Here is a 72,089-nt window from a genome sequence, read left to right on the forward strand (position 1 = left end):
AATAATGGGTGGATTTCTCCCACTGAGCACCGAGGAAGTTCCAGAAGAGAAACACAAGCTGGGAACAATAGTGCATAATTGAATAATTTGGATGCAAACTGAAACAAATTACTTAAGAGTGAGGTCACCCACAGGGTGAAGTAGGAAACCCTAGCCACTATCCCTCCACAGGGATCAAAAATTATACAGCTATCCATGAACAAAACGCCTCTGGGAGAGCCCTGAACTCCAGTTAAGAAACTTTATCAGAGAGGAACTTGAGCATACTCACACAAAGAGGGAAGAAAAAACAGCTTTGTTCTGGCTGTATCAACCCATTCCCCAAGTCAGCATTACTCACAGTCAAGAGGGACCTCCCCAGCTAGAAAGTCTTCCTCACCAGAAAAGGAAGAGCAAGGCAAGTGACCTTCCCTGTCTTTTTGTTGTCAGTAATTAGTTTCCTGTCTCACTGCAGAAAGAATTCAGAGACATGGAGGTTAAGAAAGCGAGGATTTATTAAGGGATAGACAGTACACTCTCAAGCGGAGAGCGGGCAGGCTCAAGTGAGCAGCTGGACTAAGTTTCTTGGCCAAATTGGTTACATAAGGTATAAAAATTAATGGGCAGAATATTCTTGGAGAGGGGTTTGCGATTGTATTCCCTGATTTCCATCCCAGCTCCACTTTCCCAAAGGAGGAGGGATTTTTGTCCTTATTTAGTCTGGATCAGAAGTGTCATGGTGTCAGTGCATTATGGGTACTTCTAATCTGCAAGGCTAATTTTATTATAATGAGGGCATAATGAGCAAAAGGTTACATTCAGACACTGGAGAGTCCTGCCTTTTCCCACCTTTCTTTGTAGGTCCCCAGGACACTTGTCACCCCAAAATGTGTGATTTCTTATCAATCCCAAGATTCTTGCTTTTCTCTGTCTGCCCAAGGATCCCTGTTGTTTACATGCTGTATGGTTTCCTGTATTTGGTCCATGCCCCTCCCTTTTTGCTCAGTTCCTGCCATCTGGCCTACATCCCCCCATCTCTGCTCATATCTAGCTATCTGCCTGCTCTACCACTTCCAGGGCACCACACCTAGAGACCAACAAAGCTGAGACATACAGGCTAGGAACAAGGCAGAAGAACAGGGAATACCAGTATCAGCCATGCAGTGGAAGCAACCATGGTTTCCAGTGACCTGCTCTGAAAGAGGGCCAAGCAGTTACACCACTGAAGAAACCAATGGCCAGTACAAACTCCACGGACCTCCTGCAGACTGTACCAGTTTTCACCTTTCACATCTTCAAGTTTGCCAGCTGCCTGACTCCCCAACAATCCTTCCCTCACCCTCCACTATCAGAGCCCAGGACCCACACCAGCAGCCATACCAGGCATCTGCAGCTGCATGAGTGCAAGCCTAGACCCCTACTCTGACCTCCACCACTGTAGACACACTTGGGGCTAGCCTCCCAAGCTGTGTACTTGCATGCTGCTGACCTGATGCCTGTCACCAGCCTCCAAGATCTTGCAGTCACGGATGTGTTCACCAAGAGCCAGAGTCCCCACAACTCCTTGGAGGCCCCAATTCTACCCATTTTTCTATCACTAACCTGCACCCCTGGGCTCACCTGCAGCTAGCTCCCCGAGGTGTGCAACTGAATGCCCCTAGCCTGACTCTCATCACCAGCCTTCACTGCCATGCACCCATGGCAAGACTCAGCACCCACAATAGTATACACTGACAGCCAGAGCCACTGCAACTGCCAGTGTATCTGCATTTGATCCCAGCCCTTGCTGCTTACACTAAACCCCACTACCAGTGTGTTTGGAATTAGGATGACCCCTGCCCAGGCTCCTGCAGCTGGACCCCTCAGCTGAGTGTGTGCACACCACTGCTCTCTGCCTTGGTCCCTAGTCATTGAACCTGAAGGCATTGCTAAGGATCTCTTGCAGCCCCTGCAGAATTCTGCAGCACCCACTGAGGCCCACACAGTTGTTGATGCTGTGAACACAAGTGAACACATCCCCTAGAACCCAAAGCTGCCACAAACCCCCTCACTTGGTGCCCTGCACTACTAGGCCTGGGGCCACAGCAAACCCCAGCATGCCCCAACCCACAAGTAAAGATCTTTCTTTATCAAAGTCAGTCCATACAGTTGGAACAGATGAGTGCTTTTTCAAATATGCAGACACCTGTGCAAGGCTACAGGGATTATGAAGAGTCAGGAAAACAAGACACCACCAAAGGAACACAGTAAACTTCCAGTAACTGACCCAAAGAAATGGAGATATATGAATTACCTGACCAAAAAAACAAAATTACAAGTAATTGTTCTAAAGATGCTCAGAGAGCTACAAAAGAACAGAGATAAACAATTTAACAAAATTTGGAAAATAATACAAGAACAAAATGAGAAGTTCAACAAAGAGATAGAAAACTTAAAAAGAACCAAACTTCAGTTCCAAATTTTGGAACCAAAGAATACAATGACTGAACTGAAGAATTCAAAGAGTAAGCACCAATATTAAACTGGACCAAGAAGAAGAAAGAATCAGTGTGCTCAAAGATAGATCATTTGAAATTATTTAGCCAGAGGAGCAAAAAGAAAAAAAAAAAAAAAAAAGAATGCAAAGGAATGAAGAAAAGCCTATAGCACTTATGTGACACCATTCAGAGAAACTACGTGTCACTGGAGTCCCAAAGAAGAACTGAGGGAGAAAGGGAAAGAAAGTTTATTTTTAAAAATAATAGCTGACTCTCACCATTTTAATTCAACAGAATATTGGAAGTCCTAGCCAGAGCATTTAGGCAAGAAAAAATAAAAATAAAAGGCATACAATTTGGAAAAGAAGAAATAAAATTCTCACTATTTGCAGATGACACGACATTATATAGAGAAAACCCTAAAGTCTCCATCAAAAAAAAAAGTTAGAACTAATAAATTCAGTAAAGTTGCAGAACACAAAATTAATATACAAAAATATGTTGCTTTTCTATACACTAATAACAAACCATCAAAATGAGAAATTTAAAAAATAATCCCACTTACAACTGCATCAAAAAGAATAAAATATCTAGGAATAAATTTAAGCAAGGAAGTGGGCTATTTGCCCAAATGAATTGAAAATTTCTGACCACACAAAAACTTGCACACACATGTTTATAGGAGTTTTATTCATAAGTGCCAAAGCATGGAAGCAGCCAAAATCTCCTTCAGGAGGTGAATGAAGAACTAAGCTGTGGTATAACCAGACAACAGACTATTATTTAGTGCTAAAAAGCAGTGAGCTAACAAGCCATGAAATAACATGGAGGAAACTTAAATGCATATAACTAAGTGAAAGAGATCGATCTAAAAAGGCTACACACTGTATGATTTCAACTATGTAACATTCTGTAAAAGGCAAAACTATGGAGACAGTGAAAAGCTCAGGGATTGAGGGGTGGAGAATAAACAGGTGGAACACACAGGATGTTGAGGGGCAGTGAAAATACTACTCTCTATGATACCATAATGATGGATACATGTTGTTGTATATTTGTCTAAACCCATGGAATATACATCATCAGAGAGTCATAATGTAAACTATGGACTTCAGGTGATTATGATGTGTCAATATAGGATCATGAATTGTAAGAAATGTACCACTATGGGGCAGGGGGTGGATACTGATAATGTGGGAGGCTATTCATGTGTAGGGGCAGGAAGTATATGCGAAATCTCTCTACTTTCCCCTCAAATTTTGCTGTCAACCTAAATCTTCTCTAAAAAATTAAGGTCTTTCTAAAAAGACAAAGACACTTAAATTTTTAGAAATCTAGAAATGTATGTTCCTAAGAGCTGTATCTAAATTTTCACCAAAAATTGAAATAAACAAATGGTCTGAGATATACTAGAGAAATCCTTATTAGAAAAAGAAAAGGAATAAGCATATATGAATTGAGTTCACATTAAGTATATAAGAAAATTTTTAATGATTCATTACTTTTTTTGTACAAATTTATTTAATTTTAATGCCAAGGCTACATCCTGCCAAGCTGAAATGAAATTCAGACATCAGCCATTCTTGGGATTCCTCCTTAGGGCTGAACTAAGGTCTTGGGATACTGGGGAGGGGGAAGGAAGAGGACTACTTTAGTCATCATTTGTTTATAGGGATTATCACTTAGTTCTCCATTATTCCAGCCCACGTGGACCTTGCAGACCTATTGTTCACTCTATCACTTCTATGGTACATTGGGTACCAAATCTTCAAAGAAGTTCGGATTGCCTGGACTAAAATCAGTTTCCCTTGACGTACCTAGTGGCCATTCCCTCTGAGGACTTCCACACCTGAGTGTCATTACCAAGGCCCAGGGAGTAGATTTATTTGGTACATGAAACCTACAGACCTTTCCCTCCAATCTCCAGCAGAAAAAGAAATTCTCTGCAATCTCTGGGAAATCCCTCTCTGCAGGCTCTCTTTCACTGGACCCTTTTCTCTTCAGTGGGCTTAAGCTTTTGGAAGCAAAATCCAGGAAATATAAGAAATGTCTAGCATACAACTTTTACACAGCCAGGAAATGCCCAAGGTAAGAAAAATTTAAAAATTGATCACTTGATTGAATAAGATGAGGAAAACGGGAAATTATTTAAAAAAAATGAATGTGTCAAACATTTTTGTGCCACAATGACATGTTGCTGAGGTTAATGAACAATACGTATCAGGGAATCTTATTTCATAAAAGTATATGCACACCTGCAGTTTCTATGGGGGTAACTTGGATAAGACGTGACACATTTAAAAGAAAACACCCAGAAATTTTAATAAGAAAAAAACTAGGTGTAAAGGTTTTATTATTTTCATGGGTCTGGGAAAGGTACTTCATTTCTCTAAGCCCCCAGTTTCCTTATTAGTAAAATAAAGTTTCCTTATAAAAATGTTGGGGAATCAGAAAGGTGCAAATGTAAAGCAATAATACTACTATGATTTATCATTTCTTCTGTACTCTCCAGCCTATAAATAAAATGTATTCATTCATGTCCTAACAGAGTAAAACTGTAACCAGATGATCCTCCTCTTTAACATTTCTCCACTCTTTTCTCTTATCACAGAAGAGAAAGAAATTTGGTAAGTGTTAGAATTATTCCTGAGTGTCTTTTTAAAAACAGAGTGTGCCATGTTTCCACTGAGTTACCTGCTTATAAAATTCAGGAGTCCCCAAAACTAACATCATCTTGACACCAGCTGCAAAATTTAGCAGTCCCCAAAACATGACACCAATATGCAAATATCCAACACTATCCTCAAGTTCCATAATTTACTGGGAGGATTCAGAGAATTCACTGAAAGCTGTTATACTCATGGTTATGACTTACAGTACAAGGATACAGATTAAAATCAGCCAAGCGAAGAAGCACAAGGGACAGAGTCCAAGATAGTTCCACATATGAAACTTCCAGGTGTCCTCTCCCAGTGGAGTTATGGACAGTGCTAAACTTCCCCAGACAGTGATGTGTGACAGTGTTTATGGAGCAGTGCCAACCAGGGAAGTTCACCAAAGCCTTGGTATTCAAAGTCTTTACTGGGATTGGGGAATATAGACATGGACCACTTAAATGACTGACCTTTGGTTTCCAGCCTCTCTAGAGGTTGAGCTGATACTGGTGACCAAAAACTCACACCATCAATCAAATTGTTAGATTACACAGTGTGGTTCAAGACTCCTAGGTAACAAAGACAGGCAGGTCAACCCAAGGGCTTAGCAGTCATCTCCTAAGAGCAAAGGCCAGCTCACCCTGTGAGTAAGGCTAATTTTACACTACACAGCACATTTCAAATGATAGGGTATAAACATACTGGTGTTGACATTGACTGACAACTCCTCAAAGACCAAAAGAAAACAAGCAGAGCTAAATTTTTTGGACCAACTGTAAGAAAGGAGAGTATCACCATCAACAAAGTCATAACGGTGTCTAAAAAAAAGAGATCGAGGGAGGACACAATTTATATAGAGTATGGGGGTCTAAGACCAAGTGATTTAAGGTTGGTCCTTCAAGGCAGGAAACTAATTTCGGTTGGGCCAAGTTCATGAAATAGTAGTTTAGGATTGGTGGGCACGTGAGGAAAACATTGTGCTCTTTCTTCATAAGAAGATGAAACACATCTTCGTAAGTGAACTGTGTTTGATACATTTGCCATTTGCCCAGGTGAGCAATCTCTTCCTGGGGAAGAATTTCCTGAAACAAATACTTACTCATGTTGACACAGGTAATCTCAGTTCTCACTCCCAGTTGTTTATAAATGAAGAGGCAATGGTTTCAATGGTAAGAACAGAATTCCAAACCTCATTTGAAGTCTTAACAAAAACAGAAATTAATACTACAAAAGACCGAGTTATGCTGCATGTTTCTATGAAGTATTTGAGTCCTTTCAGACAGTCGAGGTTGTTTTCCTAAAAATTTAGGCTCATCTCTTAGAGAAAAAAAAAATTAAAGAATTTAACTCCTCCTGAGACTCGATCTCTCTATCTTTTACCATAAAAATAATAATAACTCCACTGAGGTTTTGAGGAAGATCAAACAGCTTCTAAATAAAAAAGCTAGGATGCAAACCCAATCTGTTGAATTCCCAAGCCTTCCACCTTGTCACCTTGCCTATTCGCATTCTTACGCTGCAATAACTGAATATTAAGTAAGATGATATATGTGAAAGCACTTTCTAGAATTTGGTGCATAGTGCATATCAGTAAATATTAATTTGATTCCTTAATTTTTGCAGATTATTATTCTCTATTAAGTTCAATAACAAGTAGAAAAAAGGTCTAAATAAGGAAAGATATTTAAGACACACATCAAAAACTTTCTAAACAAGTGCAATAAACTTCCTTCCCTATTCCATGTAAGTGAAATCATGTGCATCTCTTTGTCTGGACTGAGGGAGAGGGAGTAGAGGGGTGAGAGTGGCAGGTAAGGGGTAAGGAATACAAAATGGTCTTTGGAATCTAGGGTTGGAAAGGGAAGAATTTAAGAACTTCTGTACACACCTTCAATGTTTAAACGCATTGATAACCTGTGAATAGAATTTTTGTGTGTGAAATAGGTAAGTCTTGTTCCTTTACCACCCACAATCCCAAAAAGATTCTCTGGTGCCTGCAAATGAGTCATTTTCTTTTTCAATCATTGTGCAAGTCAAACTGAAAGCTCCATTTTAAAATAAAACTGAGAGCATTTGTCCTTGGACCTCTCGTAATGGCTGACAGCAAGAGAGCATGGAAGGAGGACATACAGTTAAACTGAAAACAAGCAGGATTGCTAATATTAAATGGATGGAAACTGGCATCTTCATGTATTTCAGTGGCAACAGCCCAGTATCTTTGCAATTTTATGCCTTCCATAGAAAAAGTTTGGAAAGGTGGCTGTAAATAGGGTTAGTCAGGTTGTCTACTAAACATGCATTTCTCTAAACAAACCCTCCTAAGCTCAGCTACTAAACTCAGATCTTACAGTAATACCTCACAGTTTTGCCAACTCACTGTCAAGGCTAGGAAATTTGGAGCATTTTCTTTCCTGAAGAATATTAAAAGCATCTTCCTCAATAAACTTGCTTAGCCTTCAGATAAATTCTAGTCTTTCAAATATTGATTGTTCTTTTGAAATGTCAATCATATATATGGAAATATCAAGTTCAGTCTGGTACCTGATGCTTAGCTAAAAAGTTGATAAAGTCAGTTAAGATTGCAGTCAGCTGCACTCAGGAGAAACCTTACCACAGTGTGGTTCATATTGAACAAAAGGTCTATTGCGGAGAAGTCCAGGACCCATAGGAATGACAGAAGAGTTATCCAGGACCCAATTTCCTTCTAACTTCCTGTTGTGTCACCTTTAGGATGTGGCTTTCGTTCTCATGATTATATCATGGCTATTCCATCTTGAGATATATCTGCATTCTAAGCAGGAAAGAAGCAGAAGGATGGAGGACAAAAGGTACCTGCCATCTGAGTTTGGCCTATTTCCAAATGTTCCCTGAAGTCCCTTGCAACAATTTTTCCTGACACTCATAGTTCCCAAACTGTGTGTCAAAGGACCTCATGGTGTCATAGCAAATTCATGGGGGCATGACAGGGTATTTTAAATTTGTGAGGCAAGCACAGTAATATTGAACATCTGTTAGACACTGAGTGAACTACTAACTTTAGCAAATTCTGTTTCAACATTTATCTTGCTATACTGAAATGACGTCTTTGAAAAGCTGGGAGTTTGACAATGCTATTGTGAAAAAAGAATGCAAGTACCATATGAAAATCAATGTGGAACAGGAAATGAGGGCAAGAGGGTCCAATTTGATTCCAAGACTTGAAAAACTGTACAGCATTCAAGGCACAAACCTTTCATTAATATGTAATCTTGGTTGGTCAAGAATGGAATAAAAATAGTTTTTCTTTATGTTATATGTATTAATTTTCAAATAGATACTACCTTGTTAGAACATAAGTATTTACTAAGTTGTTTGGATGGGACCACTTAACAAGATTGATAGATATTTCTTTTGGCTTAAAGACAGCATGAAAAAATTATTGAGGGCTTACAAGCTCAGTGGCAAAGAAAGTTTGGTAATCTCCACCTTAGACCTTTATTCTTCTCTAGCTGCAAAGGAATGTGGGAAGATTTGAACTTTTGTTACACATACAACCAGAGTTCTATTAATAAAGAAAAAGAAGAGAATAAACATTGAGCAGACAGCAAGCAGTTTCTGCCACACAGACAGATCAAGAATTTTAATGCTACTCCTATTTCTTTTCCTTTTTGTAATTTTATTTTCAAGCCCAAGCAAAGGACAATATAATAACTGGAAAAAATATGATAAATTACCAGTCAGTGCTCATGCTTACTAATATATTCTTAGATACCATCTTTGTGGATTTTATAAAACTCATATCACTTTATTAGTTCAAATTTTTATATATTCATTCACATATCATAAATTTTAATTTATGTTAAGTGTGTTAGTTGTCACTGTCAGTTATAAAGAATCTAATAACCATAAGGTATCTTATGGAGTTTTGCTGGCATTCACCAAAATGGTATTCCAATAGTTAAGAGAATTAGTTCAGCCTTCTAAACCCAACAGAGGAAGTGATTTAGAAATTTAAGATTCAATATCTAGTAATGAAAAGACTTTAAGCATCTACCAAAAGAGCTTCAAATTGACATTCTATACGTTAAGCCCATTCTAAGTCAATAACCCAGGGCTATATTGAATTAAGAGAAGCAATAATTATCAAAGAATAGTGTTAAGTCTCTATTTTACCACACCATACATATTTTATGATGACAATTATAATGCAAGTACACAAAAGAGATAACCAAATAGTAGTTAAGGAACTAAAATATCCATCTTAAATTTTATTTCAGCAAGTTGATACTCATTTAGATTATAGAACACTGGTATAATGTGTTTCCTTGTAATCACACCCAGAATCACTTAAACTGCAAAATACAGGGTGCCTACATCAGCCTGAAGATTACAAACACAAAATATAAGGAGTAATTGGCACTTTTTTTTACAGGCACAATATCCTTCGTAAATTTGACAAAAATTTAATTTCGGGCCAAAACTGCCATCTGAGCCTCTAGAAACTGATTTTAGTACATTTTATGATATGAATTGAGGCCTTCCTCCCAAAATAACAACAACAAAAAGAAGCCAAAGAACATAAACTCAGATTGGAAGAACTCATATCTGGAAGCCACTATTGTCCACACTGTTTGATGTTTGCCATGATGTGGATTTATTGACACCAGTAGCCTAAATCTTCTTAATACCCAGCTCTGGAGTTAAATCAACATCATTGTGGTTTAAGGCCTGAAATGATTTTTATGTGCTCCTTGACATCTGAATGTGAGAAGGCCTCCAAAGGCCTGACCACATTTCCCTTCTCCACTCTCATCTCAGGAATCAGGTCCCCTAACCAAACAAACCCTATCACGGGAACCAGGCACAGTGCCCACTTAGCCCTGAGTCCTGGGCTTTGGTTCACGGCCAGCCTATAGAATTATTCAAACAAGCCAATCACATCCTCCCTCAGGTACCTAGGATCAATCCACCCTCTGCCTTACTACAAAGCCTGATTCTCTAATCCACATATTTCAGTTCTATTAAAAGGCCACTTCATACAAGTGATTCCCATACAGTATTTTTCTCTTTCTGGCTGGAATGTAAAAAAAGAGAAAAGAAGAAACCAACGAACTTGTCTACAAAACAGAAACAGATTCACAGACATAGTAAACAAACTTATGGATACTGAGGGGGGGAGGGGTGGGAAGGGATAAATTGGGAGTTTGAGATTTGCAGATATTAACTACTATATATAAAATAGACAAACACAAGTTTCTTCTGTATAACACAGGGAACTATATTCAATATCTTGTAGTCATCTATAATGAAAAATAACATGAAAAGGAATACATATGTGTATATGTATGACTGAAACATTATGCTGTACACCAGAAAATTGACACACATTATAAACTGACTATATGTCAATTAAAAAAAACTCAAAAAAAAAAAAAAGAGGCCATTTCATGTCTTTCAGAGAAGGTTATCAAACATCCATAATAAAATAAAATTTTTCAAAGAAAGTAATATATATTAAATCTTTTTTGTTGACAATTAATTTCATCAACATGAGACTAAATATAACCACATAAATTAAAATGCCTAATCAAAAGCAAATTTAAAAATTAATGTTTAAACTGATAAACATTAGATATACTTTTTCTGAAGCTAAACTGTCATTGACAGGTTTAGTTGTAGATAGATGTTACTAAACAGACTTCTTTGATTTTGAGTATAATGGGACTTCTTACAACATTAGTGCTATTACAGCTTTTTTCAACATGGACCTTAAACCACTAAAGCATTATTTTGATAGACATAATAGAGCATATCAAAAAATTTAACATTAAAACAATCATTTAAAAAGAATTTTTATTATGTATTTATTTAAACATTTACTAATAATGAATTGACTCAAGTTATATATAAAGACGGAACCCTTGAGCAATATCCACTCGTGATAAAATATGGTACACACATACACATGCATATAGCTGTTTCTTTTGAATTTGGAATGCCATGATGAATTGATTCCCCCAAAACTTTATTTGAACTACTGTGAAATGTTTAAATGAGATTGAGATGAAAATTGACCATCTCTTAAAGAACATTTATATATTAACTTCTGCCACTATTCTTTTCTCAGTACTATACAATAACTAAAGTAGCACATTTCTCCAATATTCCATGCTTTTTCTTGTCATTTTAAGCCACAGTTTATTAAGCAACTTAAAGCTTTTCTGTATTAAAATGCCATGTGACTTGCTTGCTTTCTGCTAAAAGTAATTTTTTCTTAGTAAACGCTAAGAAGTCAACATGAGTACAAAAGCAGAAATGGGATAACTTCTGTTATTTTGGTACTAGAACATTTCATCTTAAGGGTCAGACATTTTCACCAACACTCTGAAAGTTAAATAACCTTAGATGTCATTTGATACAATGCAATTTTGGACACACATAAAAATCAGGCACTAAAATAGTATGATTTACAGGTGAGGTCCAGCTAATGTAGAATCTGCATTTATTAAAATTTTAAAACTGCGCTAGAGGATGGACAAACACCTGAGCTAACTTTGCCTGGTAAACCCGGGCTGCAACTACCATTCTTATCACCACTTAAACATATGCCAATAAAATTAAGTATAAACTCCTAATTGAAATAATCTAAAAACTATATTGAAACTAAATATTGAAAAACAACAAATTTCAGTTCAAGTTAATAGACAGAAATTTTTTCTGAAGATAAATGATGAAGCAAATAACATTAAAACACCTAAAAAAATGATTCTATGCACAAATACCAGTAACGATGTACTTTGTTCTTGGAGTGATCATATAATTTATCATCCTGACTGGGACATTTTCATAGTGAAGAGGATTGTTATTAACAATTATATTGAGCCAACAAGCATATACCAGGACTACTGATGGCAAACTGAAATATGTGGTCATCGCATCTCTCTCATACATTTTGTTAAGCACAAGGAGCTGTCTCAAATCTCTAGCCATAAGACAAATACAGGCAAAAATGCAGAAAGAAAAACTAAAAGTAGTTATAAAAGCATGGGAAAATATTGTAATTCATCACAGTCACTTTTCAACTTGTCCAAGGGTCAAAATCTTTTTGTAAAGTACACATACAATCTTTGCCACAATTTGTGAGTTGAACTAATAAAGTATTAATAAAATATTAATAGCATCCTAAAAGGTTAAATTATTTTTAAGGAGTCATTCTTTGTTCGCTTGGTAATAAACTTAAAATGTGATTCTTTTGGGATTGCTTCATTTTCTAAGGCAAAACATTAGAGATTTTTAATAGTACTTCATTTCTACAAAGTTAAATCTATCATTTAGAACCAGGGAAAAAGTGCTGAGAGAACAAAGCATTTCCCCCAGTGAGTTGAAAATAAGAGCTTAAGTGGTTATTGCACATAATAAAACCAAGAAAGGGTATATTATGATTGCTGCAGATTTGATGAATCAAATAAAAAGTACTTGCTTATTCCCCTCTTAGGTATGAAAACAATTGAGAGACAGAATCAAGTTTCACACAAAGTAGTGCACTTACTTCTGATGAAATGGACTGGAGAATATGGTTTGATCTGCAACTTTGCCAGGCATCTTAATACTTTTCCCTGAATTAGACAAATCTTCAAGCAAAAGCAGTGCAAGACTGTTTCAGGCTTCCCCCCACAGGCAGGTAGAAAGAGACCCAAATTTAAGCACTCTGTGGCAGTCAGGCTGAAGAACACAAGAGACAGAGCGAGAAAGAGAATAAAGTGACTCACCAGGTGAGTCATCCTCTCTCAAAGGAATAAATGGACGATAAAGATTGAAATTGGAACATTACACTCCATGAAGTCCCTCCACATGGAAACAAAGGCCAGGGATATAGAGATTTCCTCCAGAGGCGTGCACTTTATAATTCCTATTTGTATACTGGGGACATTCATAGGAAATGCCAACCTATACTAAAATTAAAGTGGTTTTAATTTATTTTTAGGCAAAATTCAGTAAACCATTTCATAAAGGAAGGAAATGTTTGTATGCTTGTGTATATGTTTTTTGTTTTCCTAGGAAACTAGGGACAGAAAGCAAATTCAATAATTTTTATTGAAACTCCTATATATTACTGATGTAAGAAAACAACAGCCATGTGATTAAGAAAAACAAATATGAGAATAGATAGAAACCATAGGTCATATATTGAGAACCATCAGGATGTTGTGAATAAGAGATCCGCAGGGTCAAATAAAAATTTCGGCAGATGGATAATATTTGGCCAGACCTAAAAGTTACAGAGATTTCAAATTTTTGTAAAAATTACAGAGTTCAGTCAAGGGTAGAATAAGCTACATCTGAAAGGAATGGCTGCTGGGTTTATACTGTAGGTGTGCTTAAACCTGTAAAACTGTCACAGTGAACTGGATTCCTAATAACCTTTTTCATATATTTCCAACACAGTGAGAATAAATGGTGATCTGATTTCCATTTTTGGTCATACAAAGTCTGTGTCCATGTAACTGTTGAACATCAAGGATTACAATAGTTTCTGAAACACCGAAGGATACTTCCTATAAGTGCCAGGGCTGCCTAATGTTTCATGGCCATCATAATATCCACCTAAGCAGAGTATAACTTGACAGAATTGGTTCTGTGACTTATCACAACAACTACCTTAAAGCTATGTACGATTTTCAGAACAACTTCCTGACTGAATACTGATAAAAGTTTTCAAATACCTAAATTTCTATCAATATTTAGCTGAAAAAAATATACTTTAAATCATGCTTTCTTGTAATGATACTTAAATTGGTATAAATCATCCAGCAATCCCACTCCTGGGCATATACCCAGAGGGAACCTTAATTCAAAAGGATACGTGCACCCTGAATGTTCATAGTGACACTATTTACAACAGCCAAGACATGGAAACAACCTAAATGTCCATCGACAGATGACTGGATAAAAAAAGTTGTGGTATATTTATACAATGGAATACTACTCAGCCATAAAAAAGAATAAAATAATGCCATTGGCAACAACACAGATGGACCTGGAGATTGTCATTCTATAGTGAAGTAAGCCAGAAAGAGAAAGAAAAATACCATATGATATCACTTTCATGTGGAATCTTAAAAAAAGACAAATAAACTTATTTCCAAAACAGAAACAGACTCATAGATATAGAAAACAAACTTACAGTTACCAGGGGGGAAAGGGGTGGGAAGGGATAAATTGGGAGTTTGAGATTTGCAGATACTAAGATATATAGAATAAATAACAAGTTTATACTGTATAGCACAGGGAACTATATTCAATATCTTGTAGTAACTTATGGTGAAAAAGAATATGAAAATGAATATATGCATGTTCATGTATGACTGAAGCATTATGCTATACACTAGAAATTGACACAACACTATAAACTGACTATACTTCAGTAAAATATATATATATATATATATAAATGTCCAAAAAAAGACTGCTCTCTCATTCAGAGGATGATGTTATTTTGTCACTATAGCATTTAAGAAAGAGCATTAAATTATAAATCATGTTTTTCAGTTAAACTTCAGAAATGTACTTATATTTCCTCCAGTTTCACTAAATCACTATTCAAACAATATCCTCAATACAGAGGAAAGAACAGTAGCCTTATCAATTCCTAAACCATGGTCATTCCAGTGGATTCTATTTCAGAGCAAATTTTATCACAAATTTAATCCCAGAATATTGAATCTATATACTGTTGAGCACACACATAAAATTAAATTACCAGTGTAATTTAATTGATAGGAAATATATATTCTTCTCCTATGGGAGAATGAAATAAAAAGAGAATTTTTTCCCTTCAGTCATACTGAATTGGAATTAATATGAAATTCTTCAACTCAGGGCAATCCTAGACCTTTATTACCAGCATGATGTGTATTCTAAGGAATTTCTACCAACGGAAATTGGTTTGTGTTGAATCAACCAAAAGCCATCTCCCAGGAACTTTTGACTTAACCATGCTCTCATTCCCTACTCAACTCTGCCTCTCTGTATTTGCCTCTGTCTGGAAGGCATTTTTGACTGTTTCTTCTTTTTAAACCTTAGCATTTTGCAAGGCTCAGCACAAGCTCTATATCACCCATGAAGTCTACCCTGGTCTCCCTCACCCCTCAATGCATCTGGATCTGATGGTCTATGTAACTCATCTAGCTTTATCTTCTTTCTCTTAAATAATTAGTTATACTCTCATAGATCTATAGATATATAAATATAGAGCTATGACTTATTTCCCCCAACTAGACCGAAAGTTCAATAACGCATCAGACTCTTTAGCCAAGATTATCTACTCAAAAGACAGAAGGGAGTAATAAGTGCAATTGTACATTCAGTAAATTTGCAAGATAGAAACAAACAAATCACAGTTCCCTACTCCAGTTTAAATGAGTAGGACTTTTCCTGTTATACATCCCTCATTAAGTTGTTTGATCTAATATTAAAATAACTAATAAATATTTGTAGAATTGATCTAATTATCCAAAATGGCATTTCTCCCTCATATAAATTTCATAAGAACTAAGCCACTCTGGTGGGATTTTCCTGCCCTGTTCTGAGGCTTTATACATGATTAAAACAAATGCCTCACACATGTCCAGTCTACAGTCCTCCACTCTACCTGCTGAGCTGTTGAACAGTGCCACAACATCACTAATCATCAAGGAAATGCAGGTCAAAACCACAATGTGCTATTCGCCTCACACCTGTTAGAATGGCTATCATCAAGAAGACAAGAGACAAGGGTAGAGTATAATATAAGTTATAGGTGAAAATCTGACTGAGGGGAGGGTCATCACCCCTAACCCCTGCATTGTTCAAGGGTCAGCTGTATGTATGTGGAATCTAAAAAAGCCAAACTCATAGAAACCAAGAGAGAATGGTGATTACCAGGGGCTGGGGAGCCCAGGGAATTGGGGAAATATTAGAGAAACAGACTGGGAACTAACAGGTAAGTTCTGGAGATCTAAAGCACAGCACAGTGACTTTAGTCAATAATACTATATTGTATACCTCAAAGTTGCTGAGACTAGATGTTCACATCACAGAAACGAAGTGATAATTATGACACAATTCAGTGGTAATCATATTGCAGTATATAAATGTTTCAAATCAACATATTGTAGGCTTAAATTTACACAATGTTACATGTCAGTTACATCTCAATAAAAAAATAAAAATAAAATAAATGACTCAAGTGAACTGCCTAGTGATCATATCTGGAAATCTTTTAAACGCTATTGCATCCCTTTGGCCTTGAGGGAGTAAATAATTCATGACTTTGAATCTCAATTAAGAAATCTCAAAAGATCCTCAAGTTCTTGTTAGAGTCAATAAGCCATATAAAAACTAGCACAGATATTTATCTTAAGGTGTTTCTCTTCTCTTTTACAATAAAAAATTCTTTGTAGAAATACATCAGACTGTTTTAAGTCCTGCTTTAAAGTAATAAAGTATTTATTCATTATGTTAGGTCCCAGGTCATAAACGGTAGGCGTACCTGGGTCAATAAATTTTGCAATTTTCTAGGACTAAAATATTCACCCTAATCGCAGTCTTTCAAATGGGCTCTGTTGTTCATAAAGCTAGAAAAGAAAATAGCTCCAATTCCTTTCCTTCTTCAATAATGAGATCACAATTCAAAGACCTTTAGGTTCTAATAATCCTTTACTAAAAATTACCATCTTATTTAAGAATAAAAAATTATTCACTGAAGGAAGATTAAATGTTCTCTGGCTTTTTCAAATATTAAGATAAGGTTAAGATGAATAGAAAAAAAAATAAAATCAGTGCCTAGATTTTAATAGGATTAATTCCTTTTGTCTATGTTGATAGGTTAGGGAGGACTGTGAAAACCCCTTTCCCCTTGCAGAAAACTGCAACAACAAATTTTACAATAGAGATAACCTCAACTAAATGGTGTATTACACACACTTCTGAGAAGCAATATAGAATAGCGTGGTTAAAACTGGTCTCTAGTGCTAGACTGTCCGGATTTGAATGCCACCTCTGCCTTTCTTTAGCACAGTAACGCTGGATAATTTACTAACCCTCTCTGTGTTTCAGTCGTAGTAGAACGTACCTCACAGATTTGTTAGGATAGGAAATCTATGCAAAGTCCCTGTAATAATACCTGATACATAGTAAGCACTTGATGGGCATTGGCTAAATATAAATTAGAGTTTGCCATCTTTACTTTTTTTGGGTTATTTGCTTTTAGTACCTAACCTTGAAAGATGAATACTTTCTCATTCTAAAAACACAAGTCATTATCTCTCAATGCATAAATACATGTATTAAAGGTAGACTTCAATTAGGGGCCAAGTGAAGAGAAGGGTAAAATGACAAACATTTAAAACATTTCATGAAAATAAATAAATAAATAACTCAGTGGGAAACATTCCTGATGTTACCTAATTGCCTTTCTTTGACATCCTGCCTGTCAAACCCGCCAGTGACCCGAACTAAGTCCAGCTGTTCAGACCACATCACCCTGCTAAGCCTTTCAGGCAACTGGGATCCACCTCATGTCTGCCTGCCTTCCCTCACTGTTTGCTCCCGGAGTAAATATGCCCAGGGAAGTACATCACCCATAAACAAGCTCACCCACCAATCTTGGTTCCTTGCCTCAACTGGAAAATAACTGTGCAAGGACTGAAGGACTAAACTCCTTTTGTAATGCCTCTGATAACACCAAGTATAGGAATGTCAACATGATTTTCTTTAAAAAATTTAAAAAAAAGAACTCTAACAAACTAACATATTGTTTAGAAATGTATTCTATTAGTTACACCCATTAATCCAAAATTGAAATGTATATCTGGCAGCTTATTTTCTCTGTTTTAAATGAACTATTACTTTAATCACAGGTACTTGCAAAACAGTTTGATTTTTCTTAATTAATGTCTGCTAAATTACTTATGACAGACACACTCTTTTGTTGGAGGTAAAACAGATCTAGTGTGTGGTTATTAATTTCCAGTTAGCCACATACAAAATTATTAATTTAGGTGGAATTTTGTTGTCAATGTACTTTAATTTCTTTTTCTCAAATGAAAAGATGTAGGAGTGTGACTGACTGGCATGCCTGTCCAATGAAGGTAGTAATTTTTTGGTGCCTGTCAGCTTGAAGACAGTGTTTGACCCCAGTGTTTTCTTTCAAAGAGCTCCAGAGGAAATTTAGCAAGATTAGGACAGGCACAATGGAACTGTAGAAAAGTTATTGGCTTTTTTTTTTTTGTCTTTTTTTATACATTCTACACACAATAGTGACATCTTCTGGTTGGCTGGAATATTCACATTTAGGCCAGTGCTCTGAACCCTCGTCCCAATTACTTTTTTGATTACTCATCAAAACACACCTGTTTTGTATTAAAATACTATGTTAACTGTTCTTGAATTAGAAGCATGTCATCTTTAATTATGTCATCAAAATTCCAATGTAAGTTTTTTAAGATAAAACATAATAGAAGAACAGATACTTATTTCTTCAAAACAAATTTAAAGCACAGGTTACCTGCAAAAATAACTAACATTAAAAATTCCCTGGACATAATTTTAAAGCCCAGGTTTAAGCATCTGCTATGCAAATTTCACTTCCTAGGAAGTTCACTGATAACTGTATAATAAAAAAGATAAAAGTTCAACAAGATAGTCTCAGGTGATTTTTAGTGAGATGAGAGATTTAGGGAATCTGAGAGAAAGAAGGTACTAATGTCAATGGACACTCCTTCCCTCCGACTTTTTTCAGGTCTACCTCTGTGCAGAGCATGCACTCAGGGCATTGTTCTTTGCGCCACACTCATTTTACTGATGCAACTCTGTGCCTAGTGCCTAGTGCCACCCCAGAGCAGCGCTAGGTCTAGACTGATTCTGGTGATAGCAACCTCAGGGCCCCAGAAGCCCTATCCTGTCCTTGAAAATTTAGCCTGCCGTAAGGCAGATATATATGACACGTTTACATGATGACCTCTTTCTTCAGACCATAGAGCAAGGGTGACTTCAATAATTTCACGGTGATATTCTTATACCTCTCTCACTAGAAAAGATAAAAATCACCATGTATATTATCATCAATCAATTAAATAATCGACACCAGAAAAATTCTAAGCAAAGATTAAAGCAGCTTTATATCAGCAACTATGTGTAAAGTGGAGATGTAAAAAATGAAGAGAAATTGAATTAATATTGTTCCTTTAGTCATGAATGCAAAACAATATGTACTATAAATTCTAGTCATACACATTAATCTTAAGGAAAAAAATGTGTAGCTCAGGGTGATTTAAAGTGGTTTAAATAACAATAAACCAGGTAAGCTTACTATTAAAATTATACTAATTATATTTATCCTATCATCTGGATCAACTAGTATCTCTCATAGTAATAATAGCTCTTCACAATCTTGTTACTGTAAGTCTAAATAGATATTTGTAAAGAACAGACTATGAACAATTTTAATGCTAGAAAAGATGTCAAACAATATAGGTTATATTCTTCTTTGCACCTAGAAATTAAGATATTTACATTATGTGAAATTGCCAAACTTGACCAAAGAAATAAGCTATAAATAATGTGTAATTATCACTTACATGATGCATAAACTACTATGATGAATAGGAATTTACCATTACCATCAAGATTATATGCTGAATATATTTTTGAATTCATAAAAAAATTATGTTCTCAAAAATGACAGAGACAAGCAAGCGATTCATTTCCTTACCTAATCTATGAAAACTACGCTAGTTGTTTCTGGTATTGTTATTACTTTATTACTCACAGTTGTAATCTCATTTTCAAAAGTGTTCTCTCTGTAAAGAAATAAACAAGCCTCATAGAACAGATATGCTTATTATAGACATGTTTCAAACAGAATATTTTAAATGTCCTTCAAGTATACAGTGGTAAAATATGCAAACCAAGAAAAGGTACGGCTGTCATCTGCTTGAAAATAAAATCAGCATTCTTGAATGTAAGAAATGCAGAAAATGTAAAGTAAGTATTGTCCTTAGATACAATGTACAGTCTTTTAGCAATTTTACTCAAATTTATTAGGTAAATAAAATGCAAATATTGACTTGGCATTTATATAATTTATAAGAGTTCAGATGGATCAATCTAAGCTACAATGTTGAACTCATCTGTACCATGATCTATCTAAACAGCTGCATTAACCAAAACAACTTTAAATGATCCAATCCCAAGAAAACTCAAAATAATCCATCCATGTGATTACCAACAAAGCCATTCTGGATCATTTCTATACACTATATGTTTTAGAATAGCAGTTTTCAGTCAAAATATTGAATTTTTCAAATTAAAATTAAATGCTAATTTTTAAAGATGTTTATCCTTCCCAAATTATTTGCAAAGTTTAATGTAATTCCAACCAAAGTTCCAGTGGGATATAATTTTACTCTTTTTTAAATTTGGGTGATCACTAGTTCTTTAAATAAAGGTTTGCTATAGCATAACGCATATACAGAAAGTACACAGATCCTAAGTATATAGCTAACTGAGCCATGCCTCACTCTCCTGAGAATTTCATAACTCTTCTTCTCAGCTCCTTTTTCAAGCAAGGGTAGTGCAGCAGCACTGGGCTTGGTGAAACAGCATAGTCTTCATGAAATTGATTTGGGGAATTTATTGAGCCTTTCTTTGTGAACTAGCTTACTGTTAATTTTTATTAACATCTCATGTGTGTGCTTTGGAAAGAGTATTTCTCTTCTTGCTGTGCATAAATTTAGGTATAAAGAAAAGTATACTGTCTGTATTAGTCAAACATTTTCCCTTATTTCTTATTATCAGAATTTCAAAGGACTATTTTTAAATCTCCACCTATATTTGTTGTTGGTTTATTTAATTATTTCTGTAGTTCTGCCAGTTACTGCTGTATTTACATTGAGGATATGTTGCTGGCTGCATACACGTTCACAACCATATCATGTATTTTGTATATCCTACATGATACTTTGGCCATGAATTGTATTTTGTCTGAAATCGAATTTGCAACTCCTGTTTTCTTGATTTATATTTGCCTGGTTATTTTATTTCCAAACTATTTTTATAATTTTGTAGTTACTATATTTGGAAATATTTGAATCAATTTGAGATTCTCTTCTTACTGACAGGGAGGCTCAGATCTGAGCAAAGAAGACTAAGATAAGGAAGTGGCATTCACCAATGGGAAGCCCCTATAACAAGTCACACTTTTTGTGTGCTTTCCTATAGCTTAGTCATATTTAGCATACAGATTTACTTTTCCCCTCTCACATAATAATATTCTTTACCCAAAATCTTCTGGGCTATCGTTGAGAATAAATATGTAACACAGTAAAGGAAGACAGAGTAGCTCACTGCTGGAGTATCTGTGTTCATGAATTTTCAGTAACCAGCACCAAGTAAAATGAGATTCCAAAGGAGACAATGGGTATAGGAAAGAGTATGTTACCATAAGGAAAACTAAAAAGTGGACAACTCAAGAAGACAGAATAAAAAACTCAGTGGTTTGGTATATAGCAGTAGGCTAGAACTCTCCAAAGAGGGAAAAACTAACCTGAGTGTACATCTAGAAGTACATATTTTCTCTGAGTATAAAGTAAAAAATGAAGAAGTTACTCCTGTGTACACAGTATATAAGATGAAGTTTTACAGTGCTTTTATCACCTCAACCTTTTCTTTTTTTTTTTTTTTCTATTGACTGACATTGGGAGTGTAGGTCCAGATTATGTTTTTTTTACTATTATCTTTCAAAATACAGTTTTCCTTTTTTATAATAATTTCTAAAATGTGCATTTAATTGTGTGACAATATTTCCACCTTATGATTTCACTCACCACAAGTCCTTTCATATGATAACACCATTTCTTGAGTTTTCAAGAATTTCAAGAATTTTGATCCTCTACCTGGTCTAAGATTCTTTCTTCATCTCTCAGCTAAAGTTTTGGAGATGATCAATGAAACCTCTCAACTGTTCTACAGAAAAACTTTCCGTTTTGGTTCAGGGGATGAAGCTTTTTATCTTGTTTCTTAAGCCATCGTCATGGGATTATCATTCCCTGCCTTTCTTGTAGTAATCTCTTGCCTCCGTTTTTCCAGTGCCCATGTAGGTTTAACTTTTCTATGTCATTTTTTAGAATTCCAATCAGAAGTTGGGAAGGGCAAACCAGCTCTTTATTATGCCACTATTCTAAGCTTGAAGTTTAATATTTAATTTAAATAATAATCATTGACACCACAGAATCCAATTCTCAATCTCAATCTATAGGCTTTTATTGGACTGGCCAGTTCTAACTCCTAAATAATGAAGAAATATTCCAAGCTTAAGTGATGTAATCATATTAGAATAGCCTAATGCTGTAAAGAAATAAGCACTTTTTTTTCACGTTCAGTCACCTCCCAGGACTGTTCTTTCAGAACAGTTCTTTTAGAATTATTAAACCTGAAAAGAAAGAATAAGTCTCATAAATATTTTTTGTCTGGAAAAGAAAATACCCGAATCTTCTAAGATACAGCAGAAGTATGCCTAAAAGATGAATTAGATATTTTTATAAATGCAACACACTTTGTTATCATTCATAAGTAAATTAGCGTTTTGCTGTAAAAGTACATAAGCATTTCTTAAAGTGTTAACTTACAGAGAATTGAGAAATGAGCCAAGGACATTAAAGAGAACAAACTCATTTGCATTCTCATATCATTTTTACAAACCAGTCCCTTAAAACTGCAAAGAATCTTAGAGATTACCTAGTTCATCCTCTAATGCAGTGCTCTTGTTATATCTTTAAATTACTTATCATATTATCATTTTTATGTGATCCTCTAGGCTCTAATCCTCAAAGCTATGAAAAGCAATAATGAAGCAAAACACATTGTTTTCATTATAATTCATGTGTTGCACATTTTATGGGAAAATGTTTGTTAGAGGAAATAATAACTAGCTTTACATGGGCATCCATCCTAAAAATCACAGGTGCATTTCTTCGTTCTCTGAATACTTTCTATAAAAGTGAATTTAGTAATTTAGTCTTAAGAAATAAATCTTGTGTTTTCACAACTATAATTCTGCAAAGGTTTTTTTCCAAATGCTGGACTGATATTTTCTTCTCTTCAAATTCTACCCTTCATTTCTTTCTAGCATTGAATCAGTCCATCTTTTCCTGCCTTCAGCCTCAAGCTGAAACGTTGACTCTCCTGGGTCTTGAGCTTGCTGGCATTCAGCCTGGAACTACACTATTACCAATGACTCTTGGGAAATACAACATATTACCAATGAAAAGGTAGGCTACACTCCAAAAGAACTACTTGAGTTTTCTAATTTATACAGACAGAAATCTGGGGAACATGTGTAGGAAAGCATACTAGGGTGTGGGATAATGGTGGGAAAACATAAAGTTGGATCAGGCTACATTTGCTAACATGGACTCACTAAGCAGTGATTCTGCATTTAATGTTGCAGCTTGGGGAGTCAGAAAGGTCTCTAACAGTTTGGTTGGTTGATTGGCTGAAACATGGGCCAAAAAGTTGCCCACAATGAGCAAAATAGAAATGCCAGACTTGTTTGGTTTAATGTAAAGAAAAGGATTCAAAGCTGTAGGGAGACTGGAACGTGTGAGTGGATTTACTATTTAAGATCTGTTCAACCATACTGGGAGGGTCAAGAAGACATACCTTTCACTACAACTGTAAGGAATAAATTCATGAGTGGAGCCCTGGCATCCTTGAAGAGCTCTGTGATTACTCTCCTCTGTAAGCCAGATTTTATAATGGAAACTACAGTCACTGTATTAAGAAACCTAAATGCAATGAGAGTAATTGGATCCCAGGGTAGCAGGGCCAAGTGGCAACACTCAACTGTCAATGGTAAGGTGAGCATGGTTACTGTAACGGACAGCAGAGCCAAGGCAGCAATCAGAAGAGTCTGATTTGCACAGACCAGTGGCTAATTGATCATCATGTGCCTAGAAGTGAAATAGATAGGAAGCCCACTAAATTCTTACTTCTTCTGTATAAGTAAAAAAGTTCTTAGGTCAAGTGAAAAAAAATGGGTACCCTGAATCAAAAAAAAAAAAAAAAAAAGTCATGACCCCTCAATTAATTCTCAGATTAGCCAGTTAACAAACCCAGAATCTCTTAAATGAAGCAGATGCCAAGAATATATATTGTTACTCTTTCTCACAGCCTTCCTCAAACGGGGCTTACAGACTTTTGCCAAAGCACCTGTACACTGGAAAAAAGAACATAATTAGAACTTTCAGGGACTACTGGACACACTGGCTCTGAACTGATACTAATTGCAGGAGACCCAAAACATGACAGGGTCCACCAGTCAGAGCAAGGGCTTATGGAGATCAGGTGATCAATAGTCTTTCAGCCAAGGTCTCACAATGGACTCAGTGGGTTCCTGAACCCCCAGGTTCCATAAGTAGAACAGACATACTCAGAAGCTGGTGGAATCCCAATATGCTAGCTTGTTCACTGTTTAAAAAAGTTCTATTTTCTCAGTCTTCTCCAAGACACACATTTTCATTCCTTCTTATATCTCCTTAAATGAAATTATTTCTAGGTTCTTCATCATGTCTAACACTGTACTATATTTTTTAATGCATGACTAATGTTGAAATTGTATTTGCCAAAAATCCCATGAGAATTTTTTCACATGAATTGCCAACAAGTAGAGTCATTCTCAAATGCACTACAGCAAACCATTTGAGCCTAAATAATTAAATTTATATTTACTGCTGGCTAAATTTCATCTTCTAGTTTCTGGCCCTGCATTAAAAGATATCAAGATGTTTTGAATCCGAAGTAATTCAATAGGCAAACATTTATTAATGGCCTACTCTGCGTCAAGCCTGGTAATGGAGCTATAAAGATGAACAAGACACTGTCTTGGACCTCTAGTTACTTTGTCTAGGAGGAGACACAAAGAAGGTACACAATATAAACAACTGATAAGTACTGTGGGATTGCCATGTTTTAAAAAAAAACGAGTAGCTGCTGGGAGAAAGATGGAAAATACAATCAACACTGAGCACTGGCTTGAGCTGCAGCTACAGAGTACAGACTGTGGGCTGAGAAACAACAGAAAAGAGCAGAAAAGATGAGAGATGAAGAAACAGAAGTAGAGAGGGACACCAGTAAAAAGGGTAGAGGAGGGCATAAAATGGTAAGATTGAGGGCTGGTGGAAGAGATGATGACTCCAGAACCCTGGATTTCCACAGCCCTCAAAATCTGCCAATGGTCCCTTACGTATTACTGTAATCTTTGAAAGTGATTTAAATATACAGGTTTTAGATATGTATCACTGAAACAGTATGCTGTGCACGAGAAATTGACACAACATTGTAAACTGACTATACATCAATTTTAAAAATTAATAAATAAATAAGTTTTAGGTTAATTGATGACTGTGGTAAAATAAGATACAGATAATTTGATGAACTGATCTTTCAACAGCTAAGCTTTTGAAAAATTGACCTGGAGCCTGAAAGCTGTAAGTTTGGAAGATTCCATTTTCCACAGATGGCTGCAGAACCATCTCCTGTGCTCTTCTACAAACTGACCTCAGCCCTTTGAGGAACAGAGTTTATCTTTCCACCACTTTATGACTGCTTTGATCAATACAATATGGCAACTACCATACTGTCCAAGTATGAGAAGTCCAAGTTACCTAGAGGGGCAACCTGTAGGGGCTCTCCTTAACAGCTCCAGCTGAACATCCAGTGCCAACCATGTGACTGAGCCATTTTGATGTCCAGCCCAATCCATCTTTCAAAAGACTTCAATCCAATTCAAAATCTGACTGGAGCTGCATGGGAGTGTTCAAGGAAGAACTGCCTAGCTAAGTCCATCAACCTACAGGAGCCTAAGCAATAATAATAAACTATTCTTTTGAGCCATTAAGTTATGAGTTAGTCTGTAACCATCAGTAGTTACTTAGAACAGAAAGGTTAGAAAAGACAGAGGGGCTTCCTAGCTACTGACTAAGGATTTTTAAAGTACAGTTGAATCAACTGATTCCTAGAGTGGTTAGGTTAGTAAGTCCTGATAGCAGGGAAAGAAGAGACTGTTCTCAAAGTTCAGATGTGGCCAGAGTATTCATTTCTAGACCAGTGAAGTTTCCTGCTTACGAGACTATATGAGCAGCAATGGCACTAACCAACTAGAATTAAAAGAGAACAGTATGTTTGACCAAGTAATATAATGAACAATTTTTAATATGTTGAATCTGAATTGTTTATATCTATGCTGATGATCAATAATACCTTGTAAATATAGATTTTGAACTTAGGAAGGAGATATGAGCTGAAAAATTGAAAATATGAGTCATCAGCCTTTCAAATGGTAATTTATCCTATCATTGGGAATGGAGAAAAGAAAGAAACACTGTTCTTTTTTACACAGCAATATCACATAAATTTTAGGATTTGGACAGAGGGAGAATGGGTGATACTATCAACATATGACTGAATTCACACCAAAATCACAAGATGATGAAATGTTTTGTCAACATGAAATTGTTTAGGACTTGCATTGAATAAGTAATGTATAAGTAATATATATATGATTGAGTCTATAATTTCCTTAGCAAATTAATATGAGATCACAGACCAAAGTAGAAGTCATAGGACCTATAAAACACTAGAAAATTAATTCCTTTCAGTGTTTACAAAGCATTGAAAGTTTTATCTTATTTTCACGACAACTTTAATTGCTGCACAAAGCTCACAGATCAAGTTGCAAATTCAGGCTGTTTAAGGTTAAAGATATGTAGTATAAATTTTAGTGAGAAAATCCTGGTGAACATGATTTCAGGAAAAGCAAAATACTTGCTCCAAGTATCAACCCAAAGAAGTGAAAATAAAAGTATTTCTTGTGACTATATGATTGCTTTTTTTCCCTGAATTTAAACTTTTGTTTGGTCACAAAAGCTTACTGTTACATTTATTGTTTTTTTTAAAAAGTAGCTATTAATTAACAGGAGAAGGGCAGTGTGGTAAAGTAGATGATGTTCAGCAAACATCAGTCCTCATCCTACACTTCCATGGAAGGAGTACATTTTCCCATTTCACTGATATTGGACTTGGTCATATGACTTGCTTTGGCCATTGGAATGCAGGCAGAAGTGACAAGAGTGCCAGCTTCAAGACCAGAGTTTAAGAGATTTCCGCTCACCTTTTCCATCATTACCTTTAACTAAAAGAAAAAAGAAAAAGAAAAAGAAAAACAAGTGGTCCCTGCACTTTTGGGGCCAAAAGACATTTGGAGCAGAGTTTCCCTGGCTAATTCACACAATTGCAGCCAGAAGCACAGCAATTGCACATGCCTGTAAGTGTGAGAGTCAGCATCATTTTAAGCCATTGAGTTGGGGCAATATGACTGAGGTAATAACTGACTGAACCAGGTTGCTCAGAAAAAGCTGATATATTAATTCATATAAAAATATTTTGACATTAAAATCCTCCCAAATCCATATTTAATTTGTAAGAAGTAGGAAAAATAAAAGTATATTTTATTTTTAATATGGTTAGACCTTGACTGGGATAAAAATAGAGGAGTATTATCTATCAAATATGTTATAATTATAGTAAAGTTTAAAAGAATGAATTTCTAAATGATTTATGTCTACATTCATAAACAAAGTCATTAAAACTTAATAACTGGTCATGAATAATGAAACATTGAAAAATTCTAAATTTATATATTAATCAAAGAGTAAATTAATGTCTGTTTCTGTAAATGAAGAGAAAAAGAGTGGTATATATTGAAGTAGTACTCATAAAGAAATAATGTATTGATTGGAGCTCTCTAAAATTAGAGGAAGTGCTATTATGACCATGAAAGCATTTAACTTGACCTGAACTTTTGACTTCTGCATTTAATTGGTTATTATCTGATCAGAAAAGTCATAAAAATCATTAAAGCCGCTCATAAATCAGGAATTGAAAAATACCACTAAATATGTCTCATATGAAAAAATAACTCATCTTTCTCTCAATTTCTTATGCACTTCTTGACATTTACCAGAAAAAAAGAAATTTAGTGTCATTTGAAATAAAAGCCTACATATATTTTTAAATAAAAACAAAGACAACTTTTTAAATGATCTTTCTTTATGAAAAAGGAAGAATTATGATTTTCTTATCTCAGTGCCTCAATGCAGAGAAAACTTGAATATCATTCCACAATTAATATTTTTTATGTTTTACATTTGAAACCAGCTTGAGAGAATTTATTATCATGGTAATTTGGGAACAATTAAAGTAATACAATTTGGTACTTTTCATTGTTAAACATCTTTAAAAATTACATCCAGTTTGAACAAAAGCAAACAAATTCCGACTAGATTATGTCAAATGATCATAAGCAAGGCAATATCAAAAAAAAAAAAAAAAAAAGCCAACCAGACTGTAAGAAGACTGAAGCAGGAAAGTACAGATATGAAATACATAATAGTAGAAAATGGAAATGACATAGTAAGATAAATCTAGATTTGAAAAGGGGAAATATTAATGAAAAGGAAAAACTATGTGGCTATTATGAAGCAGTTTAGTTATGGTAGACACAAATCAGATGAAAAATAAATGCATGGGAATTATTAGCACCAAAATGCATGTTCAGTAAAGGCTGAGGCTGGAAATTAAAATAATTCCTTTATGTTATTTTTGGCAAGGTGACTCTCCGAACACAGCATCAAAAAAACATTTTGCCGTGGAATAATATGATTCATAATGTTGTGATGAGCTGTGTCTAACGTATCAGCTCAGACAAGGAGATTAGTGCAGTTGTCCAAAGCATTTTCCCTTTTTATAGGGTAAGGAGAAATTAGAGTAGATGATTTAAGACTTAAGATGAATCATTTTATGATCATAGTAAAACTTATGATCCTTAAACTAGAGTGCTTCTGAATGAGGGAATGGATTCCAGTTTAGAGTCACAATAAAAATGTACATCAATTTGACATTTTAACAGTCCAAAATAGCTATCAGAACTAAAATAATATGTAAATTGTTATCCTAGTTTAGTAACAGCTTATATGTACACAAAGGGTGTAGAAAGGGAGAGAAAGGGAACACATGTTAGAAGGATACACTGCAAATAATCATTATTTCCATAGAGTGAGGTGATAGAATAGAGAGTCCCCTTCCTCTATGTGCTTCTCTATAGTTGAATTTTTATAAGCTTGTCTTCCCTTTAGAATTTAAAAATGTTTTTAGAAGTTTTACCTCAGAAGCATCTTTTTCAAGAAAAAATTGAGTTACCTCTACTGTCCTTCCTATTCTGTGCACCCTCTTTCCTTCAAACTTACACACAATATAGTATGTACAGAACTTAGCAAAGAGGCTAGACTTATGGTCAAAATACAAGTATCAATTGCATCTCTAAATACAAGCAAGAATCATCTAGAAGACAAAAATAAGACATCATTCACAGTAAAATCAATCACCAATGAGTAAGTCTAACAAAAGATGTCTATAAGTTCTGTGAGAAAAAATATAAAACTGAAAAAATTACAGAAGGCTATACAGTCTTCATGGATGGGAATACCTAATATTACAAAGTTGTCAGTTCTCCCCAGGCTCATGTATAGCCACAACACAATTCCAGTCTGAATTTAACCAGGAATTTTCTAACTGGAATGGATATGGATAAAATGATTTTTAAATTACATGGACATGCAAAAGCCAAGGATACCAAAACATTTTTGAATAAGAGCATAGACGGGGAATAAACCTGCTGGGATTTGGGCTTTCTTTAACTGCTACAGTACTTGAGACACGGTAGTACTACTTCAGCCATAGACATAGTGAACAATGCAGCAAAGCAGACAGAAGCACACATGGAATCTGATATACTACTGAGATGGTCCACCACATTTAATGAAGAACGCTCTATTAAATTAAGTGAGGCTGAAAACAAATAAGTAAAATAATGAAATTGTATCCCTACCTTATATACAAAAAAGAATTCCAGATGAATTAGTTACTTATACAGTTGGCCCCCCATATGCACTGATGCAGAACCCACAAATACAGAGGACCAAGTGTACTACCTCATTTTATGTAAAGGACTTGAGAATCCTCAGATTTTGATATCCGAGGGGGTCCTGGAATCAGTTCCCCCACAGATACTGAGGGATGACTATGTCAAAACAAAACTTTAAACTATTAGTAGTAAATATCTCTCTGGCTTTGTGGTAAGGAGGTATTTCTTAAACACGATATAAAGGCATGCTAACTATAAAAGAAATGATATATACATTTATTTTAAATTAAGAACTATTAATTAAAAGACTCTTAAAAACTGATAAAAGGTATAAGATATTTACAATGAATACAAAAAATTAGCATTAAGAATATATTAAGAACAAAATAATATTTCTTAAAAGGACAACCTAATTAAAGACATGAACAGGCATTTTAAAGAAGAGGAAAAATCACATGTTGATAAATGTATGTATAGATTGCCATCTCCATGAGTGAACATGGAAATGGAACAAAGAAAATTCATTTTCATTCTTAATTGGCAAAAACTAAGATGTCTAACATTGCAGGAATTGAAGATAGTGTTTCTCAAACTTTGCTAACAGAAGTATACATCTGGATAGTAGCAAGTCAACTCAAACATATCAATGAAGTTTACCAAAACAGACCAAGAGACATACACAAGAATGTTGATAGCAGCAATATTTGTAATAAAAAAAATCCTAGAAACATTTCCAAAAGGACACAGACAGCAGAATGAATAAATTGTGGCCCAGTCACCAGTGGAATACTATATAGCAATCAAATATGAATTGCTTTCATGTCTAAAACAAGGAGTAAAAATAAATCTAGAAGAAATAGTCCGATACCCTTTTTTTGCCTTCTTTTATTAATAGACTTGATTTGCAGAGCAATTTTAGATTTAGAGAAAAATTGAGCAGATAGTGCAGAGTTCCCACATACCCCCTCACTCCTGCATGGTTTCCACTATTATTAACATCACACATTAGTGTGGTATATTTGTTACAATTAATGAATTAATATTAATGCATTGTGTTATTAACGAAAGCCTAAGACTACATTAAGGTTTATTCTTTGTGTTGTATAGTTCTGTGGGTTTTGAAAAATGCATCTCATGTATCTACCATTTCAGTACCATACAGAAGTTTCTCCACCCTAATAATCCCCTGTGCTCCATCTATTCAACCTTCCCTCCTTCTCTCCTTTTTCTTTTCATCACTTTGAATCCTTTATAACTATTGATCTTTTTATTATCTACTATCTCTGTAGTTCTGCCTTTTCCAGAATGTCATATGGTTAGAATCACACAGGATTTAGCCTTTTCCAACTGGCTGCTTTCACTTAGCAGTACAAATTTATGGTTCCTCCATGTTTTTTCATGGCTTAGTAGCTTATTTTTTTTAATTGCTGAATAATACTCCATTACATAGATTACCACAGTTTGTTTACCCAGTCATCTGTCGAAGTACATCTTGGTTGCTTTCAGCTTTTGACAACTATGAGCAAAACTTCCATATGTATTCATATGCAAATTTGTTCACTGATGTAAGTTTTGGGTATATATCTAGGAGTGCATTTGCTGAATCATATGGTAAGACTATGTTTAGCTTTGTAAGAAACTGGTTTATCCTCCAAAGTAGATGTACAATTTTGCTTTTTCACCAGCCATGAATGAGAGTTCCTGTAGTTTCACATCCTTACCAGAATTTTGTGCTGTCAGTTTTATGAATTTTAGCCTTCCCAATAATTATGTAATGTTATCTTAACTTTGTTTTCATGTACAATTCCCTAATGACAGATAAAGTTGAGCATCTTTTCAAATGCTTCTTAGCTATCATTATATCTTCTTTAGTGAGATTCAGATCTTTGGCAAACTATTTTTAATTTGGATTCTTTGTTTCTTATTGCATTTTAAGCATTCTTTTTTTACTTGGATACAAGTTCTTTATCAGATAAGTGTTTTACAAATATTTTCCCACGTCTGTGGCTTGTCTTTTCATTCTTAACAGTGTTTTTGCAGAGAAGTTTTTAATCTTAATAAATTCCAACTTATCCATTTTTTCTCTCATAGATCTTGCTTGAATATTGTACCTGAAAATTCATCACTAAATGCAAGGTCATCTAGATTTTCTCCTGTTATTTTCTAGAAGTTTTATGGGTTTTGTGTTTATATTGAAGTCTATGACCCATTTTTAAGTTAATTTTTATGAAAGGTGTAAGGAATGTGTCTAGATTTTTTTTGCATGTAGACATCAGTTGTTTCAGCACCACACATTAAAAAGATTATTCTTTCTCCATTGAATTGCCCTTGCCCCTTTGTCAAAGATCAGTTAATTATGTTTCTGTGGGTCTAGTTCCACTGATCTACTTATCTCCTTTTTCTTTAGTGCTATATTGTCTTGATTACTTTAGCTTTACAAGAAATCTTGATATCAGGCCTTGTCAGTCCTTCGACTTTGTTCTTCGTGTTGGCCACCCTCAGTCTTTTGTCTCTCCATATAAACTTAGTATCAGTTTTCCAATATACACAAAATAACTTGCTGAGATTTTGATTGTGCTTTCATTGAATCTATTGATCAACTTGGGAATAACTCACATCTTAACAATATTGAATCTTCCTATCCATGAATATGGACTACCTCTCCACTTACTTAGATCTTCTTTGATTTCTTTCATTAGAGTTTTTAATTGTTCCTTGTATAGACCTTGCATATATTTTATTAGATTTATACCTAAGTACTCCAAGTTTGGGTGCTACTGTAAGTGGTGTATTGTTTTAATTCCAAATTTGAAATGCTCAGAGCTGGTATATAGAAAACCAATTGACTTCTGTTTATCATCCCCTTTGTCTTAAAAGTCAGTAATTATGGGTCTATTCCTTCTCATATTTCATCTTCTTTCTCTTCAGTTTATACATTTTCTGTGATTAGCCTTGGCCTATGCAATTAATCCAGGAATATCTCTCCATCTCAAGGTCCATAATTACATCTGCAAAGTCCCTTTGCCATGGAAAGTAACATATCCACAGGTTCCGAGAGTTAGGATACGCATGTGTTTGGAGGCCACTATTCTGCCTACCATTTAAACTCACAGTAAATAAAATCATTAAACTCACAAAAAAAGTATCATGAACAAGATTTAACAAAGGTCACAAGGCATAGAATGAAGCTCACAACTACTGCAGATATTAGAATTATGAGAAACATAATATGAAATGAATATTCTTAATATACATAAAGAAATAAAAATAGGTTGAAAAGAAAACAAGGAATAAAAGATTATCAATATATACCAGGCATATTAGAAAAATATCCAGACATATATATCTAGAAGTAAAAAACAGATATTAGAAACTCAATGCTTGTATTAACTAGATTAGTGATATTTGAGGAGAAAACTAGTAAACTGGAATTCAAATATGAATGAATTCACCAAGAGACAAACAGATGAAAAATTTGAAGAGAGGTTAGAAGATACAGAAGATCAAGTGAGACTGTCCAACATAATCTCAATGGGGGACCAGAAGGAGATAAGAGATAGAAGAGAAAGTAGTATGTAAAGAGATGATGACCAAGACTTGTCCAGAATTGACATAATAAATCATTTCTGAGCTTTAGGGAACCTATCCCGAGCCTCCTTCCAAAAGAAAAAAGGAAACACATACCTAATACTTTGAAATAAAAATTCAAAAAGTAAAGGTGAAAAAATAGAGAAAAAAGAGAGATCATCTACAAATGAGTGACAATTATTGAGTATGTGGACTCTTGAACTACAACAAATACAGCAAAACAGAGCAGTGATTAAGGAATGATTTTTTTTCAATTAAACATATCCCTAAACACTCAAGGAAACAATTAATTATGAATGAGAGTTAGTCAAAGCTACATAATTATAGATCCATCCATATAAAGGAAAGTTAATTTCATCTCAAACACTAAAATTGACTCATAGTAATTGTAAATATGTTGTAAAAAGAAAAATAATAAAGCTTTTAGAAGGCAATATAGCAGAATAAATTTCATGACTCGGGGTATTAAAAGTATTTTTAAACAAGATTGTAAAAGTGTTAATCATAAAATTAATGGTTCATAATTAGGCTTCACTAAAATTAAAAATTTATGTTCACCAAAAGACATCATTGACAGAATTTTTAAAAAAAGCCACAGAGTGAAAGATATCTGTAACAAATAAAACTAAAAGGCTCATATTTAGACTATGTCTTAAAACCACATGCATTTACAAATCAAAAAAAGATGATGAATAAAAAAAGTATTAAAAAATATGCTTGATCTTACTGACATTCAGAGAAATCCAATGTAAAACCATAAAGAGTTATTAATATTTGACTTCACTGGATTGGTTTTAAAAAATTAAAATTTCCCAATACCAAGTGTTGGAGAGGACATGAATAAATGGGACTCCCATCCTCTGCTGGTACATATATAAACTAACACAGTCACTTAGGAAAACAATTCGGTATTTCCTCATAACTTGAAGATGCACATAGCCTACATTCAACAATTCTCTACAAAAACTCTTACATATGTGCATCAGTAGACAAGTGCAAGTTTACTCATAGCATAGTGCATAGTTCGTTTATAGTTTATTCATTTTTAGAGCCAAAAAAAGAGGAAAGGGATAAATCAAATATCAATCAATAACATAATGGATAAATAAATTGTGGTGTAGTAATACAATAAAATACTATTCAGCGAGGAGAATGAGATAAAGTAATATTATATATATAATATTGAGGTAAAAATGTAAGAGAAGAAAATATACAGTGTAAATCCGATGTTTATAGTTCAAAAGACAGAAAACTAAACTATGAATTCGTAGCATATGAAGTAACTAGAAAGAAATTCTAGGGAATGCAAACCTTAAAATTCAGGCTGGTGAAGAGATGGGGAGAGGTGTCTGACTAGGAAGGAAATAAGCAGGCTTCAGTGTTATTTGGCAATGGAGACAATATTCTGTTTCCTAACTTAAGTGGTAGGTATACACTCTTGGTGTGTTTGATACATTTTACAGTGAAAAAATTTATTAAATTTTCAGTGGCTTCCCTTCTCACTACCCTAAAAATAAAATTCAGAATCTGAACTTTGATGTACAAAAGCCAACATGATTCAGCCCCTGTTTCCCAGTTCACCTTTATCTCATCCTGGACTCTTCCAAGTCACCACACTCCCATCAGGCAGACCTTCTCTCTATTCCTTTAACACTTAAGTTTATTCTTCATTTCGTACTGTCTCTTCCCTCTGCTTATAACTATTTCCTCCTCATGTCTGTAGAACTGGCTTCTTTGCACCATTCAGGTCTCAGCTCAAATGTCATCTCACCGAAGAGATCTTTCCTGGACACGTCATAGCACATAAATGGCAGAGTCAGAAATGTATCTATTCTGCAAGATAAAATTTCTGACACAAAATTTACTGGAACATATCTTCTTTGTCAATTGATACCCCAATAAAACAGAAAAGAAAGAAAAGAAAATTGGAGACTACATCACTTTGGTGGATTAAGCAAGGTCAAATAAAACTACCAGAGTTGGCAGTGGAATGGAGAATGAAGCCATTAGAAGTTAAGTTGTATTGCTATTTTAGAAGCTGACTACATCTTAACTTATACATTTGCTTGATTTCATATGTTTCTGAACGACTACAGCTTGCTAACAGAAACATTCTATTCAGAGTACTTAATGCAGGGCCTTGTTATTCTTTTTCTGAACTTTTGCCCCAATCAAAGTCAACTGCACTATCATTAATACTCCTCCACTTTCCCAATTTTAATTCCAGGGGTTTTAAAAATTGACTCTAGAATTTACACTTAACAATTGAATATGCTAAGAAGGAAAAAAAAAAGCTTGACTAATTTTGAGTTCAAGTTTATTCATTAGACATAAATAGCTTACATATTTCTTTTTGGAAATAAAAAAAGATGAAAAAGAATACCACTCACTACTTCAAGGGAACACAAGCAATTATCTGCATTTCTATATTCTATCTTTAAACTACTTATTAATTCATTTGTTACTTAGACCAATTAGTTTGGGTTGCTGAAGATATTACTCAATACGTAGGAAAGTATTTGCTTTGTTGTAACCTTATTATTCCTTTTTTCCCTAATTTTTAGTGAAATTCAGCTTTGCACATTTTAATATGTTCATTTTATTTTAAACAGTAATTCCCTGTCTCCTTGTTAGCATGGTTTATCTCTAAAGAATTTAGTTTAATTTAAGACATTATTTCTAATTTCTAGAAAAACATGATTCACTTACCAAGTGTCATTCTTACAAAAATTAAGCTCAATTGCTTATATTTGACTGAAATATATAAATAATACCTACTATATTTCTGGTAAATGGTGTACATATCATTTCAACATAATCCAAGAGGCAAGTATATAATTTTTTAAAAAATCTTTGACTTATGTTTATTTTCACCAATGATTTTAAATGTTTATAGTTGCTTCTATACTATCTATTAACCTAAATATTTAACTGTAATAATGTACCAAAAAGAACTGTACTAATGTATGAAAGGGAAGTTCTGATTCAGGTTCTGTACAATGTAAATTGAAAACATATACTGCCATCAGATATAATCGAATAATTAGATCTTCATAAAAGAAAAAATGGACCACAGTCCCTAACATCCATTACAAAAAAGTGTTTTAAGTAATAAGCTCAACATTTTCCATTGTTATTAGGAGGTAAGCATTTCTCAAACTCTCCAGAATTTTGGGGGTAGAATTATCCATTGTCCCTTCATATACTATCCCTTTTTTGTGTGTCACCATTGATAAAAGATGTTTCTTTTATTGCTTACAAAATTTAAACTATAAAATCTGGAAGTTGGGTAAATCTAATATCTTTTGTAAAATTATGTCAGCTTACATATAAATGTTGGTCAAAAATGAGAAGCATTCAGATCAAAATTACAATTCACATTACAGTAGTGGACATTAGATGCAAGAGGATCTGCATTATGAAATTAATTATTAATGTGATCATGTATAACTGCCTCAAATTGTGAAGGGCCACATAATTCCCATGTACTTAAGTTTTCTCTGACAGAAATATAATTTGGAAAGTTCCAGAAAGCCAGTTCTGCCATATTACTTAAACTTCTTTACATTATTTTTAATGGCACTTGGGAGTTGTTATTTATCGATCTCACACTTGAAGAAACCAAAATATATCAGTTGAAGTAGAAACTAAAGGACAGTAGAAACACATCTAGAATGTCTTATCTGAACTTCTATTTTAATCCCTCCTGGGGATGAGGGGTGGAGAGCATGGAGGTTAGAGAACATAATCCTTTGAATTGCTCAGGTACAGTAACTCAAACAGAAGAAAAGCAAGACTATCAGTTAATTGGTATTTTTGTTTCTACATTAGTTAAAGTTAGGATCAAAACATTAAAAAACCCAGTGGTAGACAGAACTCTAAGATTTCTCCTGGTGGGCATATGCTATATTATCTCTGTCCTCTGAGTGTGGGTAGAAATTGTGAATATGATGGGGTAGTCACTCCTTTGCTTAGGCTACATAAGGCTTCATCTTAGAAGAGAGAAGTCAGTATTCTCCTGCTGTCTGTGAAGAAATGAGCTGCCACGAGTTCTACAACAGCAAAGATTGAATTATGTCAATAACCTGAATGAGCTTGGAAGAAAACCTGGACTTCCAGATGAGAACCTAGTTCCACCCAACACCTTGATTTTGGCCTTGTGACGCCCAGAGCAGAGGACGCAGTGAAACTGTGCTGGATTCCTGACACACAGAAATTGTTAGTAAATTTGTGTTGTTTTAAGCCACTAAGTGTGTAGTAATTTGTTACACAGCAATAGAAAACAAATATAAACCATGCTATATTTTGGAGGTGACAAGTCACATAAAGCTGTTTCTACGAAAGGCAAGAGTAAACTGAAAAAAACAAAGTGTTCTGGGCCTCTAGCCAAAGGAAAGAGAGCCAGAGTCCTCACAATTTTTTTGCTGCACCTATAAAATTCTTCTGAAATGTATGCATTTTTGTATAAAGATTTTTATTTGGCACCTTCATTTTGAAGACACAAAAGTGATACAATGACTATCACCATCTTTGGAATGTGCAATTATTACCCTAAATTTGATTTGCTTTCTATCCTTACCAATATTTTGTTCATAAATATCAAAAAAACTAAGATTGCATTAAAAATAATGAATGATAACTGCTATTTGAATAGTGTTTATCTGAGATATCTAAAACCTATTTTTTTAGATCAAATTCTTTTGATCCAGGGGAATATATTTCAAAGAGAAAATTCATGAGATAGATTTTATGATCCACTTCAGAGAAAATGGTTGAAAAGAAAATTAATGTCCCTATCATGCACATGTAAATTACACTAAACAAAATACTATTTCACCTTAAATTTCTGAGTCAAAAGACAGAAGAAACATTAATGTATTCATGGAGTTACAATTCATAGGCTAACGTCAGCCTATATAATTAATAAGCTATGAATTCTTAAATACTTTTCATATTTCAATTTTATCTGCTACAATTGCCTTCAAAACATTTACCTTTTTTCTATTTTAAATATTTCTTGTGTCTATTCCATAAATAATTAAAAGGTCACATTTTAAATGAAAGACATAATAGGGCAATGTTATAATTTTCTTAAAGCTATTATATAATGTCTATATATTTCTTCTGTTTAAAAAAAAAGTTTGACTATTTTAAAGCTACAGTTTCTACCCACTTTTTCACCATTAGCCTTAATTATACCTCATTGATTAAAAAGAATTACCCAATTGTAGAAACAGTAAAATTATTCTCTTTATCCAGGAAGCAATCCAAAATTGGTATATTCTTTATTTTGTCATTTTAAATGTTTCAAGCATACAGAAAAAAATGCAAGTAATATAATGAAAAAATTATCATAGCTTGATCTATAATTTGATGTTAGATATTATATCAGCTTAAAACATTTTTAAAAAATAAGAGTATTAACTTAGTTGAAATAATTTGTATGCTTTTTCACATAAATTTTTGCATCCATCTATCTCAGAGGTAACCACTCTCTAGAATTTGATGTCACAAAGGTAATCACTTACAGTTTCTTTTAAATCTTTGAAGAAAAAAATATTCACATTGAGAGCTTTAATTCACCTGGAAAATTCCTTGGTTTTAGCTTGAGATAATTGTCTTTTTCTTTAACATCTTCCTTCCACTTACGTAGAGTTCCAGTTATGTGTTTATATCCACATCTCTGTATCAATTTATTCATATTTATGCATAATGCTGATTCTGGTCTCTCTTCATTGGATTTTAGGGCTATTCTTGCAACAACAATCACATATAGTGGTAATTTCTATCATCTCGAATGTCTTGATAATTGCAGGGAAAGATTCCTGACTTCAGTTGTCTCCAGAATCATTTTCTCTTCTTGACCCTCTTCTCTTCCATGTTAATTAGGAACAGCTTGACACCTTCCATGGAGAAACTTTTCATTGTAATTGCATGTGATATACTGAGAAAGAATGAGCTATTTAAAATAGTGGAAAAATTGCTTTTTCTTTTTCTTCAGTGTGATTTTGTAAGTTTCTCCACATAGGTCTTGCAATTGTTAGATTTAGTACTAGATATTTTATAAATTTTATGTTATTTTAAATAGGATTTTTTTTTACACATTATATATTCTGATTAGAAATTGTTGGTGTACAGGGATGTCATTGATTTTTTTTATGTTGTTTTGTCTTCAGGAAATTACTAAGCTCAGAGTTTTAATAGATTCTTTATGACTTTCTATAAAAATAATTATAGCATATTAAAAAAAAGAAGTGGACACAGTTATATGTTCCAATGTTATATCTCGTTTGCTTTCTTATTGCATTCGTTAATACCTCTATTACAATGATGAAGAAAAGAAATGATAGCATTTTGTCCTATTCTTGACTTTACTGAGAATTCTTGTACAATTTCACCATCATTCTGCTTGATATCAAAAAATTTTAGATATACTTTTCAAAGTTAGTAAAGTTAATTTCCTCTCTTAATTTGCTAATGTTTTTTCTCCCGATGAATGGTAAACTTATCAATTCGTTTTTCTGCATCTACAGAAGTGATCCCTCACCCTCTTCAGTCTATGGATGTTGAAAATTTCTTGCATTTCTGATATGTATCTCTGGATTGAGACATATTACTGATTTTTACACAATGCTAAATTTGAGTTATGAGTATATACTTAGAATCTGACTGTTTCACAGTTTATAAGTGAGACTGGTCTATAATTTTACTTTCGTGCACCACAATTATTCAGGTTATTTTTTCAAAGTAATAGTAACTTCATAAAATGTCTTGAATAGTTTTTGTTTTGTTTCTATTCTCTGAAAATCATGTATATATATATACACAGGAATATGTATTCATAATAAAAATATTAGAAGTCTCTCTTTAAAATTTGCAGTTAAATGATGAATAAATTCTGGGAATCTAATGCATACAGTGATTATAGTTAACAATACTGTATTATATACATGAAAATTGCTGAGACTAAATCCTGAATGCTCTCACCACAAAAAAGAAATGATAATTATATGATGTGATAGAGGTGTTGGCTATCACTACAATGGTAATCATATTGCAATATATAAATGTATCAAATAAACACATTTTACATCTTAAACTTACACAATGTTATATGTTAATTATATCTATTTACATATATGTGTGTCTATATATGAAATATCTTTTTCTGGGAAGTTTGATACAATTTATCTATAAGACCATCTAGTTATGGTCTTCTGTTGAGTAAGATTTTGATTACTGATTTAATTTAATTTTTATTGACTTACTTGGATTTCTAGTTTTTGTTCAAACTTCTTCACTTATATTTACTACAAAATTATCTATTTCATTCAGGTTCTGAAATATATTAACATAAAGTTGTTCACAGACTTCTCATTAGATTTCTTAATCTTAATATATTTCAGGTCATGTTGCCTTTTTGTGGTGCAACTATTATCTGTGTTTTCTCTCTTCATTCCTTGATCTTTTTTGCTACTGATTTATACTTAATTATATTTTCCAAAACCATCTTCTGGTTGTTTGAACCTAAAATTTCTAATATTTTTATTTTTTTCCTACTCATCTTTATTTTGCTTTACTTCTACTTTTTTGTTGTTTACTCTGCCTTTGTTTTCTAAATTCATGACATAACACATCACATTTTTTCTGCTTTTTAGTGTATGCAATTGAGGTTCTAAACTTACCTCTAAGCCCCATTTTAACATTATCCCGCAAATATCAATGTGTAGTATTTTCATTTTCATTCAGTATAAATATTTTTAGTTTCCCTTATGCTGATGATATCCTGAGAATATTAGCTTGACAATATTGAGCTATGTCTACATGGACTAGGGTAAAATCTACCATGAAAACGGAGATTCTCAGTCTCGTTCAGTGAGCTGCCACAAGCTCATGTGGAGACAACCTGTGTGATCCTAAAGGAATAGGCTGAATTGTCACCACCACAGTAAGCACCTAGAGCCAAGACAGTTGAAGCTGTTCAGTGAATTTGGCAAACTTGCATTTTAAAAAAACATTTTTCTTTTCACTTTTCCCAGAAGGCTGTGGTGTTAAGAACAGTGTCATTTCTGGCTAATAGATAAGCCTCTGCAGCATTCTTTAGTGACTGTGACAGTAACACGAGTCTCACAATCACTAGAGAGGGAGGCAGGCAGGCACGCTTCCTGTGGGAAACATAAGGCCAAGCAACATTTTTCTCTTACTGTTAAAGCTGTGGTTTTTCAAACAAGGGAAAGCTTTGATCCATCCTGATAATAAACATACAGAAACCAGGACACTGTAATATCTCTCTGCTTAAGGCAACTGCATAAAATGCATTTGGAGGGGCTCAAAAGGGCCTCCCTGAGGTTTTGGTTTCAGTCCCTAAGCCTGCTTTATAGTTCTGCCAGGATTTTGTTGAAGGCAAGTAAGACATGCACTAGCAACAGCTTTTAAAGTTTTCTTTAAAGTCTTCTCATCAATGCTGGTTTTTAAATGTAGTCAATTTATCCCTGCTATGGTTATAAAACTAACAGCTCTGATGAATGCATTAGGTTAATCAGAACTAGCAAAATGGACGAGTAGAACCCTCTCTTAAGTTACAACATGAAATTTATAAGAATACAGTCAAAGATTACCTGGGAGTAAGAACATATTTTGAACAGCGCCAATCTTGAAAAATTGTTAGGATTTTTGATTTATATTTTGAAATACTATGATTATCCCTGATTGATGAACCCTAAAAGGAAAATCACTGTATAGACAGATATTGTACCAGTGTTTACATATGAACATAAGCATGCGTCCTTTAACTTAAAAAACATACAATCACCGAAATACATTTATATAAATCATTTTTTACCTATTCATAATTAAACTAAAAAGACCACTTTTCTTTTTATTCATCTGTCCTTCTTTTATCTCAAATTTGGTAATCACAATTGGTTTGAATAAATTACATTTGGAAAAGACCACAACAAACTTAATTATTTCTATTATCTTTCTTCTTTACAGGTGAAGGAGCAAATCTTTGTGTTCCATGGTGGCCATCTCAGAAAACACAGATAATTCAAGCATGTAAGACATCTTAACAGTCTTATTATTCAGAATTTAGAATGTGATAAGGGAAAGAAAAAAATAAAGAAAATTGTCACCTGAGACATGACATGACCAAAAGTATATTTTTAAACACTAGATATAATTATTAATATAAGTAATATTTAAAAGCATAAGTACCTGTGATTTTAGGAACATAACCTAAAAAATAAGCACTGCTTCATCAAAATGTCTTAAAACTTTGCCATAAGGATAGAGTTATTAAAACATTTTGACAATAAAAAGGAACTTTTGTTATTTAGGCATAAAATACTTTGGTCATTTTACAAGAGAAAGCCTAAATTTTAGTTTTACTCTTCTAATAATTTATAATAAAAATTGTAACAATTTGTAAGGAAGGATATCCAAAGTCATTGTAATGTTCTAGAAAAGTCTTTTTAATGTCATTAAAAATTGTTATGTACTTCACAGTGGCCACCCCTTATGCCAATGCAAGTAGACAATCTGGAGAAAGGGCAGGAAAAAAAGAAAGAAGTGTTGGTGAGAACTTGGACAAAATGTTGGTAGGAATGTACCTCGGTACACTACAGAAGCAGTATGGAAGTTACTCAAAAAATTAAAACTAGAAATACCATATTATCCAGCAATCTCACTTCTGAGTATATATACGAAGGAAACAAAGTCACTAACTCATAAAGATATCTCATATCTGCACCCCCTTATTTATTGCAGCATTATTTACAAAGGCTAAGATATGGAAACAACCTAAGTGTCCATTGATAGATAAGTGTATAAAGACATTGTGAAATATATATGTACATATATAAATATAATGGGATATTATTCAGCCATAAAAAAGAAAGAAATTCTGCCATTTGCCACAACATGGATGGACCTCAAAAGGGCATCGAGGGTACTATGCTAAGTGAAATAACTCAGATCAAGAAAGACAATACTATATGATTTCCTTTACATGTAGAATCTAAAACAAAAACCAAAAAACAAACCCATAGATACAGAGAACAGATTGGTGGCTGTCAGAGGTAGGTGGAGTGGGTGTGAAATGAGTGAAGGTGGTCAAAAGTACAAACTCCAGTTATAAGATAACTAAGTTCTGGGGATGTAATGTACAGCACAGTGACTATAGTTGACAGTACTGTAGTGTACATTTGAAAGTTGCTAAGAGAACACATATTTACAGAAATATCTTAGAGATATTGTAGGGGTTTGGTTCCAGACCACCACAATAAAGTGAGTCACACAAACTTTTTGATTTCTGAGTGCATACGAAAGGTATGTTTACACCACACTGTAGTCTGTTAAGTATGCAATAGCATTTTGTCTAAAAAGTGTACATACCTTAAATAAAAAAATAATGCTGTTGGAAAAATAACACTGATAGACTTGCTCAAGGCAAAATTGCAATAAACCCTCATATATAAAAAATGCAGTATCTGCAAAATGCAGTAAAGCAAAATGCAATAAAATGAGACATGCCTGTGTGTATATATATAATATATAACTATGTAATATCTAATATATATGATATATAACACATGTTATGTTATATATATATAGAACAAATCACTATGTTGTACACCTAAAATTAATAGAAAGTTATACATCAATTATATCTCAATTTAAAATAAAATTTAAAAAATTTTAAAGAAATATGAACATGCTTAGAGACAAGAAGAAACTCAAGACGCAAGAGAGAGACAGAGAGAACACTGAGAGAGAGAGAAATTGATAGAGCAACATCCTAAAGAATAATGATCAGAACATGACATCAAAAGCACAAGTTGAAGGCTATCCCTTGAACGGAAGGATGAACATGAATTCCCCTGAGACCAGTTAAAAAGTACAGAATTCTGCAAATGTAGCCATGAGCCTCGCCTGTAAGGCACTAATCTGGTTCTGAAAGCTCCACCCTCATGACCCAAACACCTCCCAAAGGCCCAACTCCCAGTACCAACATCCTTGGGATTGGGATTTCAACACATGAATTTGGGGGAGACAGGGAACAAACATTCAGACCATAGCAGAATGACAAGGTGTGAATCTTAGATTGAGGATTTTGAAAAGATACTCTTGAAATAAGTGCAAATGAGAGGGAACTAAATAAAGACAAGTATAAGGATAGATAAAGAGTATACCAGAAGTTCAAATGATATAGGAACTGAACTTGTAGGGGACCAATCCATCAACATGTAATTTTCTTTGCTGCATGAGCACTCAGGCATGGGAGCAGAGAATTATGTGAAATGTGAAGTAATTTATAAGAAGACAAGGAGATGAGAAACTTATGGATACAAGAGAGTAAGTGAAGTAAACGTGAAAGGTCAAGAATCTGAAAACAAAAGAAAACAAATGGAAAAATGAAGAAGAGAATGTTTATGCAGCAACTGCAATGAGTCTGCCACTCTGCCAAGCACTTTGCCTTTGTGATGTTATTCACTTGTCACAATAACCCTCTGTAACAGTGTTTATTTTACTGATGGATAAACTGAAGTTCAAAGAATTAAAGCAAGCTTGACCTAGAACATTAACCTAGAAGGAAAGGAGATGATAATGAAAGAATGAAATATGCAAGTTTACGATTTCAGGCACAGAACCAAAGAACCTGGGCATATCTGAACATAACTTAGTATTGTAATCAAATAAAATCTATATAATACTTTGACAGATATTAATGATATTCATCATAGTTGTTACACACAAGGTAATTATCCATAGATGATATGCAGTTTTCATTACTCTTATTGATGACTATCATTAGTATTAATTTTATACACCAAAGTCAAGTGGTTATTTTTTCTCTCTTATTAGTCCTCTGACAGCTATAAAAACCCTCCATGGTGACAGGTATTCCTGATACGGAGACTAAAATCATTATCATATTGGCAGTGTTAGAAAATTGCTTCTGAGTTCACTTATTGGGAGCTTACTTTGATTTCTCCTCAGTCCACTCAATACTACCAGGCACTAAAAAGGGGGAAAAGCCTATTAATTGTGCGTAGTGAATAAAAAGAAGAAGAACAAAGAGGAGCCAACTGCCCTTTCCCCCAGTCTCTACTTGTAGATTTAGGGTAGATATTCTTTCACAGGATAGACATGTTAGCAAAAGACTGCAAGCTGGCCACTCTTAGACCAAGACAGAGTCCCTGAAATGCTGCCATTTTTAACTGCTCTGTTGCTTTTCCTGGAAAAGTATCAGCAGTAGAATGTATCAACAGGGTGGGAAATGGAATCAGACTCTCTAGGTTCTAATCTCAGCCTTAGCTGCATGACTAGGGTAAACTAGTAAACAGGACACAGAGAGGTAATCTGGAAGACAGAAAGAATAAATGCACCATTAACTATTTTTAGTATTTAAAGTTCTTATGATCAAACAAGTTAATGTCTCATAAACAAATCCAATCCCTGAGTGAGGCTTTGCCCTTCTCTTACTGCCTGACCAGCAGAGAAAGGCTAATTGTCCACCAGTCCGTGCCATTTGTACTGTACTGTACAAGAAACTGAGGACTTTTTCATTGTTTAAGCTCTTTATCCAGTGTGCCAATCAATGCAACTTTTACTTCTATAAATTTTACATTTTAAACCAAAATACACTTAAGATCCAAATTCTTGACATTAGTATAGAAAGTGTTAGCACAGGATATAGGATATTTCAAGTAGAGAAAATTATAGCCACATCCTATACAGGAAAAGATACAGGCTGACCCCTGCTGTCACCTCAGCCTCCAAGATTAACTAATCACAAACAGGACTTTATGAGCCAACTCTATGCACTAATACAAACATTTATTGTAAAGCGCAAGTTTTGGGTCCAAACTGGCACCCATGAGGTCCTAAGCCCCTCCCATCTCCAGCTGGAAGCTTCAGAGCTCCCCTCTCCCCACTGAGAGGTTTTAGAGCTAAACGCCCAGACAGCCTTTGCTGCTCAAATTTTCTATTTGGGAGGATCCTCTTTTGTGACTGCAAGAGATCGCTTATGTTTCTAAGTTGCTTATCAGAATGAGTTTTCTTTCTTTCTCCTGAATTATTACTGTTTTACTACAGTAAAACATTTTTTCCTACATGTTTATCTCAATTTTTGTGGATTAGGCTTTTCTCTATACCTACAGATCCTTGATTGAATGTTCATAGTTAAGAATTAATTCCTAAATAGACATTTCTCCTAAGAAGATATACAGTGTCCAATAAGCACATGAAAAGATGCTCAACATCATTAGTCACTAGAGACAAAAATCAAAATCACAATGAGGTACCACTGCGTACCTGTGAGGATGACTGTCATCAAGTGTAACAAGTGTTGGTGAGGATGTGAAGAAACTGGAATTCTCATACATTGATGGTAGAAATGTAAAATGGTGGACTGTCCTGAGAACAGTTTGACAGTTCCTTAAAATGTTCAACACAGAGTTACCAGAAGACAAAGCAATTCTATTCTTAGGTATACACATAAAAGAAATGAAAACATATGTTCATGCAAAAACGTGTACACAAATTTCATACAGAATCATTCATAATAGCAAAAAAAGTGGAACTGAATTAAGGCAGTGGCAATGGAAATGGAGAGATGTGGACAGGGCTGGAAAAGTTTTAATAGTAGGATTCACAACTCAGTTGATAGGGTGTGAGAGGTGAGACAATGAGGTTAAGGATGACTTACAGATGTCTGGCTGAAGCAAACAAATGGATGGTGTTTCCACTGAAAAACAGAAAAAAACTGGACATAGATTTCTGTAGAGAAGATCAAGAGTCTGGTAGGGGATACCATAATCATTCTAAGATCTGCAAGAGCAGACATTGATATATTTATTCCCTCTGTTCAGTTACCTAAAGTATTTTTTACTAACAACCGTTATGTAGTTACTAGGCTTTTCTCCTCTACTTTCCAACCCCCTCAGAAATTTTGTTGCATCATCTACATTAAATGTTTTATATTTTCATTAAATTAACAGAATTAGGATATAAGTTTTATATACAGTATTAAATTAAATAAAGATCAAATTTGAATATTGCAAAAAAATTAATATTGCATTTTCCTCCATAACTACATAAAGATACATTTTATACAATTGTCTGTGGAAGGAGAAATCAAATAGAAGTGAAGCTTAAATAGTTTCAATTTTTTCCATCCTGTAACTAAGGTTCAGTTATGTAGTAATAGGATAAAACTGAAATTACATGGCCATTCAATTACTATGAAAAAAATGGAATCTTTTCAAGTTTCCTGTCTAGAGCTTTTGAGCTAGTGGAAAAAGCCTTTTCCTCTTGACTAGTACAGAATTGAAATTCCCTTCACACCGATCTAGATTTATATGTCATTTCTCTTTCAATCACACACACAAAGGCAATGAGTATTCTCAATTCTTTTTTGTATCATGTAACACCTGCTTTACTTCTAGTAATGGTAATAAAAACACTCAAATTCATGATTTTACATCTTCTAAGAGAAAAATCTTATCAGAATTGAATACTGCAAGCATCACTTTATTATATTTTGTTTCTTGTTGAACTGTGTCTCAGAATAGTTTTTCTGAATTTCATGTGACATTGAAAGTATAACTAAAATTTTCCCTTGTTAAAAATGTATTAATAATTTTCATTATCATAATATGTTCATAAACAGCCTAAAATCATTTGTGTATGCATAATTTGAAACTATATAAAATACATAAAATGGTAAGTAATAATTGATTTTTGAAGAACCCTGGATAATCATAACTTTGGTCCCTGTCCTTTGAACAAAAATAGAATTACAGTTTTTGTAACTGTGCTCAATTTTTTTTTTTGATGGATTTCCTTTTTTTTTTTTAAAAAAAACAGAGGTACTAGGGATCCAACCCAGGACCTCACGCATGTTAAGCATGTGCTATACTACTGAGCTATACCCCACCCCACCGTGGATTTTTTTTTTATTTCTACTTTTTTACATTTTTTAGTTGCAGTATGGTCAGTTTACAATGTTGTGTTCAGTTTTGACTTTTTGCTAGTGAGGTGGGAAGCCCCATAAAAAGACTGGCAGGACCCCTAGGTAGGGCCGCTGCTCTCCTCCCAGCACCCTCTGGTTCCCTGGCCCAGAGGCTCTATCCCACTTTTTGCCTCTAAAGCGGCTAACTTACACCTAGAATTCTACTGGTTCCCTGAGCACACTTCTGATTGGTTATTTCCTTCACTCCTGATTGGTTATTACTCTCACTTCTGATTGGTCCACTTCCCTAACTTCTGATGGGTCCATTTGTAGTACTTCATTTGCATGGAGCTCACTCCTGATTGGTCCATTTCCACAAAGCTTGTTCCTGGTTGGTCAACTTGTTATACTTTATTTGCATATGATGTTGCAAAGTGTAAAACTGGCAGCCTATAAAGGCCTGTGTAAACCTACAGACAGGGTCCAGAGCTTGAAGTGTTAACTCCTCTGGGCCCGCTGGCGTAATAAACCTGAGTTCTCCAACTCTCTGAGTCGGTCTTGGTCTCTCGCCCGGATCCAGGTTGCTGTCACAACTGAGCTGTAACACATTTTTCCGCAACACAAGGAACTATCACACATATTGTTTGACAGGACATCCTCAACATTACAGATGGGAAAGGTGAAGAACAGAGAGGTTGAGTAACTTCACCAGAGTCACCAAGGTAGGATCTGGCAAAGACTCACACCTGAATCACGTGCCTGCAAGTCCAGATTCTCTTCATAGAAGAAAGCGTGATAATTTATTTTTCAACATATGGGGAAAGCATGAGAAAAAAATTAGAAAGTAATTTTTTAAACACTTGACAAACATATTGTTAGAAACGGAAAACATTGAGTAGGTTAATATGAAAAATTAACATTCTTCATGGCTCTTTTACCTCTCAGCTTTCTGAAGGCAAAATTTGGAACTATTGACTCATAATACCATTGGCATAACCATATGGTAGTTGTTTTCTCTAAAATGTTCAGAGCTATTGTGAAATTATTTTTAACTAAATTAATATTCCAGCAAAGTAAATAAGGTGAAAGGGGAAAGAAATTCAAGTCTAAACATGAACTTCTCTGAAGAGCAATACTCTGAAGATCAATAATTTACGTAATTAAGTTTCGAATTATGATTTTTAAAAATCCAACTAAATACAGGTAACTGGAATTGCACCCAAACAAAGAGTATCTTTCATTAAGAGAAGATGCTGAGAGCTGGATGGTAGTCAGGCTGGAGAAGTAGCAACGGTTACCATGGAGGCAAATTGGAACAGACAGAAAAGACCACAGTATATCAAACTTAACACCTCAACTTGCTTCTCAGTAATTACTTCATACCAACATCCCATTACTTTAAAGGCATTCTGTGCTGGTTTGTTATAAGAGCACGCTGACATATCATTAGGCTTCAGGTTTTCACAGCTCCTGTATAGGTTTTTAGTGTGATTCTTCTTGTTAATCTTCTCTTTCTTTTCACACTGACCTTGGCAATCATAACTACAGAATGCTGAATTTTTAAAGTATAACATTTCTGACATTTTCTCAAAATTAATGAAGAACATCCTAGTTTCTAACCCAATATGTTCATAAGAAAAATGTTCTGAGTCCAAAATTAAAAGTAAATATGACCATTTTTAGGAAAGGAATATTTACTCTTTTACACTAGTAATAATTTAAAAGATCCATTAAATAGGACGTGAAGTGATTAAACCCCCCCCCCCAAAAAAAGCTGCTTTCATCCCTCATTGATTGGTTGCCAGTATGAACAAGGAGTTCACTCCAGTAACGTCTATCCGCATATTTTAGATGTAATCACAAATTAAAGACATGTTCTACAGACCTAATGTGTTCCGGTACATATTATAGGCACAGTATATCTATGCCATTTACATATTTTCCTAATTTTTAAATATCGATACTTTCACAGTAAAGTTAATAAGATTTATTTAATTTCTCTACACCTCAGCAATCACTATCAGTAGTCAAAAGATGTCCAACACATCACAAATATTAAAGTACTGAAAATGCATATAGATTGCAAAATCACAAGTAAAAATAGTTTTATTCCCCCCAATTGCATTATATTAACTGAAAGCTGCCCATTCTGGCATGTTAGTTTATTTGAACATACATTCTTCATGTAACTAAGCTGGCCTAATTTGTTGAGCACCTCATTAAATTATACCATTACTTTTATTTGGTCGTTTGCAGTGCCAGAAGTTGCAGCAATACAAATAAAGTAATATTCAGAAGTAACAACTTTGTTACTACAAGTATTTATACACTTTTCCTTGTATAAATGTTCAGTTCTAATCAAAAATGCAAAATTAATTTTTTATCATCTCACTGTTCCAGGCATGTGATGCCAGGAATTAACTTCTCATAAGATTGCACATTAGCAATATTTTAGCAATGGAGGCATCAGCAGTGGCAGGAATTAACCTGCTCAACCTTCTCCATCACCTCTGCCAGTGAAAAGTACCCACGCACACAACAGATTAGACCAAATGAATCTCAATTTCCAATTCTCTCTCATTTCCTCACCACAATCCATCGCCAGATTCCCCTTCCTACACTGATCTAAATCTGTCCCTTCCTCAGTATCTATACTACCATTGCTTTAATTCAGGCTTATAGTACTTTTCACTTGGATTATTAAGTCTCTCAACTGACCTCGCTCCCGGCTTCCTCTGCCATCCCCCTCTTCTCTATTCTCCACTTGCTTGGCCAGAGTAATCTTTCTAAAACTCAAAACTATTCAGTGAGTCCCCTTCCAAAATCAACTAATGGCTCTCAGTTGCTTTCAGGCTAAAATCTACACTTTTGAGCAATTCTTCATGGCCTTCATGTTGTGGTCCTTTCTTGTCTATCCAACCTCATCTCCTATCATCTCATAAATCCTAACGATATAGCACCACCTGAAAGTCCACAGAAGCAATGTTCTCTGATGCCCTCATGTGCCTGGAAGACTCAGTTCCAACTCACTCCCTCCCAGGTCCTCCCGTCTCCCTTCCCGTAGAGGCTTAGTGAGTTATGTCCCCTCTGTGCCTGTTGTATTTGTACACCACCACACTGCTTGTGGGAGTGCCTCCTTCCCTTGACTCTGCTTTCTGGCTGTGAGCTTTAAAGGTGACATGGTTTTTAATTCCAACATAATATGTTCAATGCATAGCCACATGGATACTGCCTCTCTACAACCTGGATTTTTGAGGACAGTTCTGCTTTTATCATATAGTTTATCTCATAATTGCCGTAAGTACAGAATAGTATTTTAGGGAGGCTTCCTCCTCATATTTACTATAGAAAATATGGTGGAAAACATAGATTTAACAGGATATGGGTCTGAGAAAGAATCAAATCATATGCTGTGGCACTTTATGTAAATAAAAACAACTTTCTCAGACCTTAAAAAGAAATAGAAGTGTAGGTATTTCTTACTGTTAGAAGTATTCTGGCTATAGACCAGAACTTGGGCAGTCTTCTCTCTCAATTTATACTAGAAATATTCAATTTTCTTTTTACTATAATTGCCAATTAAGATTATCAGGGGAAAAAAGACATCACCTTGCTTCTTTTGCACTCTCAATTAGCTTGAAGGAACTCAATTCTCAAATGCAGTTTCCTACCTCTTCTGTTCAGTGATAACAGAGAAGCACTAGCCCACAGGGGTGACAGCACAGCCCTCAAGCACAGCGACTTCAATTTCTCTAATTTGGAAAGAAAATCCTAGGGTCTTAATTTGTATGTGTCTCATTTTCAACTCTCCCACCTTCCAATAGGTCACATCAATATTAAATGTGATTAATTAAACACTTAACTGAGCTCTGTGAGCATTTTACAGCATGCACTATATTACATAGTAGGTAATAATACATACGTACATTTATCCTCTTTCCTTTCCCTAACCTTTATTATAAGTTTAGAGATAGAAGAGGATGGTGAAGATAATATGAAAGTATCCCAAATGGCATGCCTCCAACAGGTTATACGTGGGCCACAAAACTGTATTCTCTAGCTCATTGGCTTGCATCACCACACACTCAGTGACTCAGGGTAGAAATACTCATCACACATGACCCCCTCCTCTCTCTCATCACCATTCTAATCACTGTCAAGTTTAACTTCTAAATATTTCCCCACGCATACTGCCATCTTCTGGACGGTCCTCCCTCTCCTCCGCCTTATCTGCCTGGTGCCATCTATATGCTCTTTTCCATCTATATGTCCACTACTGTTGTCCAAATCACCATCATCGGTCATATGGAATATGGCTGCCTAAATAGTCACCTTGTTTTTAGTTTTGCAGCTTCAGAATTATCCCCCACAGAACCACGTTTCCAAAATTAAATCTGACCACAGTGCTCTAAAGCCTAAACTGACATAATGGTTTTCCATCACCACTAGAATAAAGTTCATGCTTCTCAAAACTGGGCCAAAAAGCAACCCATGATATGGCCAATACCTGTTTTTTTGGCCTCATATTTAGCAATTTCCAGCTAAAGACCCAGAAGTATCACACTTGCTTGAATTCCATCAAATACAACCAACTTTTCCATCCTTATGCAGTGATGGGGTATAAACTGGCCTAGGGTTGGCAGGGGATGTAGGTGGAACTCTGATTGGTAACATTTGCCAATTTCTGTGTTGTAAACACTCCCACCAAGGCCAATTTCAAGCTACTAATGTGGCAACACTGAACATGGATTTGGGGAGAGATGCACAGTATTTATATAATCATACAGCACTTCCACCACACAGATACACCAGATATAAATAACCTCAAGCACATAGTAAATAGTAAAATGTAATGAAATGATTAGGAAGTGATGTTTATTACTTTTGTTTTTAATATAATTTATTTAATTGCAAGTTCATAGAATTTAATTTTAATAATGGCTGTTTAACAAGCAGCTCACAAAATTCCAGAAAGTTTAACAACCACAGCTTGCAAGTCAGGATGAGCTGGCTCCAGCACACCCACTGCCTTGATGCCTTTGCTCAAGGTGTTCTTATGTCTGGAATGCCATATCTTATCCAATGCTCCAGCCTCCTTCTGGCCTAGCCAGGGCTACTCATCCTTAAAAGGCAGGGTTTCTCAAAGTGTGAACAGGAACCACCTGTATGAAAGCCCCTGGAGGATTTGTTAAAATTCCAGCTCCTGGGATTCACCTCCCAGACCTGCTGAACCTGAAATCCCCTGGAGGCCTGAGGAATGTGTAGTTTAGCAAGCTGGCTTGCTGGGAGTGTCTGAAGCACGCTAACGTTGGAGAACCATTCATTTAAACTACTTTTCTGCTCCAGTGGTCTATCGCTCAAGAAACCTTTTCTGTCTTACTGACTCCCAGGAGGGCAAGATGGGGAAAGAATAAGCAAAGTCGCAGCAGCCTGGAACAATGTGGCAGAGAACTACAGGGGGTTCAGCAAGACCGCAGGGGTCTTAGATGGTTAGATAATGGGGGCACCAGGCAGATAAAGTGGAGAAGAGGAAGGATGGTCCAGAAGATGGCAGTATGCCTGCCTCCAGCATAAAGGGGCTTTATTTCCTCTAAATGAGTGCCAGTAAGAAACCGGTTAGAACCCGATAGCCACAACCATGTGGCAGCCAAAAGGACCTAACTGGACCTGACCCAGTGCTCATTGTAAGATAATTAGCATTGTGGTTTAGGCCTCCCTCTGTGGATTTTTCTGTGTGCATCATGCATAAGAATGTGTGCAAAAGGGGACGGGCATGACTAAGCACTCCAGGGACAAGAGCCATCCGTCAATTAAGCAAGGGTATAAGAGAAAGGGGCCAACAAATACCATTGCTGTCCGTCCTTGGATCAGCACACCTCCCATTCTTGGACGCATACTTTCCCTTTGCTAATAAAACCTTTAAAATCTTTTTGCTACACAACGCTTCAGTCTCCCATCTGAACTCTTATTGAGACAGGAGGGCAGGCCACAGCCACTCAAGGAATGACAGCAATTTAACACCAAAAAGGTGGAAGATTCACCTCCTAATGGGCCTTAAGGATTAAGAGGTTTAACTTCTACTAGACCTTGAGCTTCATTATATGCTCATTGTAACAGCGAGATCAAATAACATGCCTGCAGGCACCATGACAGCCCCAAGGATAACGGCAAAAGGCCAAAGAATGGGCGGTGACCCAATTCCTGGTAATCCCAGCCCCTTCCCCAGGGCAGTTGGACTGATCCCACCTGTAGGCTTCTGAAGCTACTGAGACCATAAAAAGTGACACCACCACGCCTAGTGGCCCTTTTCGCTCTCTCCCCTTTGGAGATGGCCCGCACTCTGTGGATGGAGTGCGTACCTACTTTTACTTTAACCTGAGCACCCAATTCCCACACCTCTTTCCTTGCCTTATACTCTATGCGGTATGTTTCTCTCTAAATAAATCTACCTTCACTCAGCGGTGGCTCACTCTTGAATTCTTTCCTGTGCGAAGCCAAGGACCCACACTTGGCAGGGCACATTCCAGGGGCTCAACCGAGACCTGGGACACAGCCCTCCTCATGCCCCACAATCGGTTTCCTGCATCACCAGTATTTAAATTTTCAAAGACTTTACAAAAATGCCAAGTGAAAACAAAAGGGAAGCAATGAATCACAAAAAACATTAAAAAGTCTCAGCTTACAAAATGACATCTCCTAAAACACTCTTAAATGTGTAAATAATGGATATAAACTTACCCCAACGTCCAAAACCAAAATTACTTTATAAAAATTATTACAGATATGCTTAATAAGTAGAGAATTACAGTCAAATTGTGATATGCTTCGTGGCAGCTACCTAACTTCACTTACCAGATAATTTACTTGTTCCAGCTCTGTTTTGCAGCACCTTAAATTCAAATCTATGCCTCAGCAACACTGCAAATGATCACCTCAGGGGGATATAAAGCAGAAGTACTTTAAAATATGGAAATATAGAATATCCATTAACATTTTTTCTTAAGGAATGCATATTTCTTTCCAATACATTATATAAATGCAAATATTATTTTCTTCTTGGCTCCTTGAACATTCTAAGATCATGATAAACATTAACACCTTTAAACATCAAGTCCTTTTGTGCATTAAATCTTTCTCCAATCCCAGAACAGTGATTTATAATATAGCAGACCTTCAATAAATAAGTTTTGAATGAGTGAAAGAATGAGTTTAAGGACTCTAAACGTGATTCTATTTGAAAAGAATGTGTTCATTCAAATTTTCCCATTTCATAAATAAAAGTGAGGCTTTGAAAATCTAGCTCTGAAATTTGGGTACAGCTAAAATAAAGTCCTGTGGCAAATAAAAGTTCTCACAATTAAATTAGGCATTAAATGTCATTCATTTTAAATCACTACAAGATTCCAGACATGCATCTAAGTCCTTTTATTGTGTTTTAAAGAAATAGACTTTGTGAGGTTTTAAAAATAATTTCTGGTGAAATGTAAGTGTTGTCACTAATTCACAGAGGATGCCTTTAGTAAGGAAGAATTGTTTGGGAGTGAGGGGAGCAGAATAGGTGACCCCAAAATGCATGACGTCATTTTGGTATATGGGTTCTTTTGAGCTGAAGGCAATCAAGATTCAGTCAACTGGAGAAGCTTTTATCTTTTCTTTAACTATCTAAAAGAATTTAGATAGGAGGCCTACCTAAAGAAAAGGAGTCTAATAAACAGAAAACTATTACCAGAGATAACTTTATCTGAAAGACCCATCTGTATGGCAGGCAAACATCTGCTCTTCTTATTGTCTTGTGAATAATTCTCCCCCGTGGAGCCCCTAGGCCCCTTCTTGATTCCTTAGCTCAGAATGGCATATAAGCCTCAACTGCCCAGCATGCCCTTGGGTGTCATACCTTTGGGGCTCCCATACATAGAAAACTCCATTTGCTTTTCCCCTATTAATCTGTCTTATGTCAATTTCATTATTAGACCAGCCAAAGAACCTAGAAGGATAAAGTTAGAATTTTATTCAATAAGAGTTTTAAAGAGAAAAAAGGGGGGAAAATGTTGCGTGGATTACAAGGATAAACACAAATCTAAAAAACTTATATTTAAAATTTTCCAAGGTGTGAAAAGGAAAAGAGAACTTCCCCACCCCTCCCTTGTCTTTAGCATTTCCTTCAGGAGATATGAAATTATAAGTGCTTTCTCCATCTCTTTGAGAGGTATGTAAATCATTTTAAAAGCTAAATGAGACTCTTGCCAGTTTTGTGTCCCAGAAAGGTCTTTCTTGAGGGCCTCAGAGCCATCCCTTTGAGATGCAAACATCAGGGAGGGTGATGCCCTGTCTCCTTGTCTCTGTAGGAGCTCAGCTGAGGTGCCTGGCTCCAGGTAGTAACTTTCTGCTTGTCAGGAAGATAAACGAAGATAAACAAAAGACAATTAGCATGTACGGAATGGATCATGTCCGCCTGACTACATAAAAAGAGTAGGATTCCTTTTGGCTTTTGCAGTTTCTTTAGCATACTGCCTGTGATGCACATCACACTCTGATTTAATGATTTTGCAATAATAAAACTGTTCCATTCTTTACTACATTGTGTGGAGATTATTCACCGGGTTGGCAGGAGATCTTATTTTTGATTATAATTCCCCAACAAGATTCAGATATACTAATTTTTTTAATAATCAATATTTTTATAAACTTGGAGTTGAGGAGAAAGACTAAACTGTGTTAAAACAAAAAGACTGAATAAGACAAAACAATCAGACTAAGGCATTGAACATGTTTCTTGTCTACAAAGACTGTAGAACTAATATGCTATAAATTGAATGTTGGGAGACAAAATTTGAAAAGGTCAGAAAATTCAAAGCTTTTGGTCTTAGCTAAATCCATCACTGTAGGTTAATAAAAGGAAACTCAATAGTTCTCACATCAAAGCAACCTATTTATTTCAATGACAACTAAAAAGGAATTAAACTACATTCTAATAAAAATATTTAATTGATGAAAACTGGGGGAAAATAAAGTTTAGAAGACAAAGGAAATACCCTCATCAATTAATACATCAAAACCTCACTATAGGAATGGTCTAAAAAAAATTCATTACAAAAAAAGCTCACATAAAGGGATCCTTTATTATCTATATTATCACTAATTATCACTTGATTACATTTTACATCATCTAGTCTAGCACAAGAAGAAAATTTACTGAAGATCAAAACATCATTCACACACTTCTTCAAAATCAAAGAATTCTCTGTATAATTAGGAACTTCGGAGTTTGTAAGCAAAGAGTTCTATTCAAATAACTGACCAAGAGAGCCTTAACAATCCTCTCAACCTAACTAAGTTTCAAACTGACTCTGGGCCCTGGCTTCTCTTAGAGCATTTGCTTTAGAAAACTTGTGATTGTAAGTTCCTTCTCTGCCCCTGTGGGATGCAGATCTTTTTGAAGGACTCTTGCTAGTTTGATAACCCAGGGACACCTTTCTCAGGGGATTGGGAGCCATTCTTTTGGAATATAATCAGCAAGTTGGACAGTACCCCTATCTCCCAGTCTCTAGGTGGTAATAACTTAACTTCTCTAATAAGCACCAATCAGCAAACACAGATGGCCTGATCACAACAAAAAAGCATTTGCAAATTCAGGAAATAACTCAATGTGCTCAACATAACCCACTGATCAACTTCCCCTGCAGTATTCTTCCACGAGTTTACCTCAGTGCTTAAAAATCCTCCTGCCCTTTGTTTCAGTGGAGTTAAGTTCAGACTTAGTTTTGGTCTCACTATCCTATTCCAAGAGCCTTGAATAATGTCCTTTTTGTCTGTTTATCTTTATCTAGTGCAATTTTTGCTTTGATGAAACCTAATGAAAGGATTCTTAAAATCTCTTCCAAAAAAATAAAACTCAGAGGATAAAAGATTTAATAATTTATTTTCTTTACGTTTCAAAAAGAAGTTTGTTGATTGTTGATAGAAAGCACTGATGCACATTTCAGATTCTAGCACATATATGTACATGTATATTTTTGTATATAAATAAATTGTACATTTATATAAATATATTGAAGAAAAACAAAATACACCACCTCAAATATGCCAGTTTGATATAAGGATTATTCTGAGCTGCAGGCAACTGAGGAAGAGCAGATGCAGAAAAATTTCTAAAAACAGAACATGAATTTCCCTTTTGTAAAGGGAATTTACATTTTAAAGGAAAATTCCACTTGTAAAGGTGTCTCCCTCTCTCATACCAAGAAGAACAATTCTTAATTTAATTTAATTTAAACTCTTAATTTAAGAACATCATTTTTATCTTGTTAAAAACCATTTAGCTAATTAAGTACTTAGTAATTTTTAGTGAGACAGAGCAAAGGGATAGAGAGAGTATATTTAGCCAGAGGGTAATTTCTAGTTAGTTCTGCTCTCTACCTATAAACAGAGGCAAAACATGAGTACATTGAGCAGACTAAGCTACTAACGGAGTTTTATTAAATAAAACATCTTAAATGTTCTTCTAAGAGAAGACACAGACCAATAATGTGATTTGAAAATCGTCACTAATCCATGTAAAGAAGTGGTAGCCTATAGTGTTTCCTATTTTCTAAAGGTTTTTGACATGTAAACTTTTGTTTGCTTGCTAGTTTGTTTGCTTTTATGTTAGGTACTGTGCATTAAGTCATTGTATTTCATAAGTAAAAACTGAGAAGTACTGGAGTAAATTATTTAATATTTTAATACTTCAAGGAAGAAAAAATAAGCAAAAACTCCAAATAAGAGAACTTTTATAATACCCTCACTCTTACTACTGGAAAAATCCAAAGGGAATACAGAAAACTTGCCAAGATCATTCAACTTATCTTTTCAGTTCTTTCTATGACACTCAGGGCACTAAATCTTTTTTCTTTTATGGATAAAAATTACTTTAAACCCTTTGTTCTCATAGGTTAATTCAAATAATTGAAAGTCCTCTCCTTTCTTCTTTCATAGTTTAGTCAAAACCAGAAGCCTTTCATTCCAGAATCAAATCAGAGCTCAAGTTTCTTGGCGAGCTTCGTTCCAGGAAGGTTTTCAATGAAAGCATCATATAGCTCCATCCAAATTAGGCACTGATCTTTCACTTTAAATATGGATGCTGGACCTAAGTCCAATGCGGACAGAAACTCTTACTTGTCTCCTAAATGTCCAACTTTTAAATTCCTAGAATAGATTGAAGGTTGATATCAAGGCCATATACCAGAATAACAATATCGGATTCATACCTATTTAGTGTATCAGTAACGATAAAAATAGAATCGAATCCAAGAACCAAATGAACATTATAGTTTTTTACAAATCATGCACCAGTTCTCTAGCTCAGTACCAGGCTTTGTTTCATTGACTGATGAGACTCAGTTTAATTGGCAAAAATGTAAGAAAAAGAGAAGGCATCATGGTTTCAAGTTTTTCTGGATCTTGAAACAATCCTTTTGAACGGTTTGGAACCCCTCAACTTAAAAGTTGATTAAATGTCGCCATTGGAAAAATGATGTATGTTGAAAATGTTCGGATTTTTGATAGTTACAACAGGCCTAAAGTCTCCTTATAACATCACATCTCAATGTGTCTGAGCGCCTCTGCATGTCCCCCTTTATTCTTACATTCTTGCACCTTCATTCTGAATTACATGGATTCAGTCAAGAGATACAGCTTCTGCTCTTTTTTCTGAGAAAGATTCTTCACAAAAATAAACAACCATCTAAAAAACATTCACAGGATCTCCCTCCCCACACTTCCCATTGTCTTCTCTTATTTTTGTGTGCCACACATTTATTTTTTAGTTTGGATTTCTGTCACCCTGACTCCTGTCATTACTTCCTGCTTGGGAATTCCTTCTGCCTCTAGCTCCTCATTCCTACAGGAGACTCCTTCCTGGGTCTTACATTTGCACCCCACATCAGCTCCTACATTACTGAATTAGACCTGCTCTTAAAATGCTTTCTAGGATCTACCTTATAAATTCTTCCCTCCCTTTCCATTTTTTAAAGTTTCTTTTCAGCTCTTGCTTTTCCCTGCCCTTAGGTATCTCTTCTGCTTCGATATGTTCCCCAAACAGCCTCTGCAACCATCACATAAGACCTAGATCACCTTTCTTCAAGTTTTGCCATGCTACCTGCACTTTATGTAAGTTCAGCTGGGGTTATAAATTATCAGATGTCCCCAAATTTGGCTTCACTATGCTATTACTAATTCTTCTATTTCTATTTCCCATAGTTTCAGTCTACTTCTATTTCTATTTTCCATGGTTTCTTCCTTAAAAACAAGATTTTTAAAACTGGATTTCTAAAAAGTTCAGTTTGATCTTTAATTTTAAATTTGGCCTTTCATGCCATAAGACTTCTTTAAACACACTATATGCTGAAGACTTCCCACATAACCAATGTTTTTCTACTATGTCTGAGCAAATACGGATTTCAGGTCCATAATGTTCCAAATAAAAACTTTAAATATTCCTTCCTGATGCAGTAAATTTTCCTATATCTTGAACTCAGTTGGTTTCTTTTTTACCTGCCCATGTAACAAAGGGTCCTTACATTTTCTACTGGAGGCTTTCACACTACAACACTACCCTTGGTTGGAGATAACTATGCCCATGAAGATTTACTTAAAGTCCACTCTAGGTCTAAAAATTCCTAAGCAAACAAAAAAAGAATAGGGGAGCCCACAAAGACCCAGCAATCAAGCCATGCAAGCAAGCATAAATTGATATCTTTCAATGTGTATACACACATTCATGCAATTTATTACCTCCCCAAACTCTGGTTTCTCTCTAACACTGGGCACTGAAAAGCAGAACAAATGAATCCAAGCAAACTGCAGAGAGACTACAGCTAATTGAAGCAAATGATTCTGCCACTGCTCCTTCCTTGACCCTAAAGCCAGTGAGGAAGGACATTAGAAGGTCTAGAAAATAAAGTGCTTAGTGCCTACTTCAAACCTTCGTGAGAAACAAGGAGAATAGGAAAAATCTGAAGCCAATATTCTGTAACAACATAAACAAAATAATGATGATAATGATGGTGATAATGGTACAGTAAGCAGCTGAAGAGGGAAAAAAATTCTCAGTGCTACAAAAAGTGTTTTTGCTACCAGAAGTGAATGGAGAAGTAACAGAGAGCAGGGCATCTGTAACAGGCTTCTCCTGAGACCTGTAAATTATAGCAGCAAGTAAAAAATTATTCGTTCCAAATATTTAACATATCATAAACTTTATACTTTCAAATTAAAATATGTGAATCTATGCTATATTTTTCTAGCCAATAGATTTATTGTGGATCTCATTATAGTTGTTCAATATTTTAGTATTTTATGAATTATTAAGACTAAATATATTTGTGCATTATTGCCTAAAACTAAATCATTACAAAGTCTATACCATAAAAAGAATCCTATGCCTGCAAGAGATGGATTAAAAGTGATTAACGACTCTCAGCTGAGTATTATCATTTACTATAATTGAATTACTTTAAGAATTTGGCCCAGTATGTACTTTTATTAAATATATACAGAACAGTACAAGTAAAACATGCTAGGGAAATGATGTCTTTGACCTTCAAAAATTCACAGTTTAATTACTTAACCAATCCAATTTAGGATCAACAATGCAGAACTGCCTCTCAGTGTGGGATTCAAATATATGCCCTATTGTTCTGCATATATTTGGAATACTTTCGGACCGTTTCTTCAATCTGTTGTACATCATGACATTTCAAACCTCTCCTTATGGATATAATTTGAATTTTGGATGCGATTTATACCTAACTATTATAGTTTTTTCTCAAAATGACCTACTTTCACAATAAGCAAATTATTATATTTTTGCCATTGTTTATTTGGGGTAGGAAAGCAAGTTTTCAGTTAATGCAGTTTCAATTTTATGTAATTTTTCAATTAATTAAAGACATTCATACTAGAAAAGTATAAATTATGTAATAAAATTGAATAAATTATCTTAAAATAAGGCTGTTTATTAAGAAAGTTTGATATTTACAAGACTGACATACTAAACTGCACTAACTAAACATGTTCTTCAGATTTTTTTCTTCTAAATCTGACAGATTTTTATCTGTCTTGTGGCAAGGATTTTACTTTTAGCATTAATTTTTTAACAACTTTATAGAGCTAGATTTTACATAGAGTAAAATTCACCCATTTCAAGTTTACAATTCAATGCTTTTAGTAACTTTACCAAGTGGTGCAATCACCATCATAAAATTATTTTTAGTACATTTTCATTCCACCAATAAGCTCTTTTATGTCCATGTATAGTTAATTCCTGTTCCCACTTCTAGTCCCAGGAAACCACTAATTGATTTTCTGTATTATAAACTTGTCTTTCTGGACATTTGAGATAAAAATGTAAGTCTCTCCTACTTGGGGGAGAAAGTAGTTAGAGCAACTGGCTAGGACTCATTTCCCTCCTCATTTGGTGGGGAAGAAATGACTCTCCTGGGGAAAGAAAGAAGGCATACAGCCTGGTCTAATCTCCTTATCAAAAGTTGATAACTGGACCACCTGGTAAAGAGAATACTGATATGTGATAGATGATAGAAGGGTAGTCCTTAGCTCTGGTATGCTATAAGGAAGATGTGCATGATTTAGGATTGTTTATAGTAATCAAACATAGGATCTATAAATTTATAGGAAATATCACATAATCAAGGTGACCATCAGGGTATTAAATGAATATATTTCATAACCTAAAGGCTACATTCTGCCCACAAAACCTTCACTGAAAGGTTGAGCAGCACAGGGGTACTAGGGTCTGCCCATTTCTTCCCATGACAGGGTCCTAATAGGCAAGTACAGTATTTGCTCCAGGCTCTCCATTGAGTTTGCCAAGATCTACATTACTGGCTAAGGCTCTCCCTACCCACTTCTGCTTCCTTCTCCCATTCCATTCACAGGTGTCAGATTTGCATCATGGTCTGAAAGCTTTCCTTGCCTAAGTAATGCTTCTCACCCATTTTATCTTCTACAGGTGTCAGCTCTCAATAAAGCTCATAATGAACTGACCTGTGTCTCCCCAAATTTCATACACTGAGGCCCTAATCCTCAAAGTGACTGTATTTGGTGATAGGATCTTCAAGGAGGTACTCAAAGTTAAATGGGGCCATAAGAATGGTGACCTAATCCAACATGACAGGTATCCTTACATGAAGAGAAAGAGACACCAAGGTAGTGTGTACACAAAAGTCCATGTGAGGACACAGAGAGAAGAAAGCCATCTGCAATCCAACAGGAGAGGTCTCTGAAGAAACTAAACCTCCTATCAGCTTAATCTTGGACATCCAGCCTCTGGAACTGTGAGAAAATAAATTTCTGTTGTTTAAACCACCAAGTCTGATACAACAGCCAAGACATAGAAACAACCTAAATGTCCATCGACAGATGACTGGATAATGAAGTTGTGGTATATTAATACAATGGAATACTACTCAGCCATAAAAAAGAATAAAATAATACCATTGCAGCAACATGGATAGACCTAGAGATCGTCATTCTAAGTGAAGTAAACCAAAAAGAGAAATAAAAATATCATATAATATCACTCATATGTAGAATCTGAAAAAAAGAGAAAAAAAGAGGACACTAATAAACTCATCTACAAAACAGAAAGACTCGCAGACATAGTAAACAATATTATGGTTACTAGGGGAAAGGGGGTAGGAAGGGATAAATGTGGGAGTCTGAGATTTGCAAATGTTAGCCATTATATATAAAAACAGATTTTTGAAAAAGTTTCTTCTGTATAGCACAGGGAACTATATTCAATCTTTTAATAACCTTTAATGAAAAAGAATATGAAAATGAATATATGCATATATATGGATGACTGGGACATTGCTGTACACCAGAAATTGACACTTTGCAACTGACTGTACTTCATTTAAAAAAAAGCACCACCCAGTCTGTGTCATTTTGTTACGGCAGTCCTAGCTGAGTAATACAGCCCTCTTGCAGTCCTTTCTCTCAGCATTGTTTCCCAAAGAACCCAAAAGATGTATTCTCTAAGAGTAGATCATAACATATTAGTCTAGTTAAGAACTGATCTCCTAGATCATGAGGTCAGGCTAAAGCAGATTCCTTTTCATCACAATAAATTAGCCTTTGCAGAGACACACACACTTATAAATTATGGCTATAATACAAGCTACACTTAGTGTTGCCACGCATCCTCTTGAGATCCAGTGGGGAAGAAATCCTAGCCAAAGAGAGAAGATAAAAGCAGCTGTTTCTCACTGCTCATTCTGCATTCCAAGCATGCCAACAGTGGAGCAGTACAGGTGAGTCCATTCTCAGTCCAGAGGTCCCCAAGATACTGGGGCTTTCTTTGTCTAATTAGAAGAACAGACTTTCACCTCCCTGTCTCATCAGGTACAACAGTAGGTACACAAAGTAATTAACATACTTATCCTATTGACTCAGGCGGACTGTCCTAGAGAGGAGAAAATCAGAAATTCACTTTGGTAGTGTCAGTTGGATTATACTCTTAACTTTTCAAGGGCAAGGCATCCAAGAGTCAGGTGATCTAGGCATACTGAGGTTGACTATGCAGTCAGGGGCTGGAATGTCTAGAAACAAATATCTTTTTGTAAAATGTATATTCTATACATCCATCAGGGTGACTAAAATTAAAAAGACAAAAAGACTGACAACACGAAATTTTGACAGAAATGGAGCGCATCCAGAATGCTGTTGCATTGTTGGTTAGAGCTGAAGAGTGATACAACTTTTTTTTGGTAAAGGTCTTGCAGTTTCTTATAGAACTAAATGCATACCTACCCTATGACCCAGAAATTCTATTCATTGATATTTATTTAAGAGAAGTAAAAGTTTATGTTCACTATAGCTTTATTAATAATACCCAAAGACTGGAAACAGCTCAAATGCTCATATGAAGGAGAATTAATAAGCAAACTGTGGTGTATCCACAGAATGTATACTCAGATATATAAAGGAACAAACTACCAATACCCACAACAACACAAATGAATTTCAAAAACATTATGCTGAGTAAAAGAGCCTTATCTAAAACTGTACATAACGTAAGATTCCATTTACATGCAGCTCTAGAAAACGGAAAACTAATTCATAATTTTTTAAAATTGCAGTAATGATTACCTCTTGGGTGGGAAGGGAGACAGTGATTGACTGGGAACAGACCCAAGGATACTTTCTGAAACAATGCTAATGGTCTACATCTTAATAGGGATTTAGTTTACATAGGTGTATGCATTTGCCAAACTCAGAAAGCATAACTTAAGTTTTGTCTTTTATTGTATGTACATTTTACCTCTAGAGGAAAAAACTACAAAAAATATTGAACTATAGTTAAAGAGATGCATGATAAAATATTTAGGGAGAAATGTGCTGATGTCTGCAATATACTTTAAAATGGATCAAAAAAGATGGATTGTGATAGAGGGAAGACTATAATACATAATAAAGTAATATACTGAAAAGCTAATGGTGCTGTTTACTAGTGACAGCTCTAAAATTCTTTCACCATCACTGCATGTTTTAAACCTGAATTGTTGTTAATATATTTGTGCATGCGTACAGGCCAATTATATTCTTATTTTTCAAACACAGTATTAATACCTAATTTAAACTTCTGTATTATATGGAGTTGCATTTGCTAGCTTTATATCTGGTACCTTCTTATTCAACACAACCAAAACACTTAATCAGTTAAGCTAAATGTCAGTTAAAAGAAGGAATAACATATATCGATGCATACAAATCTTAAACATTTTATTTTTAAATATAAATATGTAAAATATTTTAGATATTCTGTTGGAGTTGTTTTTTAAATTATTGTTCTAGTCACTCATAATACATCATATATTATTTCCTTTCATAGTTTCTTCAAATTAGAGAGAAAATAACCTTGCAAAGTAACTGAATGCATATTCTTATACATTTTTATTTTTTCTTTTAAAATTTTCTAGCCTACAACTAACCTGACCAAAAAAAAAAATTCTTTGAAATGAATCTCTATAGAGTCTTTTCAAAGCATTCATTTTAAAAACACTTTTTTCTTTCTCATATTGCATTTTAAGTACTATTTAATTAAACTGTTTCATAAATTATTACCTCCCTATAATAGCAAGTGTACTTGGCATACAGAGATTAGGTCAAAAATACAATTGCAGCTGTATAATCAAAATTCCACTATAACATAAAAATGTAACCTGATTTCAGTATTTCTAAAACTTTAGTTAAAAAATTAAAATAAAATAAGAAAACTTTCTTGTGTGTCATTCAAAGACAATTGTTTGCTCATACAGCAGCTCTAAATTCCCTTCAGCACAGTCCCATTTAATTCCTACTAAGATTTTCTGTCCTGACAAATACTTCCAAAAAAATTTTTTTTCCAAAATTCTGATTGGCTGTTTCATTTGTTACCACCACCACCACCCTTTGGTGCATCCCTTTGTTTTTTGTCTGGATTATTGGCCACTGAAATCAATCCTCTTTCTCTCTCTCTCCAGCCCCACCCCCCACCCCATCCCTCCTTCCCTCCCCTTCTCTCTTGCACCTATTCACTCACTGGTGCAAACGTTTCCCACCATTATCAGTAGAGGAGATAGGGTACATTGGCTGACTCAATACATATTCAAAATAATGAGATTCCCAGCACGCACCTAGGTGTGGCCATGTGGCATAGCTCTGGACAGGACACTGAAGTAGAATCAGAAGTCCTCAGGGAGTGCTTACTTTCCTGAATAAAGTCAAGCAGGGATCTAAGGAACTCCAGTTTTCGATGAACCAAAAAATATTTAATTATTTCACGTAGTCAGTTTTGTCTAAGTCAAGAAAATATTTCAAAAAAAGTCTTAATGAGGTTTAATATTAAAAAGAGGTTTTCTGTTTAATAAATGAATAACAAACTTTACATTATCTAAGTGGTCTCTTTCATAGTTTGATTAGTTTATTCATATACAGTGGATAAACAGCAAAAAAATGTGGCTATACACATTTAGTAGACACCATAAGAACACGCTTTTTAAACTAGGATAAATATATCCAGTACTATCCAAAGAAATATATGAAATAACAGAATCGCTATGTGTCATTCTAGTGATGTATTTCTTTTCTTTGAGAGTAAGTCACTTTAAGCATTATATTCATATGAAAACCACATGCACATAAAATTGAACAGAAATTTTTTTTAACTGGCATGAATATATATATCTTAAAACAGGAGAAATGTAATGTTTTGAATGACGTCATGAAGAATATTAAAAGTTGAGTTTCTAGACACAGATGATCTTTTGCTTTTTCCACTGACTCTGTGCTAGTCAGCGTTAATAATTAATCATATAGTTGACATCTATGCTTTCTCATCTATAACCCTATATGAAATAAAGCTGCAGAGATCAGGAACTCTCTGGTGCCTGATGGAAGAATTCAAAACAGTCTCAGAATTATGCTTTGAGGATTTCTCTCCTACCTTTATCACCAGCCTGTAACGGGGAGCAGAACAAATTATAAACACTCACCCCCAAACTTTGATTCTTGAGCAAGCAAGACACAGATGTTTTCAGTGAGGTCTGAGTGGCAGGGGCATCAGGACGTGGCACAAACTCTGCCTGCAGGGCAAGCACACAGGCAGGTCCTCCTGCCACGTCCCCCAGCCCTACCCACAAGTGCCTTGAGTACTGCTCCTTTTCCAAAATTGGTTCTTCTAACCCCTAGCAATTTTCTCAGCTTGGAAAAGATTTTGAATGGATTTCTTTTTGTGCTTAATCACAATTGATTACTGTTTCTAAGCAACAAAGACAGACCCCCATGTCTCAAACAACAGGAAGGGCAAGAAGCCATCAAAGTTACCCAAACGATCACCACACCAGGGATTTAATAGGAAGCAAGGGGTGGTACCAAGCTCCAAATCGATATTATTTTATCATAATTACTTATATTTGGTTAAGAGTAACTTTCCTATTTTTCAGACATTCCAAAGTTCTGGCAGGACTCAGTGGAGGAACGTGCCATGCAGTCACACCTATATCTCAGGGGATGCTAGTTTTAAATGCAGCAGCTGGAGCTTGCTCCAGGAGCAAATCAGAATCTTAAGAGGGAGCCTGAGACTCTGAATTTTAAACAGCCTTGCATTGATATACATGCAAATTAAAGTTTGAGAACAATTGGCCTAGGTGAATTTTTTAAGATGTACTGAAACAGGCCTTACACATGTTTTATTAATAGCAGTGAAAAGTCGTCTTCTCGATGCTTGGGTTAAAACAACATCTTTAGCATAGGCACGGTGCTTGCTGTAGTATAAAGAGCTAACGCCTGACTATCCTCTTCCAGCTCCATAAATAACAAATTTTTACCCTCCAAAATCAATAAAATATAAAGCTTTCTTTCCTTACTTCTCTCCTCTCTATATCCTCCTCTTCATATTCTCTGCCCCAGTGACTTACTTAGATAAACCCAAAAATAAATAAATAAAAAGAAGGCAATAGCATATCATTCCCAAACCCTCACCTGTTGTGGCATGTATCATTTCAGTGATGAATTGCATATGCTTGTTAGTGGCTCAACAACTTGGTTATTCAGTTATTTTAGAGTTTTTAGTCGGCTTCCTTGATTTATTGCCCTGCGAAATAGCAATATAGTCCAAGACCAGAGAAATATCTCTGTATTTATCTAAAACAGAAAATAAATCTTATCCTAGAACCTAGGGCACAAGAGAAACCACGAGAGATTAACATGAACAACACAGGATCTTCTCGTTTTGTAATACCAAGAAATAAGTACATAAGTGAACAAATCTATAGTATTCAAAAGAGGATAAATGGCTACTATAGTTTCCCTTTTTTATAAAATGATTTATCTTTAATAATAAAGTCTCTGAAAGCTCGCTTTTATATATCAAAGCTATAATTGTAAGTGTATGATATTAATTATACCATTAGACTTTTAAAGGAGCATTTGGATGGGAAATCTCTAGAGTACACAAAAGAATACACAAAATGATGTCCGAGGGTTACTGATCTCAAAAAGGATCTTAAGACCCTCCCTTTGCCCCTTCCCTCTCTTAGCCCTCCCTCCAGGAAGTCAGTATGAAGGGCAAGTACATTTTGATGGCTCTCAGTTCTACAGGTGGTGATGAGTCATGAGCATGGAAGTTGAAGATCTGCGCCTGCCTGGGTGCTCTCTTCCCAGCTCCCTTTTGGTGCCTCTGAGTATCTGTTCCCATGTGGCTGCCGGATAAGAATCAACTGCCACTCAGGAGCTATTCCACTGTGGAAAGGTCTCTAGTGAATTACCCAAGCCAGCTCTGCTCGAGTCTTACAGATGACTCAGCAGCCCTGCTCCTTCTCCCTGACCATCACATCCAGGTGGCCCAAGGCTTTTCTCATCATGTAAGGTTAGATTAGAGACTCCACAGATTGTTTGGGTTTAAGGTAAACATGACAGAGATCATTTTGATTAGGATTTAGGTACAAGAAATCCTCAACATGGTCCCACTTCACTCACTTAGAGGCTGGATCAAGGTTTGAGGGATCCTATAATGATGATGAAGTGCTCTTCTGCCTGCCTGAATCTCATAAACCTATATATCCTTTCAAAGAAAAGAAAAAAGGATGAGTTAGAGGGCAGAGATGGGGGAGGTGACTCTTTAAGTATAAGATTATGGGATTGGTAGTCCTGAGTTCAAATGAACTCTTTCTGGGTTTATCCTCTTAACAGATTAGCTGATAGGGATTTGCTCCCCCAAAATTTTCAGTTAAAGAAAGTTTTACATATATAAATATGCGAGTGCATGTGTGTGTGTCTCTGTGTGTATACCCAGATCAAGAAATCTGATCATTTGTATCTTTAATCCAACAGCAATTCAAAATATGTCTATCAATCTCTGTGCTATGGTATATTACAATGACAGCACATACAACAGTCTGTGATTAAGTCAGAATTGAGAAAGTGAATAATGACACATTTTAAAAGTTGAAAAAAAAAGTTGTGTTTTATAATGTATTGTACGTATACATATATGAACACTGTGCAAAATTTAATCATTTCCTCAGCCAAAAAAATTGAAATTATCACATTAATATGACAATGAGAGGAATTGTTCTGACAAATATTCCTTCCAAACCACATTATACCATTTTCCTTTTTAAAAATCCATTAGGCTATGATACATATAAGCAAAACTGTGTATTGTTTAGGTATATTACTGATTACTATATTCCATGGAAAAACATTTGCTTTAAACAACAGAAATCACCCATCACTCAGGGAAAAGGTTTCCCTTAAAGCACATTCATTTTCTAGAAAAAAGCAAGGAAATGCCCTACTTATTACATTACAGCTCTTCTCAGATCTACACTAATAATGAAATCAGTTATCATATAGTCTTTGCAATTAGAAAAAAAACATAGAACTTGTTAAATATTCCAGATAAAAGACCCACTACAGAATTTAAAAGACCTTCTTTCATCAGAGTAAAGACTAATTGGGTATTTCTCAGTTCAGAAATACTGGCACTAGACAGCAACCTAGTGCGCGGTTAGAAATAAAAAGGACAATTCAATTTGAGAAAAATCATGTAGAATCCAGTGAAGTGGAAAAGCAGAACAGGCTAAACATGAGTCATCTCCACCACAATTTAATGCCTGAATAGATGTCCCATCAGCAATATCTTCTCAGAAGACATTAGATAATAGATACACAGAGAGAAGAGACTAACTATGATTACTGCTTAATAGTACACCTACTGAGCTCCTTCCTACATGCTCAGTTATAATAGTTTGAGTGCTTTCTACAAGGGTCTGCACTGCATTTAGTAGGAGTTAATAATAATATCCAGCAGTTAATAAGTAGGCATTTGTGCCAGGTACTGTGCTAAATGTTTGACATGGATTATCCGATTTAGTGCTTAGAACAAGCCCATAAAGCACAATTAACCCCATTTTTACCATTGAATTAATTCAATCTTAGACTAAGTAGACCATACAGTTCTTAAGGGTTGGAGCCAAAATTCAGAATCAACCTGTCTAATCTAAGAACCCTTTCTCATAAATCCTACACCATCTTCCAAAAATATTACATATATTACAAAGTTTTACAAAGGGAGAAAATGAGTCCCAGAGTTTTTAAATAATTTTCCAAAAACTAACAGGTAGGTAAGAGTTTTACAGTAAACTCAAAGCCATTTATGCCCTTTGACTATGCCACATACTACTGCTCCATCAACAAGAAGATAGAATCCAAAAAATAAATAAATAAATAAGCTTCTGGAACAAAGACTGGATTTGAAAAAGTAATCCCAAAATGAAATGCAGATTTTCCCATTTTCATTAATCCTTCTTTTCTTTACGATTACAATGCTCTTTGGAAGGAATGCAGCAGCAGGAAGCAACATGCCCAAGTTTCATCACTCACCAGGCAGAGAAGAA

The 72,089-nt window shown here is 35.0% G+C and overlaps 1 long non-coding RNA gene across 1 annotated transcript; it reads left to right on the plus strand.

Moving 5' to 3' along the window:
• The first annotated feature begins 20,820 nt into the window (after positions 1–20,820).
• Positions 20,821–48,899, plus strand: LOC116663704. The gene is made up of 3 exons (XR_004319990.1): positions 20,821–20,888; positions 35,029–35,040; positions 48,889–48,899. It is a non-coding gene; the product is annotated as an uncharacterized LOC116663704 (long non-coding RNA).
• Positions 48,900–72,089: the final 23,190 nt, after the last annotated feature.

This window comes from Camelus ferus, chromosome 5, assembly GCF_009834535.1.
Source record: "Camelus ferus isolate YT-003-E chromosome 5, BCGSAC_Cfer_1.0, whole genome shotgun sequence".
In the NCBI taxonomy this organism is placed as follows: Eukaryota; Metazoa; Chordata; class Mammalia; order Artiodactyla; family Camelidae; genus Camelus; species Camelus ferus.